Consider the following 71,177-nt stretch of genomic DNA (forward strand, 5'->3'; position numbering starts at 1 on the left):
CCTGCATTCATGGATTAGAGACTTAATATTGTTAAGACGTCAATACTACACAAAGTGATCTACAAATTCAATGCAATCCGTATCAAAATCCCAATGACGTTTTTTGCAGAAATAAAAAAATCCATCTTAAAATTCATATGGAATCTCAAGGGACCCTGAATAGCCAAAACTTGAAAAAGATCTTGAAAAAGAAGAACAAAGTTGGATGACTCACTTCTTGATTCCAAAATTACAGTAATCAAAACAGTGTGGTATTGGCATAAAGACTGACATATAGACCAATAGAATAGAGAGCCCAGAAATAAACCCTTGCATATATAGCCAAATGATTTTCAATGAGAGTGCCAAGACCATTCAATGGGGAAGGAACAGTCTTTCAACAAATGATGTGGGAAAACTGGATATCCACATGCAAAAGAATAAAGTTGGACCCTTACCTTATACCATACACAAACTCTTAGAAGAAAACATAGGAGAAAAGCTTCATGATGTTTGGCATGATTTGGATTTGGCAATGATTTCTTGCATATGACATCAAAAGCACAGGGAACAAAAGAAAAAATAGATGAATTGTATGTCATCAAAATTTAAAAAATTTATGCATCCAAGGACACTATCAACAGAATAAAAAGGCAATTCGTAGAATGGGAGAAAATAGTTGCAAATCATGTATAAGAGATTAATATCCAGAATATATAAAGAACTCCTGTAACATTAAAAATGCAAACAACCCAATTCAAAAAATGCGCAAAGGACTTGAACAGATATTTCTCCAAAGAAGATATACAAATGGCTGATAGGCACATGAAAAGATGCTTAACATCCCTAATCAATAGGGAACAAAATGAAATCAAAACCACAATGAGGTATCATTTCACACCCATTAGGATGGCTATTACCAAAAAATAGAAAATAGCAAGTGTTGGTGAGGATGTAGAAAAACTGGAACACTTGTGCACTGTTGGTAGGAATATAAAATAGTACAGCCACTATGAAAAACAGTATGGTGGTTCCTCAAAAAATTAAAAATAGAACTACCATGTGATTCAGCAATTCCATTTCTGGGTATGTACCCAAAAGAATTGAAAGCAGGGACTTGAACAGATAATTGTACATCCATGTTCATAGCAGCATTATTCACAATAGCCAGAGGGTGGAAGCAATCCAACTGTCCTTTGATAGATAAATGGATAAACAAAATGTGGTATATACACAATGGAATATTATTCCCCTTATAAATGAAAGAAATCTTGACACATGCTACACTTGGATGAACTGAAGTCATGCTAAATGAAATAAGCCAGTCACAAAAGGACAAATCCTATATGATTCCATCTATATGAAGTACCTAGAGTAGTCAAAGTCATAGAGACAGAAAGTCAAACAGTGGTAACCAGGGGCTGAGGGAGAGGGAGAATGAAGAGTTAGTGTTTAATGGATACAGTTTCAGTTTTGCAAGATGAAAAGACTCCTGGAGATTGGTTGCACAACCATGTGAACGTACTTAATGCCACTGAACCATATACCTAAACATGGTTAAAATGGTAAATTCCAAGCTATGTATATTCTACCACAATAAAAAAAAATCTGATCATGGCACACCCCTCCCCATCCCTCTCCCCCAACTAAAACCCTACAGTGGCTTCTCATTGTCCTAAGGATAATGTCTAAAGTGCTTCCCACAGCCTATAAGTCGGGCATGGTCTGGCTCCCAGACATCTCTCCAGAGGAATTTTCTCTACTCTCTCCACTCTAGCTACACAAATCTCTCTAGCACTTGCCTCAGAGGCTTTATGCACATTGTTCTTTCAGCCCAAACTCTCTTCCCCAGTCCCCTCATCCTTCTGGTCTCAGTGTCAACTCCATCACCTCTCTCATCAATGGCAAGCTCCATGATGGCAGGGGCAACACAGTCGCAGCTGGCTGGAGTGTAGTTGGCTCTGTGGAGCCTGCCTCCAACAGGCCAGCAGGTTCCTGTGGGGCAAGCACACCTCAGCTGCTGCCTTCCTCCCCCATGTCCCAGAGTCCTCTCCCCATCCATGAGAGTGCGTGGAGTGCGAGTTCTCTGTGCCTGAGGCTCTGTCTTGGGCCTCTTAGGCCTGTGGAGGGATGTGTGTGTGAGTGTGTGCGTGAAGGGGGTTGTCCCAGGACTCCACTCCCCACTACTTATTCTCTAAACTGGCTTAGTCTGGGATTTGGCCAGAGGTATCCCACCGAGTGGATGTGTTTCTTTCCTCACCAGGCAGGACGGCCAGAGGTGGCCCCATTTGACTTCTCTGGACAGGGCATTGGGCCCATCCCTCATTCCATGGCCTTCTCTCCTGGCTTTGGAAAGTCTTCTGAGCACAATATTCTGGGCAGTGCCTCTCAGACCATGACACTGAATTATGGTTTCAAGCTCGGAGGCATTTTCCTCTGCATGAGAAATCTCTTTGCTCTCTCTTCTTTCCTGACATCCATGTTGCTGGGGCATCTGTGGCTGTTATTGGCCCCCCTCCTGCCCCCCAGCACCATGTAAACAAGTTATGCTCTAGGCCATGCAAGCAGACACCAGATCGGCTGGGGCTTCTCACAAGGGATGGGAGTTTTGAGCCCTTTCTGGCCACCCTGGCACCCATGTCCTACTTGCCCAGGGCTGCCTGGGCTCCTCCTCAAAGGACCCTGGTGTGAGAGGCAGAAGGGGCAGAGAGGTTAAGAGTGTAGGATCTGGAGTCTTATGGGCCAGGCTTGTGTTCCAGCCTCTTCCTAGCCTGTGACCTGGCAAACTACTTCACCTCTTTAAGCTTCCATTTCCACAGCAGTAAGATGAAAATTCTACTAGTACTTACCTATTTCATAGGACTGATGTAAGGAATAGAAAAGATCATGCATTTAGGTGCATAGCCCAATTCCTCCTCTGGCCCAATAGCTGAGCTGGCCTCTCAGTTGGCCAGTGCGGCCTCCTGTGTGGGAAAGGCACAACCTGGAAGGCCTTGGCCCCACTGCTGAGGGTCTTTGCAGCCCTCTCTACCCCAGGGGCCTGGTAGCCTGAGTGACAGCAGAGAAAAGGGAACCAGGCAGATCCCCTTTCCCATCTCCCTCTCCTTCCCTTTCCTGGTTGGGGCTCAGTGGGCAGGACTCAGATAAGGCTTGGGCAACCTACCTCTGGCTTGGGCTGCTCTCTGGCCTTCTGATGGAGTGGGGCACAGGGCAGGCACACACCTCCCCCCAGCAATCATCCACCCCTGGAAACGTCCAGTGTCTGACCCCTCAGCCCCGGGAGTCCATCCCCAGATGGCAGCACCTAATGCTTAGCCTGAGTCTCCAGGAAAAACAGGGTGGGGGCGTGTGTAGCACACAAAAAGGGAACTTGACTCTCTTTGGCTGGGAGGGGAAGGCAGACTCATGGCTGCTTGCGGTTCTCAGTCACATGGAGGACTCTCCAGCTGAAAGAGCAGAGCGGAGAACCCCTGTTGCGGAGGCTGGGATGGGGGCAGGGCAGGGGTCACAGGGATAGATGGAGGGGATTTGGCATTTTTAAGGAATCACGCGGTGATTTTTACTTTAAATTAAAGGATCTTTAAAAGTTATACTAATCCCCTCTTTGGCTTCTGATGTTGTCTCAAAAAGTCCAAGAGTGCGCATTTTGGATGCCCAAAGTCAAGCATAGCCGCAGCATGCCCAGTGAGAGCTAGGCCACCACTGGCAGCCCAAGGAGGTATGACCACTCGGGGCGGGTGAGCAGGGCAGAGCTGTGGGAAAGTGACAACGGGACCAGGCACACACACAAGGCTAAACATCACCTCTCAGGACACCTTCTTCAGACCCCCCTCTAAATTAACTGACCCCTTTCCCTCCAGGTTAACTCTTTCAACTCCTCTCATCTCCTCTTACAACTGGGAGCTCCTGGGTGTCCCTTCCTGTGGCCCCTGCTTCCTCAGATTCCTTCATCATCTGTCACAGAACCACAGTGCCATCTTTCAGAGTCCATGTGGATCCGCAGGGGTAGTGCTGTTAGCTGATTAACAATTCTCTTCCCCAGGAGTAGGGAAGCTTCACGAGAACAGGGACATGTCTGCTTTCTGGACCTAACACAAATATTTGTGGAACGAATTAAGAATGACTTTACTGGATGACGTGTCTTTCCCCAGACTGGAAGCTATGTAAGGGAGGGGCTCTGTCTGCTCGTCCATTGCTCTATTCCCAGCAGTGCACAGACCAGCAGTGGTGCAGTAGACAGCACCATCTTTGGGTCATTGGGTCGGCTCCGCCTGCTGGAATGAGTCAGCCTTGGCAGAGTGAAGTGTGGGAGGGTAGAACTGTCCCGTTCTCTGGGAAAGTGGGCTGCCTTTGGGAAAGACACAAAAAGGCTCTCAACTGCGCTGATCCTGAGCAGTCCTCAATGGCATAAGAGTAAGGATACCTAATGCTGTGCCAAATGTTTTATAAGGATCATCTCCTTTCATCCCCACGACGGACCTCGGAAGTAGATGCTATGGTTCTCTCTCTGTTACAGATGAGCAACAGAGGCACTGAGGGGTTAAGTGACAGACCCAAGGCCACACAGGAAGGGAGAAATGATGCCATGGCCACACTTTCCTCTCAGTGCTGAGGACATTTTAAGATGGAGAACACAAAAGGAGACGGGGGAAGGGATTTGAATGTGGGTCAGCACAGAGGGTATAGGCCTGGAAAACCTGGACTTGCTCACTTGTCAAATGGTGGTCTCCGGGAGTCAGGAGACTTAGGTTCCAGTCCTAGCTCGGCCATTTTCTGTGTTATGATGGTTCTCCCTTTCCTGAGCCTTGATCTCCTCATCTATATAATGGGACCGTACTGGCAACTACTTCACGGGGTGGTGCCAAGGATTCAAAAGTCCAACACAAAGGTGGGGGGTCACAATGCGGGAAGGGAGATGGACACTTGGGGCCAATAAGAGGAGTAAAGTGTGGTGAAGTGAACACTGAGGACTCGAAACCCCAGGGCTGGTGGAAACCGAAACGAAAACAAGCTCAACAAAGACTGAGGTTCAAACCTCCATGTGCTGTCTGGGCATTTGAGGGCCAGCTGCTGGCATCTCCCAAGACCATCCCTCAGGCTCCTGCTGAGCTGCTTCTGGGTGGAATCTCTGTATGAAGGAGCATCACAGCCCCGAGGAACAGAAACCCATACCTCGTGAAGACCCAGGCCAGCACACAGTTCCCATCCACACCAGCATACCTTTCTTTGGTTTTATTATTACAAACACACCGCAGCTCTGCCACACCTGGGGAATCCTGGGCTCTGCATGCTTTACCTACCCTCTCTTTTCTACCTGGACAGGGCCACACAGAAGTGTCCAAGCCACGTGTGGGCACAAGACACCTTTGACAGAGCAGTTCAACTCATAGCTTATAAGGATGCCATTTCTCCAGCTGCGAAAGAGCTTTACAAAAACCATACCAGGGCTCCCTCAGGATACTGGATTGCTTGATTCGTGTTTTATGAGCTCCACAAAACTTCAGCTCCTTTTTCCAGAGAGCTTGGCATAGGCAGAAAATTCCACGTTTGGGACAGGTCCTTTCTGGAAGTGAATGTCAGGCAGTGACATCCAGGTCTCTGCGTGCAGTGGGTTAACAGCCATGTTTGGGGGGGAAAAAGAAATTAAAAGTACATTTGTCTCCCTCCTCCCCCCACCCGCCCAAGCTTCAGATCTCATTATGTTGCAGGAAATGTACATTGAAGTATGATATTTGGATTCAAAAACATTCAGTCTCTTTGGCACATTCAGAGAAACTGGCGGGAGCCGCTGAAGGGCATTTGTCCTGTGGTCTGCAGACTACTGCTTCATCCTCTCTAATAACCGCTGATAGACAGGCGCTGAAAGAGAGAAATTTGAAAGGTGAAGACGATGCAGACTTCCCAAGTCTGTCCAGGACACTGTCGGAGTCACAAGCATGGGGGCCCAAACTCTCCTGCACACAGCAGGTGCCTTTTGGTTTGCGAAGCTTCATATCTTACTCAGTGATGTTCTGAACTGGGATTTTCTACCTCTACCACCTCGGAACCATGTCCTTACCACGGGCTCCTGCCAAGCTCCTGTGCAATATTCCCAGCTCCCAAAGCCAAAAACTCATATCAATCCTAAAAGGTTGGCACTCATTATCTCCATCTGACAGAGAAGGAAATTGGGGGTTCGGTGTCTGACCTCAAAAGCCAGGCTTGTTTTACTGCACATGATGTTCTTATGTACACACAGCAGATGGCAAGTTTGGGGCTGCTTGGGGGTAAGGGCCAAACGAGTCTAGAGGACTTCAAACCCAGACCAGACTTACCTAGTTTCACAGAGCTCTGGGCAGCCTGAAAGAAAACATAAGGTGTCAGGTTTTCTAGTGAAAGTCATACCTGCACCCACTTGCGGCAGTGGCTTTGCCCATTGCAACCCCTGCTCAGAAAAAATGCTGGGGCTGAGGAAGAGGAAGGGGAACGTGGAACCGCTGGGCCCTGGGGAGCCCCAGAGTCGGTCTTGTCAGCCCTAAGTGATGTGCAAGCCCCTCCCAAGAAGAGTCTGAGGTGGACATTCCTGGGAGACCTCAAAGCCAGACTTGCACTGAGACCAAAGCCCAGAGCTTGGGGAGCTGGGATACACAAGGGGTGGCTCTCAGGAGTAGGGGCTCAGGGCCAAGAACCCTTCTCGAGGGGCACTAAGGAGACCCCTCTGTCCAAAAGTAAAGTGAGGTATTCCAGCTCCAGGCCTCTGGGTTAAGGGCTACTTCCTGCACCCTGTTCTCTTGAAATCCAAACTCTGTACAGCACCCCATATTCCCAAGGGGCTCCATCTGACCCAAAGCAGCAAAGAGGCCTGACTGGGGCTCCTGGGCCCTGGGCAACCTGGGGAGTAGGAAGAGAAGCACAGAAAGAGTCGGAGAGGTTCTGAGAGGGAGGTGGGGCTGAGGCAAGGAAGGGAGGTTCCATATACATAGTGTGCCCTGTATCCAGAATCCACACCACTGCCCAAGAGAGCTCCAGTATCACCCAAGATGGGCCATGTCACGGAAAAACGGAGGAGTGACTTGGAGGCCAGGCTCAGGGCAGGTCGGGCTGCTACAAAGCGAATTTGGGATGGGTTGCCCTCCTTGGACAGACGGATTCCAGAGCTGTTTCTGTTCTTATCAGCAGTGGCTTCCCACAGACTGAGAGCTCAGATGCCTCGGTTTGAAGGCCTGGGCTTTCACACACAAAGGAAGCAGAGGCTGCCTAGGTTCTTTTCTCTGAACTCAACACAGGCCAGGGCTAAGGATGCCCCAATGGGAGTGGGGAGAAGTTTCAAGAGAGCCCTAGGAGAGCAGCCAAGGAAGACAGGGGCCCAGAGAGCCTCCTCCACGGCCCAAGCAGAGGACCCAAGGCTGCCCAGGCCAGGGGCGAACCTAGCAGGCGTCTTACCCTGGAAAATGCTGATGCTTGTTTGAAGATTTCAAGCGCAGAGTCTGCAAGTTCGTCCCCTCGTTCCTGAGGTCTGTTGGCTGGAGATGAAAGAAAAGACAGCTTTGGTGAGAGAGAAACTATTAGCACGACATTCATAACAACCGTGACTGAGGGGCACTGTTGGGCTTTCTGGTTCACATTCTCAAATGAATTTTTCCTTTATAACTTTTCATAACTTATGGTAGAATTTGGCCCATGGCGAGAGACTCAAAGAAAAATGAATGCACAAGTGAGGACAGAGGCTGGATTCAAGTTCAGCTTTGCTGGAGGTAAAGAGAGCTCACACGAGGCGAGACGCTGTAAGAGGGGTGCTCTGAACCACGTTCACAGCATCCACATGTAACAAAAAATGGGCTGTGTCTGTGTGGGGCTAAGACAGCTAGGCAATTCAGCAAAGAGAAATCTGTCCCTGAGATCCTTAGTGTAGTGCATTCGAGCCAACAGCTCCTAATTCTCTTTTCAATCAGCCATAGCAATGTTGTCCATGGAGGCTCAGCTTACATGTCGCGTATTATTCTTATCTTTACTTAGAACACTTTTTCTATTGAGCACCAACTGCCATGTGCAGAGAAGGGCCAGCTTCAGACTGAGTGGGGATGTGGTACTTCAGGCCTGACCTGGAGGCTGCAGGACAGTGGAGATGGCATACACCACGCCATTGGTGGCCATGATGTCAGCTTCAGCGACAGGTTCCTTATTGACATTCACTACATTGTTTTTCTAGGAGAAAAAAGACAACAATTGCTGAATGTAGAGCATATTTATCTCATTCATTCAGCAAAGGTTTGCTGAGCACTTCTAGAAGCTCATTGCTAAGTGCTGGGGATACTCTGGTGAATGGAACCGTCCCTGCCCGCTGCAGACCTACAGTCTTGTGGATTCATTCTAGTCCCCTGGGTAGACTCAGCATGTGGTAGTTTACAAAATAGTCTTTTGTGTTATTCACTTAGTCCTCACAGCAGTGTATGGAGAGGAGGTCAATACTATTGCCTTGTTTAACAGAAGAGGAAACTGAGACTCAAGAGAGGCCAGGTGCCTCCTTTAAACTACGTAGGTGGGACGGCTGGGAACAGATGCCAGGCCTCCAGCTCTGGGTGAAGGGCTCTTTCCACTTCTCCTCGATGCCCTACTTCAGATTTCCTCACAAGAAGCACTACCTCAGGCCTTCCCAAACAACCCACGTATCAGACTCCAGGGAGAAGAGCGAACTGAAGCCTGTGACAGACAGGACCCCCACACCCAAATCGAGGAGCTGGGAGATTCCCAGGTGACCTGCAGAAGTCAAATAAGTCATCACATCCCTCCCTACAGGCCTTCCCATGCTCCAGAGAGAAAGTGACGAACAAAGGGACGGTTGAAGGTTAGGAGAGAGGAGCAGAGAGCAGAAGTTGAGCCAGCCACACACTGAAAGAGCGGCCCCTCCACAGGGGTGTCAGTGGCCTTGGTTGGTGCAGCCAGAGAGGCCACAGGCAGCTTTGCAGAGCTGGGCTGGCTATCTCTTCTTTTCTCCAAGGTAGGGACCCTCTGAGGCAGCTCCCGAGTGGAATATGTATCATCAACGTGCAGAGCAAGGGAAGGCTCACAGACCAAGCACAAAAGAAAGCCTCTTGGGATGGTCTGGCTCATGGTGCAGCACAGTGAGCCCCTGGATTCGGGATGGGTGGGAGGGGATTGGGGATTGATTTCTCAAGACACATAAGTAATTTCCTATCGTCTCCTTAAGGGAAGGAAGATCTAACAGCCTTTCCCACATGCTAAATGAGATGCTTATTCCTCTGCAAATCTGAAAGTTCTTATTTATGTCTAACCACAATCTTGCTTGATTTCCCTGAAGACCCTTTTCTCTTTTCACTGTTCTCTTTCTCTTTGGACAAAAGGCACTCAGAGATTCAAGACGCATCTTAAAAACAGTGTGTGTGTCTAATGCCATCCCAGGGGCGAGATGTGCCCTGGAACCCTAGTGGCAGGGCACGGCCAGCCTTTTAATTTTTAGACACACTCACTGAGCTGACTTCCAGCTTGTCGCCTTGGAGAGACTTCAGCCGCACCAGGGCCCCAATGCCTCCACTAACCAGGATTTCATCGCCAATGTGGTATTTCAGGATGTTGGCAAGCTCCTTGGCATTGCCTGCAGGTTTATGGGAAAAGGGGACAAAGTTAATCACAAGGTTGGCAATTCGTGTGGTCAAGGAGGGCCCCCAGAGAAGATGCCAGTGGTCACCCCTGAGATGGAGAACTCCCTGCCCAGGTAACAAGCACTCATTAAACACTCACCATGTGCCCAGCCCTCTGACCCACTGTCTGCATGGTCAGGAGCACAAGGCACACGTCCATGGCTTTGAATCTGCCCCTGCAGTCGGCAGGCTGCTGGGTTAAGCAAATGCTCTCTGTGATGCTGAGAAAGAGTTAATCCATACTCCTCCACGAGTATGACTCATGTTTCCATGAGCTAAATATTTGCTTGGAAAGCCAGGGGACCTTTCCAGCACCAGCATCTGGGACATTTCATCATCAGTGTGGCTCCCGACGGTTATAACACAGTAGTGAAATATTTACACATTCTGCCCTCAAATGCATATTCTGAGACGGCTGTTTCCTGAAGGCAGAACTTAAAAGACTCAACAGCTGCATTCTGGAGGAGCTATGGAGCCGATGAGGTCAGGGCCAAGGGGGATATTCCCTCCGCAGCATCCCTCCTTGTCACGTCTCAGCATTCCTTCCAGCCCACATCAGCTTCTCCACCAACTGGGGAAAGCATCCAATTGCTCATAAAGGTGCACAGGCATTTCCCAAATTAAGTGTGGGAGGCAATTCTGAAAGCTGCCAGCTGCCCTCTCGTCTTTGTCAAGCTGCCCCTGATGCTCAAATTACCAGCCAAATGGCTGGATTTCCCCAGGGCTCATGGATGGCTATTTCCAGCATCTTGAAACGGAGAAGAAGGAAGTTTTAAAGCATTTTGGAGAGTTCTCTTGGTTAACAAATCCACATTCGTGCCATGGGATGGAGCCACCAGGTACCAAGTGATTTCTAAGTATCCACAACCTGGAGCCAACAAGAGTTCCCTTCCACAAAAACATTGCTTGGAGGTGCTGAGCCAAGAGAGTCCCCGGAGTGCAAGGGGCCTCCCTCTTCTGAGATCTCTAACACCTGCATTGACCTTTAACACCTGGACGCCCTCCGTCCCCAGGAGCCTGGGGGTCTAATCTTGCTGGCAGGCCTGGGGGAGGGTGTGTATGGGAAGCTTTGCCCGGGCCCCTCCTCGGCTCCTTCACACTGCAAATGAAAGGGAAGCTGAGCGGGCTCAGGCCACCTGGGAAATATTCTGTTCCTGCTGGACAGGGAGAGGATGGAAAGTTTATGTTCCAGAATGAACTTCTCCCCTCTTCTCAGGAACATATGTCAGCATCACAGACATAGGCATTCATTTAGCAATAAAGAAAATGAAACCGGACACAAATTCAGCTCACAGCTGCCTGCAACCTGAACTTTCTATTCTCCTGCTCCAGAGCAGGAAGGGAGGTGTAGACGATATGGGCCCAAAGGTTTGGCCAAGGTCCTTCCTCCTCCTCAGGCTCATCTTTCTGTGATGGGTAGAAGACTCTCTCATGCACATGCATCAGAGCTAAACACCACAACCCCTTCCCATCTGCCAATTATCATACCCAGTACTGATACAGGACATGTGCCCAGCTCTGTGGACAACACACATTTAATCTTCACAACACACTGAGCAAGGTAGTCTTACCACTCTCATTTTTCTAGTGGGGAAACTGAGGCTAAGCAAGGCCAAGCAACTTAGAGGCCACTTAGCTGGTAAACACCAGAGCCAGGATTTGAACCTGCTCTCAGGTAATCCAGGGGCCCACGCTCTTAACCACTAGATTGCCTCTCAGACCTCCTGAATTGCATTTCTCAGGGCCACGACTAGCTTCTCAGGAAAGCTTTTATCCTGAGGGACTTTGTTATCATTATGGCTTGACTATCACTGTTCTCACAAATCCTCAGTGGAAGGCACGCCTGGGTGACCAGGCTGTTGTGACCCCCCTTCAATTCCTTCCTTTCTTCTCTGCCTTGGTTGGTGCCTGAGGAGGCTGACTGCTGGGTACATCATCCGGGCTCCCTCGCCCTCCTGTAATCAGCTGACAGGAGGCCTGGCAGACGGCGGGCATGTGGGAGGAGAGGGAGGCTGAGTCACTTAGTGGCCCCCTTGCCATGATTCTGATGGCAGCTGCATGTGGCTCCGGCCACTGTCCTGTGCCCCTCCCTCCTCCAAGGCTCCAGCTCTCCCTGGTTTCTGCCCTGCCCTCTCTGTCCCTAGGCCTGGAGTGGTAAACGCTTCCCATGGTAGCTAGTCCCTGGGTGTCATCACCCTTTGCTGACTCCTTAATCCTGTCCACATCTTTGCAAACAGTTTCTTCATTAAATTCCTTTCAGTCAAACTCTTTATAATGTGCCAACTGTTTCCTACTGGGACCCTGACCTAGACAGTTACTTTAGAAAAGCTGAAAAATGTACTTAAGTTGGTCTTTACCCAAGAGTTTGTTCAGTTCTCCTGGTGGCATGGCTTGGAAGGCTTCATTTGTAGGAGCAAAGACTGTGTAGACTCCTTCCCGGTTGAGAGTCTCCGTCAGCCCTGCAGACTGGATGGCGGCTACCAGCATGCTGCGGATATACACAGAAAATGTCACCTGCCAGTAGGGGTTGGGTGGGGTGCCACTTTCCCAAAAACCTCACCACTGTGGGTAGGTGAAGCCAAGATCACTGGGGTTCACACCTCTTGCTGGTTTTCATCCCCTCCCCAGGCACAAAGAGGGAACGATTCCAGTTTGCATCTTCTCTCCATAAATGCTAAGCTCAGTTAAATGGCCAGAAGTCACAGGCCAGAGTGGGAAGGAGGAAGAGAGAAGTCAGCAGCACGGCTGACCCAGAGATTGGCTGAGCCACTGGGCCCTGGGAATGTGATTCCAGGGAGGGCAAAGTGTGGGTGATCTCCCAGGCTCTTGTGCAGGTGGATGAACTCAGTGACAGGAAACACTCAATGTCACAGCACCCAATGGTGAGCGAGCAAGTCAGAAACAGAGAGAGCAGGACAAGAAAACAGAGTGACATGGGGAGCCTGAGAAAGAGCGGCAAGGAATCTTCAGGTGCAATTATTTGACACCACACGGAACACCACTCATCACACACTCAAAACCAGGTGCTCTCAGCTTACTTGGACTTTAAAATGGGAGTGTGATGTTTTCCTTGCATTTCAAGAATAAAAATGCAGTCTCCTCCCTGTTTCCCTGGATGTGAGGATTACACTCCCAGAAGTAACCCTTCTTCCCAACATAAGCTTTCAAGGTGACCCTCATCTTTTCCACATTCCAAGCCTAGAAGGTCACACCAGCGCACCACAGTGTTAATTGAACCCAGGAGGAAGTGGGGAGCTTGACAGATAGTGAGGCCCAGTGTCCTGCACCAGCATGAACATTTGGCAGAAGACCCCCAAGGATTGGGCTGGTTACCTGAAGCGATTGTCCCCCTTCAGGACATCCATGACGGTCCCCACTGGGGGCGTCAGCACCCGGTCCATGGTGAACAGAGTCCCGTACCGCCCCCTCTTGTCATGGGCAGCGATGCAGCTGTTCTCGATGCATAGGCTCTGTGCAAAACAGGGGCAGAGAAAGGGCAGGTTATCCCCCCAAGCAGGGGACTCCTGATTTGTTCAGGGAATGTGCTGATGGCTTCATCCACATAGATCATTAAATATACTGGGGTGGGTCTTTCAGACTAGGATAAAATGACGTGTTTTCTCCAGGAAAGAAAAAAATAAAAATGATGTTCCTTAAGGAAAGAAGGGCCATGGAGTGCCCAATAAAGATACAGAGAGGCCTCATAATGAGAACATCATGTTACACGTGAGGCTCATTGACAGTGATCAAGTAAAAGGATGGAGTCTATTGATATATTTATTTAACAGATGACTACCATCTTTAGTCCAATGGTGCTAGCTGGTCCCAAGAAAGGGCTATGTTGTGTTGTGCTTCCTGTTTGATATTCCAGGGTAACTGCTGGGTTTGAAGAGAGAGAAGAGAACCTTCTGGACCAAGGAGAGCTGTGCTCCAGTTTGGGGGCTTCTCTTCACATAAGCTAAAAAGGACTCCAAACCTCCACCCCTCCTCCTTTTGTTTGTCACTCTGAGTTCCAGGTGGACTGCTGTCTACCCAGCCAGGTCACACAGGTGTGTGGTTTATTCCCAAAGGCCTCCAGAAGAGGAGAGTCTCATCCTTCTGCAGGATCCCATTTTGATCCTTTGATATTAGATATACTTTCCAGAAATTCCCTCCTTCCTTCTTAGAAACCAGTTCTTAGGCAAGCTCCTGCTTATTGAGGACATTTTTTTTTACACTAAGACAGCTTCCATTTCTTAGAGCTGAGACAAAGAAGGAGCATGATTTAGGTCTCAGAACTTACATTACGATAAACAAAAACTCTCAGTTTTTTGCCACCCAGCGTGTCCAGGGTCTGTCCATGGTACAGATACTTGGAGGACAGCTGGTCTTTAATCATGTGATTCCGAAGCAAATTCCTCATTTGGGCATCAATTGGAGGGGTTCCATCTGCAAGAGAAGGTGTGGTTAGGTCAGAGGCATGCTCCAGAAATGAAGAGAACGAGAGACAAAGGTAGTGAAAAGCCCACCCCTCTTTGAGTTTGGAAATGGAGATTGGGAAATCAAGGGAGGCTGCCAATATTCCTTAACATCTGGCATCTGAGAATTCAAAAAACGGAGAAAGGTCTAGATCATCGAGGGTGTTTGGAGTTTTGCCCTAAGAGGGAGGGGAAGGCACGGATACAACTTGGCCTTCTTCTCTGCCTTCCCTGTGGCCATGGTTCAGCTGTACCCTCACTCTGACCTCTTGACTATCACATTGGCAACTGACCCTGCAAATCAAAAGGCAAAGGAATGTTCTGCTCTCCTGACAGATGCAAACTCTAGAATTTTGAGGACCAGATCCCCAGATGCATCCTCTGCTCTGCCAAAGAAACAACGGGGCCTCTGAAGTTTCTGGTGACGTCACCTCTGCTTTCCATTGAGCTGGGTGGAAGCGCTCACGTTCCACATGGTGCTGCCGATCGGGGAGAGTGCTGTGGAGGTGACAGTGGGGGGCAGCTGCCCCCAGAGACAAGCTCATAGGGATGCCTTCACCACATTACCTTTGAATACAGAATTCAGGGGGGCCAGGAGAGTCAACCGCTCGTTTCCGGAGAGATGAGTGCCGAGGCCCGCTTGTCTGAAAAGGTCCACGGCTGTGGAAACATCCGAGTCTGCAGCCAACTCAAATAGCGTCTTGGCTACAAGGAAGGAGAAAGTCGGTTCCAAGTTAAAAGTGCTGTTTTCATTTATTGTTTGTCCACCCGAGAGCATGACATAGATCAGCAGGAATGTCACCTCATGAATCAACAACCCCTCTAAACGCTGCTGGAGCACAGCAGGCTTGTGTCATCAGGGGAGCAGTGGCTCAGAAAATCTTTCTGGTTGGGGAAGTGAGGTGAGGTTCAGTTCAGCAGAGGTCAGCCTCTGTCCCAGCCCCTGGTGAGGGCACTTCCAATGCTGGGGAGAAAGGCAGCATTGTCTGTGTTGTGGCTTCTGAAGAGTAGATAATGCCAGTGACCACACCCATACAAAGAGTTTTCTTGTGGCTTCGTTTTGTTCTTGTGAAATTCCTTCACTCATGGGCAGTAGACCTCCCTGGAATTCCACACTGGGGCTAGGATGCTGAATGACACACAAGCCAAAGTCCATTTGGTCATTTCTCCCAGGACAACTGACCCTGGGATCCTCTGGCACTATTGGAAAAAACAATGCTCTGAGGTCAGCAAATGGCCCTTTGTGCCCAACGAGAGCAGGCAGATCTGCTGAAAGCCTACTTGATTGAGTCGCTCCCTCCCCAGACACCTTCAATGGCTCCCCACTGCCTCCAAGATAGCATCTGAACTCCCATGCCTGCAGCTCAAGATTCTTCACTGTCTGGCCACAACCCACCAGGTGCATAGGCCTTCTCTTCTGAGAGGCTGTGAGCTGGATGCAGGCAGGGAAGCAGCCCCAAAGACCCCTGAATTCCCCCAGCCCCGCCACCATGGATGGCAGACAGGACAGTGAGCCTGGCAGGACCAAGGCCCCGAGGCCTGGCTTACCTGAGTCTGGGATGAGCAGCTCGTCGATGTAGTGGATCACACCATTGGTGGCCAGGACGTCTTTATTAGAGATGATGGGCTTCCCGTTGATGGTGAGCATGTCCCCGCTGCAGCCCACCTCCAGTGTGGTGCCCTCCAGGGTCTCCATGGACAGCCCCGCAACAATGGCTTCAGCACACATGGCTGACTTCAGGATGTGGTTCTTCAGCAGGTCTGGGGGCCGTACAGGACATAGGTCGAGTCAGAGCCTGCTCCAGGCTGCCCACAGCTGTAGGGATTCTATTGTCGCCCATGCTGACCTTCAGACGAGGCTGGGGCACCGCACGGCCTCGATCCTCCTCTCCTCCTGCCTGCTGACCTCTAAAACCCGCCGGGGCTCTGCAGTCAGACTGCCCGAGTTTCAATCCCAGTTCAGCCACTTTCCAGTGGTGCAGCCCTGGACAAGTCATCTAGGCTCTTTGCGTCTCCACTTGCTCATCAGCCAAGTGCAGAGGAGCACAGCACTCACCTCCCAGGGCTGCTGTGAGGAGGGCATGAACTTTGGGCGTAGAGCACCCAGCACAGAGCCTGACGCCAGGGTATATGCCCAGCACAAGTCAGCAACTAGCTTCTCAGCACCTGAACTTGAGGGTGAGCTCTCTTACTAGGACCTGGACTTCAGGGACGGGAAAAACGCAAATGAGTTCACCCTGGGATTTCTCATCTACGGACCTTTATAAAAATGTAGAATGTGGTGGGAAAAGATGGAAATGTTAGCAAATGAGAGTTTTGAATTATTTGTACATTTTATTTGTTTTTGTTGATTTCACCCATGGGTCTACCAGCTGCCAGGATCTGTCTTAGGGGCTGGAGGTGGTGATCAGTAAGACAGGGTCTTTGCCACTCCATTCACTTCACCCATAAATCATAAATATAGTTGTTTATTTACTTGTCCAAGTGCTGCTTTAGGAACAAGGCAAGGGCTGGGGGCCCTGAGGAAGCTGCAAGGAGCAGTCAAAGGGGACGTGCCCCCAGCCTCAGCCAGGCAGAGCAGGTTCCCGGACCTCTGCTCACCAAGGTCACCAAGGCCCTTTGTCTCGCGTTCTCACCGCAGAGGCAAGTTTCAACTTGTCCTGATCGTGGGAACCAAAACAGGGCTGTCATGGACAGGAGGACATGCTGAGGCCCTGTAGAGGCAGCGGGCTCCTGCGTAAGTGTTGAGGACCTCGAAAGCCAGTGCTGACCCAATTCAGCCGGCAGGGAAGAGAAAGGATGGCAAGACTGCTATGGGAATGAGGCTTTGGGGATTAGCTTTTCGGGGAAGGAAACAGAAGGCCAGGGTGGGGGAGGGGTGACCTGCCAAGGCCACTCGGACGGTGAGCAGGGCCAGGGCTGGAAGCCAGTCTTCAAACAAGGCACACTGGCTGGGGGCCACTTCTCGCCTGTCTGCCAACCCACTAGTAACAACAGGAGACTGTCGGGGTGGACTCACAGCCCTCTGCCTTCCAGCCTGCCAGCTACGGCCCTACACAGGGGGCCCTTGCTTTGAGCAGATTACTGAGTAGGAAAAGGCAGAGGTACAAAAGGGATAAATTAGGCATGCTTTTTTTCCTTTCACTTTATAATGAAAAGTTCTGGTATCTACAAAGATAAAAACGTGCTCTGTAAAAAACATGTTTTAGGGAGAACATTGCTCTAATGGAAAGCTAAACATGCCAAGCTGCGCCCAAGTCTCATGTCCTCCAGGAAGCCTTCAGAACCCCTGGGCTGCAGGTGCACCACCCCTGCCCTCATCCCCATGGTGTTGGGAGTATCTCTGTCTTTGCACTCACGACGTCAGATCCTAACAACCTGTTTTTAAGCCTATTTTCCCAACTAGGCTTAAACTTCCTTGAAGGCAAAGGCTGTACCGTGTTCACTTTTGTGGCCCCAGTTCCTGGCACAGGCCAGGCCCATCGAGGCACCACAACATCTGGACACAACAGATCCCCATCTGTGCTCTCAGAAATGTGCCCTTTCCCATCCCTGCATGGCTGCAAGGAGAACATTTTACGTGTATAGGGTGTCTAAAATGCATTAGGCTTTTATATAGTACATTTCAAAGGTGAGTTTAAATGGATTCAAGGGAATGAAGCCACCCCTGGATTATATCTGGGAGGAATAAGTGTGGTTGGGGTTCACAGGGCACCTGGGGCCTACTCCCCTTTGCAGGGGACTCAGGGATCAGCAGGCAGCAGCTTAGTGGTCCTGGAGATGAAGGGGGTGGGTGAGGGCGGGGGGAGGCAGAGCCCTGTCTCCTCTTCTGATCTCCCTCCCATGCTTGGTCCTTCCCTCTCTTCCAGCGATAATCAACGCACCCGGTAACTTAGCAGCCCACCCAGGAGGCGAGGAAGGACCCAGAAATGAAGCGTCAACAGTTGACTGCTACTGGTTTTTAACTGTAATTTTGGATTACCCATGAGACTCCTGGCCAGACATAGGAAGAGTTTTAGGGTCAGAATGATGATTCCATTTCAAGGATGCCAGGACCTGCCATCCCCTCCCCACACCTCCAGGCTGCTGCCCGCCTGGCCACCGTGCTTTGGCTTTGATCATTCGGGCCTTTAACTCCCCCTGAGTCTGGCCAGGGCCTGCTTTGGACCTCCAGCCCTGCCTCCCTCCTCAGCCCAACTGTGTCCCTAGACAAAGGCTGCTGGATTCCGTCCTCGCCTCTCTGACCAGGGCTCTGCTCTGGCCTCTGCAGAGACAGGGGCGGCTGGGAGCTATGGGACAGGAGGACAGTAGAGTATCTATCCTGTGACAGGATGGCAGGCAGCAGTCCTATCTGGGACAAGAGCAGGCCTTGGCCTCAGTCTGGCTGCTCCAATGAGGCAGCAGCAGGGACCGAGGGGTGCTCACCTCTTAGGGCTTCTGGGTCACCCAGGATCCGGTTCAGGGTCTCGGCAGGGATCTTCTCGAAGGCCTCGTTGGTCGGGGCCAAGAGCGTGAACTGGCCATTACTTTCGAGCAGGGTGTTGAGGCCTGATGCGGCCACCGCAGCCTGTGGGGAGAGGAGACAGAGAGCACCCTGAAGGTTCTGGGCTTCTCTGCAGATGAGAGGCACACTCAGCCTTGCCGTGTTCCCTCGGAGGGCTCCAGGCTTGTGTAGAAGCCAAAGACGAAGACGAGCCGAAGCAAAGCTCACCTCTACCATGGCCGGGGGGGCCTTGCCAGGCCTGAGCTCCAGCCACTCTGGCCATCTCAGTGACCTCACACCTCTTCCTCCCACCGCCAGGCCTTTGGCTGTCGCTCCCTCTGCCCTCCCCCTTTCTTTGCTTCTCTGATTCCTATTCCCTCTTTGGGTCTGGACTGAAATGTCCTTTCTCTAGGTGGTCAACTTAGCAATGCTCCCCACCCCCACCCCCGCTCTGCCCCACCACTGCCCCTGCCACTGCCTCCAGATGAAAATGAGTCTGTTAGATGTTCACGGCTCGTGCTCCTCCTTATGTTGTAATCAAATAGTTATTGGTAACAATTCCTTGTGTGAGCTCCGTGAGTGGAAGGATCACATAACCCACTCTCTACAGAGCAGCCAGAAGGATCTTCTAAAAGTGCAAATGGCTCCCTGCTGCTTTCAGGGTGAAGACACTCTCCTCTGACGGGTCTACAGGGCCCTCCCTGCAGGATCTGGCCCCCACTGGCCTGGCCACCCCCACCTCCCGTTCCGGCCACCTCGTTGACTTCCTCTTGCTGTTCCCGCTTCTGAGCCTTTGCTCTTGCTCCCTCTCTGCCGGCTGTGCTCCTCTCCCTGCGTTTTGTATAACTGGCCATTCTCATCCTTCAGGGCTCAGCTCAAAAGTCACCTCCTCCAAGAGCCCTTCCCTGACCATCCAGTCCCAACTGGCCTCCTCTGCTCACCACTTACACACTGACTTCACACACTTGGCACAATCTGAGGCTACCTTGTTTGTCTCCCCAGAAAGAATATAAGTGCCCTTGAGGACAGAAATTTGTCTGTCTTATTCACCTCTATACCCCTGGCACATAGAACAATACCTGAGAAGTAGCAGGTGCTTAATAAGTATGTTACTAGAAGGAAAGGTGGGTGTTAGGGAGAGCCAAAGAGGAAGAAGAAAGGAAGGAATATTTGCCAAACCTAAATAGTAAGAGGATGTTACTCAGTGGCGAATCAGATGCTGGTAAGCAAGACACGCCACCAACTTTGTGGGAACATCATCCCCTTGCAGACCCCTGACCTTCGAGCGACCCAGAAAGAAAGCAGGGGAAGAGCTTAGAGAGCAGGGTCCCCAGGCCCTCCAGAGCCACTTCCTGAGGCCACTTCAGTGCCAGCCCTGCCCAGGGGTGTTTGTCTCTCTGTGTTGGAGATCTCCAGGGGAGGAACCACCCCACTCCCACTTGGTATCCTTTGTGGTCAGGAAGTTCTCCTTGAATCAGGGCAAAAACCCTGACGGTGCAGCTTGTGTTCACTTCCTCTGCACAGCCATTGCCAAGAGGAACGCCCACTCACCACTCTAGTTGTAAGACAAACGCCTGCTGGGAAGGGAGAAGGAACGATATTCTGTGGCCCCAGAGCAGTTAGAAACCACGCCAGAAGTCAAACCCCAGAGTCCCATGTCCACACTGGTGGCCTCTCTGCTGGTCTGTGCTCCAAGGAAACATGGGTATGGCTGAAGCAGGGGTCCCATGGTGGGGACAAGTGGTCCAGAAGATCATGCAGCCTGACAGACTATTTACTCTAGTCCTGCATATGGGAACCACCTCCTGGGAGGAAGGACCCTCCTACCTGTGGAAACCACAGGTCACGCCCAGGCAGCCCAGGGCTCAAAAGACCCTGTCCTGCTGCAGCCACAAACACTGAACTTTCCAGGGGAGTCAAGGAAAAAAAAGCTTTACAAAGGAGAAGACAGCCTGAGGGGATTTCCCAGCAGAGGATTATGATGTTTCCAGTGGTCAAGCTGAATATCTGATTAGTGGATTCTCCATGTTCATGGGCATTTAGAGGAGCTTGCTCCATGTCCCCTAAATGCCCGTGAATATGGAGATATCCTCCACTCCTCCCACAGAAGAAGCCCCTCTTGGGAGGTGGTGTGTCCCCAGGCTGGGCCTCCTCCGAGGGCAGTCCCTCACCCGAAGGGTTTCGAAGGTGTCCTCGATCTCGATGATCTGCTGGATGTTGTTGGTGACGGTGGAAATGACCTTATCAATGAGGTGCACCACACCGTTGGTTGCATGGTGGTCAGCTTTCAGCAGCCGAGCACAGTTGACAGTCACGATCTGCCCAGAGAAGAAGTGAGGATGAGCGGTTAAGAAATCAGAGGCATAGTCTCGAAGCCCCGGGAGGGGAAAACACAGTACAGAATGTGGGTTCCACAAGCTGTGGAACTAGAGGTCCTGAGGAGGAGCAGGAGCAGGATGCAGAGGATTCTCTACTGCTTATCTTACCGCAGGACAAAACCCCAGAAACCAGCCCCACATGTGGACCAGGAGTAGGCTCAGTGTGGGCACAGGGCAATGCTGTGTAACTGGGGATTCCCTACCCCATTGGGATAGTGGTGGATTTGGATGTCCGAATTCTGGTACATGGAGGTGAGGGCCATGCCATGTTTCAGCTCGTCCGTCAGGACCCGTCTGTTCACCATGTGGTAGCGAAGGGCGTTAAGCAGCTCGATGTTGACGTTGCTCACCAGGGAGTCCAGCACTTCCTAGGAGGAAGGTCAGTGTGGCAGTTAGGGGACTGTAGACCCCACCTTCAAGAGATGGGTCCTTGCTACCCTGGGAAAGGTGCTTCTGATGCCCCAGTGACCCCAGGCCTCCATTCTGCCAAGGAGGCCTCCTCAGTGAGCACTGAGGTCTGTCTGTCCAACTGGAGGGATGGGGCATTGGAAGCAACCTGGTGAGTATATTTAGCTCAAGTTCCCTAGTTTTATCTGAGGGCTTAAGGAAAAAGTTTCCTGAAATAGTGGTAAATCACTACAGAGTCTCATCCTGCATGCCCACCAGCCCACCCCTCTGGGAAGTAAGGCAGTTCCCAGTAAGAGTCCCCTCAGCAGAAGGAGGTCATCTCACAGCTGGCAAGGACGCCCAGGCCTCGTTGCTGGGGGCAAAGATGGTGAAGCTGCCGGGCCCTTCCATCTCGGGCCTCAGCTTCTCTGTGCGGTCCGTGTACAGCTGAGTGGTGGTCGATCCGACGACTCCCAGGGTCTCATAAAGGTTTGAGAGCGGCAGGGCTGCAGGGGCAGAGGGCAGAGGAGGGATGGGCCTGTGAGGTCCACCCCGATCAGACCACACCCTCCCTTGTCTGCAGAGAGGACGGGACACCTGCAGGAGAAGTGTGTGGGGAGGCCCAGAGACAGCCTATTGTTGGGGAGCCTGAGGCTTGTCACCTGCTTCTTAAAGCAACTCCGTAGCTCAAATGCCTCCCTACTTGAGCTCAACTGGTCATTTTTAATCATTTTAATCACAGAAGCGCAAAGCTTTTGTTCATAGACATTTAGATAATACAGGCAGGAATGCATGTCAGAAATAGATATCCTAATTACAAACTAGTTTTACAGATTTATCTAGTTGTTGAAACTGGTTCCCTAACGGCCTCTACTAGAATGAAAGAACATTACAAATCTTTGAGGTGCTCTGTGTATTTACAAGTAATAAAACGTTATCTCCTAAAAGTAGCCTGAAGCTTCAGAGGGACTTCCCCTCACATGGTGAGCTTAATGTTCATTTTAAAGGGTGTGAACTAAGGCTCAGAGGCGGAGCTCCTCTTCTGAGGTCATTCTTTTCCCATTCCCTCTTTCCCATTCTGTCTTTCCAATTAAGTCAGGAACGTCATGGCCCCAGCCCATGCCAACCTCACCTGCTTGTGACCTTGGCACCAACCAAATTGCCCTCTTCCTTTTAAGTCTCAGTCTCACATTCTCAACTAATAAAATAGCAAATATTTCAAAATTAAAAAAAAAAACTCTGCGCAGTTCCTGGTGGCGCGTGGAACTAAAGGAAAAAATTCACAGGTGCCACGTGGTCTTTGTCCGTGCATGGCCATTCGTGGTACCCTTTGTTGACTCTGGGTAAGCCTGCCTGGCCTGCTGCTCTCTTCCCTACGGAACTCCAGTGGGCCAAGTTTCAACAGAGTGAGGCAGGCGTGGCTTGGTGTTCCCAGCCCAGCAGGAGACCAAGCCTATCCCATCCGCTCCTTAGCAGGGCTGATCAGAAACGCTGGATGCGTTTAGAATCACTCTAAGCCAGAGACAAGGCCATGAGCCCGTGCCTGGTGAGGAGAGCACGGGCAGGTCAGAACTGGAGTCTGTTCCACCAGCTGGTTAAGGAGGTCAGCTTGAACAGGAACGAGCAGTGCAGGAAACTCTCTGTTTCTAGCTTCCATCCTCTGGCCCTCGCATGGAACTTAGATGGCAGAGAGCACATGGGAAGGCTGTCCACATAGCCTCGTCCCTCGGACACCCATTCAGACTCTGCGGCCTTTTATGTTAGTGCTCCTTCCCCTCCTCCCCTCCATCCAGGCCAACAGGCAAGGCCTGGCTTATTCACCTGCAGGACAGCCCTTCTCTCCTGGGACCTTTTCATATCCAGGACAGCATTCGTAGCTGATGACTCTGCAATGAGACACACACGTGTATTAGGCAGGGCTTCCCTCCCTCACATGTCATCAGTCCTCTCTCCAGGAAGAATGGCCTCCACAGCCGAGGAAGGGAAATGGGAACATCCTGCTCTTGAAGAAGATCATCCACTAAGTCATATTTGTGCCTTCCATTGGCAAGGAGCTTGTCACTCCCCCTCAGCTTTGTAGAATGTTCCCAACGGTTGCCGTCACATACAGCAAAGCAACTGGGAAAGGTCAGAGCACTGTGGCAGCAAATTCAATAGTAGGATTAGAAAACATACTCACCAAGAATTTATCTCCAACCTAATTTGTGGGGAACCCAATAGTTAGGGTTCCTGACAGGCAGCAGAGAGGAGTAGAAAGAACCCTGGACCTGTTCTGGCTCTGAGTCTGCCACTAACTAACTGGGACCTCTCTGGCCGGGCCTGTCTCCTCTCTGCATCTCAGTTTCCTCATCTGTAAAATGCACATATGTATCATGTGATGGTTGTTGGATTAAATCTCTCATGGTCTTCTAGCTTTCCGATTTAACAACCAAAAAGGGTAGTGTATAGATCATCCAGTTTTTCTGTCTTTACAATCAAACTTTAAAACTTTTAAAAGTAAAATAAAGACAAAGCTCCTTCTATTAAAATGATTTTTTTAAATTAAAAACAAAATTCTGATCAATAAAAACATTTATATGGTTTCAAATTGAAAATATACAAAGGACTGTACAGCAAAATGGTCCCCATCTACCCTCCTCCCTCAACCATCCCATTGTCCTTCTAGGAGGCAACTGATACTGCCAGTTTCCAAGATTCTTTGTACTTGGATGAAAACAAGACTGGCAGTATACAGTTTTAAATTTTGAAATCTTGTGGTAAAAAAACTTAAAATTTTCTCTTGTTCCAATTCAGATCAGTCCGTCATGAAATGTTTACCACGTTCTGGAGGTCTGCAACACATAGCGTCAGCTCACCCAACGTTCTGGGGAAAGCCAAAAGACTAAGAATTTCAAATAACATCGCAAGGAAGTAAGTATTCTAGAAGCCTACACCTAAGAAAGACTTGCTTCAGATCAAATCCCCAAGTGCTGCCTAAGGCCACCCCTGCCCCGCAGTGTGAGCACAGCCCCTCCTTGGCAGCCCTGGAACCAGAAGCAAACAGCCATGTTCTGCCCCTTCCTTCCTTGTACATGGATCTGCCCTTTGGGACAACAGAGAACTCAGACTTGAACTGCAGCAGGTTTTACCATAGAACTGCTCACCCCGAGGCTCTCACAGGATGTTTAATGACATCACCAGAAGAGAAGCAGACAGACTGGGAAGAAACACGGGCTTTGGAGTGGAGGAGGGTGCTCTCAATGAGCCCGGGACATTCTGCTGTTATTAATTCCACTGGAGTCGTCTCAGGGAAGCCCCAGAGAGTCACTAGAAGATGAAGCCTGGCTCATCTGTTATCCAGGGTGGTGTTGCAGAGATGGATTCGCTAGGATTCTCAGGCTGCCAGGGAGCTACAGGTGTCACTCTGCCAGAAATGGGCCCCCAAGGACATGGCGGAGGAATGACAAGCCCTGCACATTCTTCTTTGCCCCGCTATCTTCATCCTCGTGCCATCCTGCTCCTTTCTAACCTTTCATCCCTGTACTTATAAGGGCTAAACAGGCTGGTGGGCTCAGGACTGACCTCGACTGACTCAAAATTTTATCTTCAGAAACTAAGTTATCTTCTGCAACTAAAGTAAAATTTGATTGACATACAGCCTCTCAAAAGCAGCGTGGTGTAATTGAAACAGTACTAGAATTAGGAGACTTGGCTTGTGATCATTTAGTAACTAGCAGGGTGAGCTGAAAGTCCATTTCTCTCTCTGGGTCTCAGTTTCCTGATCTATAAAAAGGGATGAAGTTAAATTCAATAATCTCTAAGGTTTCTTCCAATCTTATACTCACAATTCCAGTCAAGGGGATTATTTTTAGGTGGCAGAGAAGCACTCTTTCAAAGAAGTAGAGTGTCTGCCAGCTTCTCCCAGCTAAACCTAGGGAGAGCTGCAAGCCTTTAGCCCACAGAACCAGGGGACACCCAGGCATGGGATCCTTGGCTTTCTCTGATAAATACCAGGGCTCTGTGGCTGGAGTTGGGGAGGCAGGATTAGGTCAAGTGCCCCAAAGCTTAGCTTCTTTCCAAAAGCACCTGGGTGAAATTCCATGGAGTTGGAGAAGCACAGTTAGAGGATGGGTCTTCTCCTCAAAGCCTTCCTCACCTCTGGGGTCCCCTGTGAACATGAGTGTGCACACTCCATGCCTTGGAGCCCCCAGCCACGCTGGCCAAAGACTCTTCTTCCAGGACGTCAGTGTCTGAGTTCCATCCTAAAAAACCACAAGCGAGCTCATCAGCTCAGGTGGCCTCACCAGGATTTCATTGAGGACAAAAGGAAACCAATCCCCAATGTGAACTCCCTGGTTCCTGTGGCCACATGTGTCGGGGAGAATAACACAGGAGAAACAAGGGCTGAGGGGCTGAGAGCACGGACAGATCTAAGCAGAAAAGTCTCAGCGTGGAGAAGGATACTTAGGAGGGAATCAGAAATGTGCACGGGCTCTGAGGGATGAGGCCTTTCTTCAGACAACAGCTGGGGAGGGCCAGATCTGGGATGCTCCTGGAATTGCATCAAGTCCAATCCTGTTTCCGTTGCTCTTGACAATGCACATGTTTGGGGGAAAGCAGTCTGATTGGAAAGTTTGACACGAGAGGACACAGGTCTTCTCTCCCATGTGATCAGAGCTAACCCTTGTCTCCACTCACTATGCCTCTCCAGGTGGGCTTTCTGCACTCATGTCCCACAGTGGCTGGACATGGGTGGTACACTACCCCCAGCAGGGGCTCAGTCCCCCAACCGAAAGCTTTTTCCTGGTTAGCCGAGTGTGGCTCTCTGCCAGGAAGCTTTCTCCTAATCCTCTTGCCCTGCTGACCTCTCCATTCTCTGCCTTCCTGCTGCCCAGTCTGGCATCCCAGGCACTCTCTAGGTACACAGGTGTAAGCCATGCCTCTCAGCCTGAGCACAGCAGCCCTGTGGGCTGAGATGCTTCCACGGTTGGCGGTTTCCCTTCTCCCAACTGTCCCAACAATACCGGCTCTTCTCAGAACCACTCTGCATGGCCCCAGAGAAGCAGAGGGCAGCTGGAAATCGCAGACTGAGAAGACAGCCCTTTGAGATGATCTTGATCAAATATTTCTGGACTAGCACACCCTGTTCTCAGCCTAGTGTACCATTCTCCTTGTGCTCTGGTCTTGGGGAGAACACACATGCTGTGGGGAGACAGGGCTGGGGACAATCACAGAATCATGGGTCTGATGCCATCTCTCTAGGATGAACGCAGCAAAGGATGGAAACCATGGGGAGCCTCCACTGGCGTCTCCCCAGTTCCTTGGCTTCCCTGCGCAGAAAGGACCAATCTGTTGGTTTCTGAATTGAATCTCATCAGCAAAAGCTGTTCTGATTAAAGGCTCCGGGCTTCTCTTTGGTCTGAAACAGTCTAAGTGAAAACCTCAGGTCAGAAAAAGCATATCCTCTAGGGAAATGAGACATTAATTTTTTTGCTCCAGCTTCCTTGGTCAGAAGAACAATTGAAGGAAGAAAGTGAGGGAAGGTGCCCAATTTAGAAGGGCATTTGGGGGGGAGAAGGGGCAAAAAGATAGTGTTAATCCAAGGCCTAAGAATAGAGATGTTTGGGAAGCGCTCCTGCATTCACCTCCAAAATTTTTACTCATAATTGGATAAAGAGAGAAGTATTGGTATTTCTCTCCCCAAAGTAACTTTCCAAGAAGTGAATATAGAAAGTTAAAACAATCCCTCTTGCAAGTGTGCTCCATAGCTTCGGCTGGCTGTTGTGGCTGTAAATACCCAGGGATTAACTAGGCTCTGGAAGTGGGGGGAGCAAGGAGTGCGGCCTGAGAGCCAGTTTCCCGTGACAGAAGGGAAACCACTCAGTGTGTCATGCTCTCCAAGTGGAATCGCAGAGCAAACACAGACCCACGCTGTCTAGACATTGACATGCCCCACAGACCGCCTGCCTGGAGCGGCTCATTTTCTGTACTCCTGGCCTCCTGGTACTTGCAGAACTTTCTCAAGTCTCCAGGAGAAAATCAAAATCTTGAGCCCCCTGGTGAAAAAGGGCTTGCTTTACCCTACTGCCCACCACCAAAGACCCCACCACTACTCTATTCACCAGAGTCCAGCTTGGTTAGTGAGGAAGATGAAGCCTTTAGAAAATGTACTTATGTTTTTCATGGCAATTTGGTGCCGCATGTGAGGGCATTTTGGGGGCTTCTGGATGCTGACTGTGTCTCTTCCGTTCCCATGCCCTTCATCTGACTGGGGTGTTGGGGAGTCCCCTTGCACCAGAGGATCAGAATGACCACCAGACTGGGGGTGAGCAACCAGAGGAAGGTTGGTGACTCTGGGCCAAAGGGCCTCTGCTGACCCTGAGGAGGCCTTGTCCCTGGGACCCACAGTCACAGGTTTTGGGGCTGTAGAGAGACATCTGGGGCAGTTCATCCCGGCCCTACAGGGCTGCTCACTTGTGGATTACTGACATTAGCTGCTAGGCTTGATTCTCCCTGGAGAAGCATAGCACAGAGCTAGTCCTCAGCTACTTACCAGCAGATGACTTTGAGCAGGTTGCTTAGGCTTTCTAAGCCTCAGTTTCCCCAATATGATCAATAATCATATTGATCTTGTAGGGTGATTGTGAGAATTGAATGAGCTTACAAATGCGAAGCACTAACAAATGCTTGATATTTACTGAGCACTCAGTTGTTGACCTTCTTAAAAAATTCCAAGTATAAACTTTAAAATTGAAGTTAGGCTAATAACTTCATTGAAAGCAATGTCCTGCATGAGACCATCGATCAAATCACACTGTAATAAATAAATCCCCTATAACACATCGATATAACTCAATAGATAGAGCCTGTATTAGTTTCCCATTGTTGCTGTAACAAATTACCACAAATTTAGTAGCTTAAAACAACACAAATTTATTATCTTATAATTCTAGGTGTTAGAGTCAGAAATTGGCCTTATGAGGCTAAAATCAAAGGCTGCATTCCTTCTAGAGGCTCAAGGGGAGAATCCATTCCTTGTCTTTTCCATCATCTAGAGGCTTGCCTGCATTTCTTGGCTTGTGGCCATATCACTCCACCTTCAGTTTTCATTGTCACATCTCCTTCTCTGACTGTCCCTCCTGCCTCCCTCTTATAAGGACGCTTATGATTACAGTGGACTCACCAGATAATCCAGGATAATCTCCCCTCTCAAGATCCTTAACTTAATCATATCTGCAAAGTCTCTTTTTCCTTGTAAGGCAAATATTCACAGGTTAGGGGATTAGGATGTGGACATCTTTAGGGGATCATTATTCTACTTACCACAGGGCCTCATCCTAGATGGTACATGGATTCATGTAAATACTCAACAGAACAAAATTCCACGTCAGCTAAGCTGCCTCTTAGGAGTTTACAGAATGGGACAGAACCTTCAGGAAGCCTACCCAACAGAGGTGTTTGGTGAACCACTGGTGTTTGGTGTATGTCAAATCTCAGTTATTTCGGAGCAGATTATCCATAGACACTCAGCTAGCTGCACAAGGACTATGAAACAGGGAAGGAGGTGCTGGAGTGGGTCTGGGGACAACCTGGCTTCCCTAGATGGCTTCTCACCATCCTCTAGTTTTTCCTCTTTGGATCAAGGTTGTAGGATACAGGAAAAGGAAGAAAAGGAGGGCTCTTCCTCAGTGTCACTGCAGATGTCCTTGGGTGCCCTGCACAGAATGAGAGCTACTGGAAAGAGCTCTGCCAGCTGATGGAAAAGCCGCCCAAACACCAGCTGGCTTCGGTGAAAGTTAAAGCTCTAAGCTTTAACGCAGTGCTGAAGTAGTATTAATGTTTCAGCCCTTGGGCAAAGCAACACTTGCTACTAGGGAAAGGGGAGTGTCCTGCCAGCTCATCTTGGCTCCAGAGAACGGCTATTGCACTTGTGAAATGTGTTCCTCGTGAACCAACTTCAAGACTTGGATGGACAGTTGCCACCCCTACCCGTTAGCTCCGTGCTGGCCCCCACTGTGCCACGTTTATGATGTCTGAGCTCCTGCTCTGACTGTTACAACCCCATGATGTCAACTCCAACTTGGCTGTTAAATCAGCCTCCCTCTCACTGGGGTTCACACAAAGGAGGCCTGTCGAGAGGCAGCAAGGCTTCCTGACCACAATTTCCTGCATCATCGCTCAAGCTGTTTCCACGTAAAAATTTTATGGTTACTGATCAGACTGGGGCCTGAAATCACAGAATGGGATGCTGTCTCCCTCATAACCCTCTTTGCTTGATTAGCTATTGCATTGTTCTGGTGCTCTTTAGGATCTAAAATAAAAGCTAATGTGAATTTCCCAGAAATAAAATTCACTCAAGTCACTAAATAGGGGCCCATTGGTAACCACGTCCTGTAATAAAATCCATATGTTGGGCTTGACAAATAGCATGAAAGACTCAGGAACTGCAGAAAAGCTAATGTCTGAGGACAACGTAGTGTCCTCTGATCTGAGCGCTGAGTGAGGCCAGTCCCCTCCCACCCCTCCTCCCTCCGTGGAGGTGGAGTCGGGGGTCTCACAGCAGCAGCTCCAGGCTCCTGGGTCTCTGTGTGACCTGATACTGCAAAGTCTTTACCCCCTGGCCCTGTGCTTGGTGCCGCTTGTCTGCTTTCAGGTTCAAATTCTCCTTCCAAGTCTTGTGTCCCTTGGTGACCTGTGCCCCCTTCCCCATAACACTTTGCTCCCTTTCATCCCAACACACACTTCGGTTCCAGCCTCTTCCCCAGAGTCTTGCTGAGAAAATTCCCACTGCCCAAGTTGGCCTCATGCTGAGACGGTCCTCTTTACTCCAACCACCACCATGCTCCCCATTTCCCAGTCGGTTCTCACCCAAATAAATGCACCCAGGGATCCATTTTCACTGGGATGATGTCAACTGTCACAGCCCTCTCCCCCTCCCTTCCTGACCACCCATGGCACTGAATTCCTGGGGTCAGGTGGCAGCTCTCTCAAGGGTCTGAGTTGCAGGTACACAAGTGAACAAGGCTGCTCTTCCTCAGCTCTCTTGACGACATTGGAGATGAGTTCAGCTGCTTCCCCTTTCCCTCCCCGGGTTCTCCAGACCGCTTACCAGTTGGCTCCACCTTCCTGACACTACACACGATGGTCCAGGCAGGGACCCTCTTGTCCTGGATCATAAAGTTTTATATAAACTCACGTTTTCATATCCTCATTTCCTCTTTTTGAAGCTGTCCAAAGCAAAAGCCACACTGAAGAGTTGGATGTGCATATCATCGCCTTCTGGCTTTGTAAGGCCAGGTCTACAACCGGGACTGGGCACCGGGCTCCGCTTAACTCTACTTTCCACCTCACTTTCCCTATCCACACCCCACATCGATTCCTTTTCTAATGCTTGGGCTCCCCGGTGCCCACTGGTGTGAGGGTGCTGCACCACCACATCACCACACTCTCAGAGCCAAACCTGCCTGGAGGAAAGACCGGGCCATCAGGAACACAACACACAGCTGTGCTGCCTCGCCTTGTCCTGACACAGAGATGGAGAGGGTGCAGGTACGAAGAGCCAACAAGCCAAGGGGACCCATCCTCTACAACAGCGTCAGCCGGGGAACTGCCGGTGAGTATTACCAAGCTACTGTTAACTAGTGAGACAAATGCTTCTACACAGGGCCACCCAAAATACCAGGGCCAATGTCACTCTGTTGCCAGCTTGACATCACAAGCAGGTCCCATTTTTAGAGAAACTGGAACTAACAAAAATGTGGAGCTCTTTGAAACCCAGGGCTCTGAGATGTGGAAGAGCTGTTTGCTTGGTACTGGCGCTTTAGTCTCCTTCCAAGAAGCAATTACGTGGGGCCTGGCTCCGTGTTTAACTAAGTAGTTAATTAACTATTTATTTGAGCAGATAATATACACACATGGGAAAAATCAAAGAGTACTAAAGGTTTTTTTTTTTTTTAAATTAACATCATGGAAGGACATGGGACGGAATTTCCATAATCTCCTTTTGTCCATAGCAAGAATTATCACTGGGCGTTTGTTCACAGAACCCAGAGAGTGTGTCCTCTTAGCTCGCTCAACTCTTAGCTCTGAGGCTGGGCTTGGTCAAGTGGGAAGCCAACTGTCATGGACCTGCCCTCGACAGGCTCCCAGGGAGCTGCTGGTCTCTCCCCAGCTCTGCCATGGTCCCTAATTTCCCTCGATTCCTACTAGGATTGAGAATTGCCTAACAAAATCAGGGTCATAAGCTGGAATATTTATTTCCATGTACATTTTAAGGAAAGAGCGTTTTTCCCTTCCTTCAGTTGGTTATGAAGTTGGAGGAGATGTCTGCTCAAAAGCAACGTCACAAGCAATATGTCTTAGAATCCCTACCTTGAGAAAGGGTTCAAGATAGGGGTTAGAGTCTCTTAATCCTCCTATTATGCAGACAAGGGGAAGGGGAGGCCTCACAAGTGGCTCAGGAGGTTTCACATAGCACATCTTCCTGTCTGTAGGAGACAGCCAGCTTTGAGATCTGTTGACGATGAGTGCCAAAACAGATTAGGTTTCCCTGGAATTCTGCTAGAACATGCCCGCCACCCTGTTTCAATCAGGCAGCAGGGCAGTCAGGGTGAATGCTGCCTCCCTCCATGCTAATTGAGGCACCAACAAGCCCTACTGTAACCATACCGGGTCACATCCCATTGGCAGTCTCACTTCTGTTTGCATGGCCTACATCTGCAAATAACAGCAGGTAGCATTCATGGAGCGCTTACACCGTGCCAGGCGCCATATTCAGCCTCTCGTGTGCATTATTTCACTCAATCCTCCTAACAACCCCAGAAGGTAGTCCCATTTGCTATTTTACAGACGAGGCATCTGAGGGTTCCAAAAGTGAAGCAACCTGCTCAGGTAAGCGGCAGAGCCAGCACCTGAATCAGGGAGTCTGAGCTTATGTTCTTAATACACTGTCCCACCTTAATACACTGTCGTGCCTATTTCTAGGCCTTCTAAGTCTTATGGGGGTGTTTACCTTAGGATTGCGAGCAGGGGTGGTGTTATTTAGTATAAGTTTACCATTGGGCTTTCTTTCTGAGAGTCACAGGCTGGGGGCTGGTGGCTTCTCCACTAAATATTCGTATCATTTAGTGATGATTAAGAAGCGCACACACACACAAATGCACACCATGTGTCATGCTTCTTGTAATCCCAAATCAGCCCTGAAAAATGTATCCAAATCTTGTCAGGAGCCTTAAAAATGCAAAACAAAATTGGCCAGCTTACTAAAATGCCACTCCCAAGTACACAGTGCCCTGACATGTTTGCATCTTCATGGCTCCTTAGGCAGCCTGATTTTCCAGGAGGCTGGCCCAGGCCCCGGGGGCACTGCAGCTGGCGTACACGCAGCACAGCCTCCTGGGTGGCTGGTGGTCTTGGGTGGTTACAGATACTCACGTTGATTTGCCACAGATTTTCCTCTGGTACCACTGCTTGCAGTTGGTGAAGTACTTCTTGTTGGTGCCGATGAGCTTCTGCACAGCGCACACGTTGGGGCTAAAAGAAAAGCAGCAACATTAGCAAGATAGTCAGGATGTCCACCCCACCTCCATATCCTTCCCACCATGCGGGCCTTCCTGGGTCATTAGAACATTCTAGATATGGAGAAGATATAGTCATTTCAATCTTGGTACTGGGGGTGGCTCGGGGTAGACTTTGCCCCTTGTGGCCTAGATTTCCATCAACCTCCCCTTAAAGTTACCCCCCAAATTAAATGTTATCAAAGTATATCCCACACATTGATATAATCTCATGTAAGTATCCTTCTTTGACACACACCTTCGGTAAGCGTAAATAAAAGCATCTTAAAATTTTTAAATTGTATGTTACAGATCGAGAAAACTAGCTAAGTAAAAGTGGTATGTTTGCTAAGCAAAGCAGCTTCGAGAGAAGCCCCCAGCCTATCTCTGCACCCCCACCCCACACTGAGCCAAAACGCCCACAGGCTCCAACCTGGCTCCCAGTGCCCACTGCCGGCCCTGTTGTCCCGGGGGCCAAGGTCTGTGCCCAGCACCTCCCAGGAGGCTCCACACACAGACATATTCTGTGTGCCCAGGCTAGCTGCCTGGCTCCCAAACACGACATGCCGGCTGCCGTCAGGACTTGATAGGAGACTCTCTCCCACTGGACTCTCAGTCGTTCATTACTTAGACCCCAGCTGAGCCCCACTGGAGAAAGCCTTCTTCCAGTGTCCCAGGTAACACCCTCTGTCCATCCCCTGACCTGGGACACAGCCCTCGTTTACGCGGGGTACCAACAGAACCCAAAACCGATCACAGTGTGCATGTCTCCTCTCCTCCACCACCTTCCAAAGAACCTTGAAGGCAGGTGCTCTGCCTTGTTCTTTCTTTTACATTCTAGGTGGGGCCGAGCACTGGGTCAGGGTGGAGAAGGAGCTGGAATGAATTTGTTGAAAATTCTGCTCCCAGGATCACCCAGCTCAGCAGAGGCCTCAGGAACTCTGTGGAAAAGCTGAGTGCAAATGCCCTGGGGTTGTGCTGAGAAGCCTTCTTTCCCAGAGCCATGAGGTTTTGGTTTTGTGTATTTTATTCAGTGTACCAAGTCCTGAACCAAATCGTGCTCAGGCCATGTGGTGGCAGAACCTTCAATAGGAGGCCCTGGGGAAAAGAGGCAGCTGTGGCTGTGTGGTGACGATTGGGAGGGGGTCATCCTGAGCCGGAGGCAGGGCAGTTCATCTGGCTGAATCACAAGTCAGAGGAAAGCAAAGTGAAGAGACTGAGGGCTTTCACAAAACCTCTGCGCCCAGAGAACTTCAGGTATCATCTGTAGGTATCAATTCCTCTGTTACTTTAGAAATGTAATCAATAGCCATCATTTGACGTGCACGGTATTTTTCAGGAAGATGCTGATACCGCAGTGAGAGCTATACCTGCCATCCCTATCACATCGGCTGCAGGCACTTGGTCACTTCTCAAATACTCAGAGTCGGGTTACTGGGTAGGAGGGCACACTGACCCTTTACTTCTCTGCCCTGTCTCTTCTACTGTGTGGATGTCACCTCTTGTCCAGTGTGTGGTGCAGGAGGCAAAGGTGAGTGGGCCAAGGAGGCACAGTAAATCTTAGCGGGTTGATGTAAGAACCTGAGGGCAAGAGAAGTTAAGGGTGGAGAGGAGACTACAGAGCGGCGGAGAGGAGACTACAGAGCGGCGGAGAGGAGACTACAGAGCGGCAGGGAGGAGAGGCCACGTGCCCTTAGTCCTGGCTGGGTCTGGCCAGCTGCCTGCAGCCTCCAGAGGATTCTAACAGAAGCCACCTTGCCTCTCTGTGTGCTGCCTGGGATTCATGCAGCAGTCTCCAAATGAGCCCCGGAGCGTCCCTGCTGGCTACACACCAGCCCTAGATGCTGTTCACTGCTACACAATCTCAGAAGTTCTTCTATCTGACCAAGCAGGAAACAATTACTGTCGATGAATTCCCAGCAACCTTCCGTAGGCGTCTGGCGAATCTTCAGCAAGTCTCTTGTGGATGTGGCTCCAACATTCCTCTGCGGAGTGAGTTGCCACTGCTGCTGCCCTTTGAGACAGGAGCGGGGCCTGGGGGTCGCTGTGACCTGCTCCCTCTCACATCCATCAGGGTGGGAGGGGTGGGCTGTGTATACAGGAAATTTATGCTGAAGTTTAATCTAAATTAGCAAGCCATTTCTGGGCTTTCTGCCTCAAGCACAACGGCTCTGCTGTGCAACTCGGATTTGAAAATCAAGTGCGTCAGGAAATTCTGTCCAGTTTTGGTTGCTGATATTCAGAAGTATGACTACATTTTTATTTCTCTCTTGGTACTACTTTTTTCCCTCCCTATAGTAACACAGATAGAGCCAGGAGTCAAGAGACCACATCACAGTCACTACAGCTTCCTGCGTTTGGACTCACTAAGCTGTAGTTTCCCCATCTGTAAAATGGGAACACGAACAAGAGATCTCATGGCATTGTGGTGAAGCGGTGATGGGCAATAAAGTGCTGCACACGAGCAAGGCACACATTATCTCTTCCTTCACGTTTTGGAGCACACCACATTTCCCTAAAACAGCAGAGAGATTTCCTTCCCTTTTCACCAGTTCTCACTTTGAATGAAGGGTCGGAGCTTGAACAAGGTTGTCCATTTTTCACAGGGTGCCACACACCTGTGCAAGGCCAGGCAGCCCTGTGGTATTTTCAGGGACACTTAGATCAGAGCAAATGCAACCACTCGTCACAGTTCATCTGCTTGTGCATCTCGACTTTACCATGGGCACATATGACTTAGCCCATTCTGCCCATCACAGATCACTACAGGCCTTTCCAACCGCACAGCAAGAAGCTAATCAAGAGGATTAGCCTACAGGGGTGTGTGTGGGGGGGTCGGTGGAGAGGAAGTTGATCTCATATCTGAAAGTCCTAATAAAGAGCATTTGCATTAAAAAAAAAAAGCACCCTGTTTTCTGGCTGGGCAGTGTCTCTTCTGGGCTCTGATGGGAAGGAGGCTTGCTATAGAGATGGTTCTTGGTGGAACAAGGTCAACACCTTTGGGGAAGCTTCACTGTGGTGTGCACAGAGACACCATTCCTGGTGGCAGTGCTGCAGGGCAAGCTAGAGGAGTCTTCTCCTGACTTAGTGGCTAAGATACAGAGGGGACAGAAACCTCCCAGGCGGATTGTGGCATCCAACCATAACGTGCTTCATTGGTAAGAAAGGTAGAGACAAAGGTGAGCCGGGTAGTGGCAATGAAAATGCCATTTGCTCACATTTTGACTTTTATGCCTGATATCCCCCTCCTCTTTCTGACCTGCCCCCTCACCCTTTAGGACACACAACCTAAGTCAAAGGTGACTCTCCCACTTCCCTGAAGACCCCAGGACATCTGGCGGTGCTCTCCTCTTTCCAGGAGGGTGTTGAGGCTGAGGCAGGGCCCTGCTTGATCTCATTCTGCAGAGCAGCCAGACTCACTGCCCAGCAGGCCCCCTCCGGCAGCCCCGGGCACCTGAGAGGCCAAGTAAACCCCTAAAGCCATAGGCAGAGGGAACGAGGATAACTACTTCCTGTGAAGCGGCAGCCTTTGCCCACCCCCAGAGCACTCCTAGGGGTGGGGATCCAAGGCTTTGTAAAGTCCTACGAAGTGAACTCTACTCACTCCCAACAGTGAGTTTTGATCTGAGTACAGATCTGTCCAGTCATGGGGTGGTCTGCGTTCTACCAGGGTGTGAATGTCAGAGTCAGTGGCAATGGGCTCCCCCTGAGACCCAGCGGCATTTGTGCTGCTACACGACTCTATCCACATGTAGTCTGACCTGGTTGTGAAAAAGGAGCTAGTGCAACCAGCTCTGTGCAACTAGCTCTGGACTGGAAGCTGCGGCCAAGCCGTGCTATGTGTGCAGCAGGCTGGTCTAGTCTGGGAGGTAGAAACATTGCCCACCTCTGCTTGGGTTTGGGCCAGGGTCTTTACCAGGTCAGACCCTCTGCCTGGGCTTGCCTCCTAAAGCCAACACATCTTCAGTGCCTCAAAGGAATATCTGCAATGACAATGTCCCAAATTTACAAATCTAGCCATCGTTTTAAGAGAGATTCTAACCCCAGCTCCAGTGCATACTGCAGGACTGTGGGAAAGCGGTGTGTCCTCTCTGGACTCAGTTTCCCCATCTGAACAATGTATGTGAGGCCCACGGAATTCTGCTCTTCATTTGCCAGGGGAGGAGATGCCACATTGCCTTAACTGCCTTTGCCGTGCCTGGAGAGCACTATCTGTGCCAGGTGGTGGGTGCAGGGCCTGGCTAGGTGAACAGGAGCCTGGGGGCCTGGGATGCTGTCAGCTTGTGTGGCCCCAGTCTCACATCTGGAAGCACTGGACAAGGACCTGGCTGGACTGGAATATGTGCACTGCTGGGTGGGCTTCCTCTCTGCCCTGGCCACCTTCCCACGGTGACTCTGGGCAGAGCTGCCAACTCCCCCTTCGTCCTCTCTGCTGGGAGAAGCTGAAAGCCCGGGTCAGGTCTTCTGCTCTTGACCTGAGTCTGGTCGCTGGTCAGCTCTCCCACCGCCATCCTCTACAAAGCGTCCGCTGCTGGCTTTCCCTCCATGGCCCCCGACCTCCCTCCCTCCACCTCGTGCAGGGCTGGTCCCTCCGAGCGCCCCACGCTCCCTGCTTTTCGTTTGGGCTTTGTCCCCTACGCCCCCAGCCCGTCCCTCCACCACCCCTAGCGGGGCAGCCCGGCTTACCCATGCTGCCGGCCCCGGAGCCGGCTGTGCTGCAGCACCAGCTGGTAGGGCGACCTGGCGGGGCCCGCCAGGGTGGCGGCGGGACCCAGGGCCAGCGCCAGGGCGAGGGGCAGCAGCCGCACGAGGAGCGCCATGGAGCGAGACGGCGCGCGGACGGGCGGCGAGCGGGCGGCCGAGGAAGTGCAAGCGCTCCGCCGCGGGCCAGGTTAAGTAAGCGGCGGCGGGAGGGAGCGGCCGCGAGGGGCGGGGAAGCCCGGCGGGCGGCGCAGAGGGCGGGCTGCCCGGGCGCCTCGGCCGCCCCCGCCTGCCAGCCCGCCGGCCAGGGCTGCGCGCACCGCTCACTTTCCTCACCGCCCAGCCCTCCTCTCCGCCGTCCGCCCTCCCTCTCCTCACCAACCGACTCCATGGCTCCAAGGGCTACAGGTCCTCCGGGAAGGGGAGGCTGGGAGTAAGGGGCAGCTGTGCCCGAGGCTCTCCCCACACTTCACTCCCTCCAGGAGCCCGCAGGGCCCTGAGCCCAAAGACCCCTCGCTGGTCTTGAGGCTACGAAACACTGTGGAAGTGGGAAGGGAGACAATGCTGATCCCACAATACCCTCCCCGCAGACTTGCCTCTGCATTCCGGGAGCACGCCTCTCCTCCCAGAGGCTTGCTAATTGAAAGACAGACAGGAGTAAATCTTACGATTGACAGAAGACAAAAAAAAATGTGGGGCAAGTTTTGTTAAGACTAAGCTACTCTTGGAAACCGTGGAGAAGGATGCGGTCCATCACCTTGGTGCATACCCGTTCTCTTTTGTTAAACATCTCTGCAGCACTGCATGCCAGATACATGCTGCAAAGAGCTGGAAAAGACAAGATTTCTGCCCTGGAGGAGCTCAGCTCAACTAAACATACAGTCACCTGGGAGGGAGGTACATATTCGCCCAAGCGCCTATTAATCACCCACCAGTTACTGGTACTGCTAGCCTGGGGAGACAAAGATGGATGAGTGAGTGAGATACAGGCTCTTTCTGAAAATGCTCAGTCAGGAGATCCACCGGCTAGCCAACAGTGTGCCATGGAGAAGGGCAGCTGGGGCCTTGGGAACCCACAGGAGGCACCTGGCCCTGACAGGAGGCGACACCTGCTCTTAGGCCCGAAGGGTGAGAAGGAGTTAGCCAGGCAAAATGAAGTGTGCGTTCAGGGAACCTAAGTTGTCCCTCTGGCTGAAGCATGGGAAGGTGGAGTCAAGGGTAGAGGAGGAGGGAAGATGTGTTGCAGGACCCAGACCCAAGCTAAGAGTCCTGCAGGTGATGGAGAAGCAGGCAAGTGACATGATCAGTGCCAGGAGTAGGCTATGCGAGGATCAGATAAAATAACATAAGACTGGAGGCAGGAGGGTCAGGTGACCAGGAGGGGACCGTGTGAGAGCTGGACCAATGGCAGTAGAGGTGCGCATGAAGAGAGGTGGCAAACCCAAGGGGTGTCTAGGATGTAACAGACCAGCAGAACTTGGAGGCTGTACATGGGGATTGGGGGAGAAGGAGGAGGAGTCAAGGATGACTAAGGTGCTATTGGCATGGGCATCTTGGTGGCTAGTGGTACCATTTTTAGAATGAGGGACATGGAGGGGGTTGCAGATTTGCCAGTAGAGTCAGTGGTTCTGGACACACAGAGTTTGAGGTGCCTGTGATTCATTCAAGTGGAATGTCCTCTGGGCAGCTGGCCATAAGGATCTGGAGCTCGAGCAGGGATCTGGGGTGGAGATTCAGACGTGAGAGTCATCCTCGGCCTGTCTGAAGCCGAAGCTGTGGGAGTGGATGAAGTCTCTGGGGAAGGCATGTGGAGCAAGAGATGGGTGATGACAGATGATGGAGAGGAGGCATGGGAGAGCAGCCACAAGGGAGGTGAAGGGGTGCTGACAGGAGAGCAGGAGGAAATGGGGGTGTGGAGCTGTGGTAGGAGGGGGGAGCCCCAGAAGGAGGGAGCTGCATGCAAGACACATCCTAGGAGCATCCGCTATGTGGAAACAGTGAGACACTGGGGACTTGGCTGCGGAGAGCAGGAAGGTGGAAGCCAGATTATGGTGGTTTGATGGAGAGATGGGGCAGTGATGGTGAGTGGAAAGATGATTTTTTCAAGAAGCTTGTCTGAGAAGGGAAGGGGAGAGTCAGGGTGGAAGCCAGAGAGAGACAAAGTCAAGAGAGGCTTGGACATGTTAGAATGCTGATGGAAAGGAGGTAGAAAGGAGGAGGTCAACACCAGGGGCTGATCTGAGTGAGGGGCGAGGGTAAGCAAGGAGAGGAGGGGAAGCAAAGAGAGGGGGAGCAGAGCAGTTTGGGGGCTGGAGGAGGGGCAAGGTACTGAGGGAGTAAAAGCTATTGAGGGCCTGACTTGGGGGAATAGTAGAGGCAGTGGAGAGGAGAGGACAGGTTCCAGGGAGATTTCAGAGGTAGCACTGACTAGACTTGGAAACCCCTTGGGCACGCAGGGTAAGGGAGAGGGGGAGTCGGAGACAATGGTGAGGCTTGTAGCTGAGATAACTGGATGCATGCTGGGCACTCTGGTGAAGGTGTACACTGGGCTGCCTGCAGGGAGGGAGGCACGACTCCAGGTGTGTTCACATCATGTATGACGAGCCACCTGCATTTCCAGGTGGAGGTGTCCAGGAGGGAGCTGCCTTCAAAGGTCTGGATGTCAGGGGAGGTGTGAGGACTGGAGATGCAGATTTGAGTCACGGCACTAGAAGGTGGTGGCTAAAGCCATGGACATCCCTGGGGAGCATGTTTTGGAAAAGAGGAGGAAGAGAGAGGGGAGGAAGAAAGGATGGCAGGCAAGAGCCCTAGGAAGCACCCATCTGGAGAGGTTGAGGGGCAGGCAGAGAAGGAATCCTGAAGGGACAGAGGTCCAGGGAGATCCAGCGAGGCCACAGGAGAGGAGAACTTCAGAGAGCCACCGTCATTGCCAGGTGGGGCAGAGCTCATGCTGGACCATATCACTGAGTGGTTCCTAGACTATGCTTGGCACTCAGGAAACAAAAGACCACAAGTCTATGGAAAGATTTCTGGAACATTCTGACTCCAAGTTGTATCTTCTGCATTGAAGACTAGGGGATGTTCTGGGGTGGCTTTGACCTTGGGGAGAGCCAGGTCGTTCCCTGATGCCCTCCCTGTCTCCTCCCCTCCCCATGTCCCCAGAAGGGAGAGGTGGGACATTCACTCCCCTGGCTACCTGTGGCACCAGTCCCAGTGCTGGGGACCTCTGCCACTTTGGGGGAAATGTTCCCATTGTCTGTCTCTGTCCAAGTGGGGCTCATTCTGCTCGCTGGTGAAGACTGTCAAGCACATACTTATAAGTGGACTTTCCTGAAAACAACTTTCTGAAAGAGGAGAAGGCCTCTCCTGCTGCATTAGGTTCTGTGTTTGGGCTCCTGGGACTTAACTTCTCTTTATCTATGAATCCTTTTCTTCACTGTGGTGTTTATTATCATCTTCTTTTTTTCTGGATCCTTGGGGAGAAAATCCAGAGAACAGGATTGGAAGAACTATTTTGATGGCTTCCACATCAAAATATCCTATCTGCTGACTTCCTGCTCAGCCAGCAATCATGCAAAGAGAGAGGTGTCTTTGGCAATGACCCCACTCAGTGACTTGATATGGATGGCCACTAAGATCACGAGGTAGGAAGTCTGCCTTGGCCAGGGCTGAGGTTTGAGCACACAGCAGCCTCCACGGATTGCTATCTGAGTCTGAGCTGCGGTAAAATAATTCCCTTATAAGACTAGAAAGGTCCCGACCAGAAGGGTAGGGTAAGAAATGAAAGGAAGTTTCTGGGAAGGATATGCACTGAAAGGGGAGGAAGCAGCCGTTGGCAACTTTGCTTGATGGTTTAGGTGTGTAGCTTGGGACCCTCAGCCAGGATCCACCAGGTGGACCGCCAGCCCTGCCTGAGTGATGGCTTTGGTATAGCAAAGCTCTTCAGTGCAGACTCTGGAGGCAGGGACCTAGGTTCAAATCCCAGTCCTGCTACTTACAAGCTGTGTGGCTTTGGGCAAGCTGTTCAACCCCTCTGTGCCTCAGTTGCTACTTATAGAGATGATAATAAAACCTACCTCACAGGACTCTAGGATAGATTACATGATATAACAAAAGTAAAGTGGCCCAAAACTATGAGCTGCTTGCCTCTCCCCAGTAGTTGTTCTATGTAATAGAGGTCACTGGAAAGATAGGATAGTGTAGAAACTATAAAAGTAATCATCTGAAAATGATAATTTAATTGATTGCAAGCAAAACATTTCTGTTTCAACATGACCGTTTGGCATAGGACATTGGGAAGCTCTCAAGAGAGATTCCAGCTCAGACTGGAAGTTCCCCCAAAGCCAGAGCATGGGCTGCATCATGACTTCAGGGACGATGCTCCTTGTGTGTAAGAACCCGGGAGCCCTGCCTTCCCGCCCAGCTCTCCCTCTGGCAAGATTTACAGGCTTTGGGGCAAGTCAGGTAATCTCGCTGTAAAACTTCCCTCCTCCATAAAACTAACATTTGATGACTTGGGTTTTTCCATGAGCTCAGGAAAGAGATTACAGTAATACTTCATTTGCTGTTTAGATATAAAAAAAAAATTCCACCTCCACACCCCACCACTGCCCTCTCTCCCAAACCGGAAAACGCAGACCCCTGTGAATGTAAACACGTTCTCCCCGTAGACATTGCTGCTTTGGGGGGTGTTTTTGTTCCACAGGACAATGCTGCTGGAAGAAGGAGAAGGGGTCCTCTATCCCCGGGTGACCTGAAGCCAAGCAAGGCTAACCTAGCTCCCTAAAAGACCTTTCCTTTGGAAAGGATTTTCTTTTTCTTTCCATGTTAGACAAACTAAAGAGAAAGAGAGGCTTGTTTGGAACAATAATCACTAGACTTTTTCAGGCACTTTATAAAAATGATGACTTTCACATTCTGTGGCTCATACAAGATCACCAAAAACAGTTTAGTTTTTGAAAATAACTCTGTTGTGCTTGACAACAGGTCTTAAACAGCAAGATGAATTAGTAGTTCCAACAAGTTCCCCACAAAGGGAACTAAGAAAGAAACTGGTTCTGGGTCTGTCGGCAGGAGAGCTGGCATTTGCAGCCTTATCAACTTCATGCCTCCCTTTGCCATCCTCCCCAAAGTTCCTGGTGATGTTTGGGTATCAGTGGAGATAGAAGACATGGTCAAAGCAATTTCTAGAGTGCTCTCGGCCTTTCTAACTGGCCACCATGTAGCGATTTAGAGAGCTCTTAAAATTTCCCTAAGACTTGCTAGGGAGAAAGAAAGGTGGGTTTTGGCATGAGATATCCAATTTTAAAGAGGATATGAATCAAATTTGGGGGAAAATTTCCATTCCTTGTACAATACACAGCACTTAGACCGGTACTTTACACACAGCAATTATTCCATCCACCTAACAAACAAATGCAAGAAACATCTCTATTTATTTAATTAAGTGGTGATTATCACACTGTTCAGAGGATTCAGATTTGGTTTTTCAAGGATTTCCCATGACCTTGCCACTCAAAATGTGATCTTCAAAGAGCAGCATCAGCACCAACCTGGAGTTGTTAGTAATGCAGAATCTTAGACAACCGCTATCCCCCACCTACTGAGTCAGACTCTGCATTGTAACAGATTGCCAGGTCATTTGTGTGCATGTCAAAGTTTGAGGAGCACAGGCCTACAGGTTTATGTTAAATAGCTAAAGCTTAGATGAGTTTAAAATAGGATTCAATTTATGTACAACTTTTCCAGAAATACAGCCATTGATCAAAAAGAAATACACCTAAAAATTTGCACCAACGAAATGACCACATTGGAAATCTTCGCTCTCAGTGAGGCTCAGCTCACTTTGTGGATGACAGTCAAGATGCCTTGGTGACTGGCAGGTGGCTTTTTCTCTAGGTCCAGTTGTTAGGTATTCAGTATCTTCCTCACACTGAATGGGAAAAGGAAATTGTGTTTAGTGAGGGTCACCTTCCATTCTTCTCTCCTTTCAAAGCCTGCTAAGGGGGCCTGGGTGGTCCACAGATTTGTACCAGCAAAACTTAAAACACACTTGCAGCTTCAGGCTTGGCAATTGATGGGGACAGACAGCTGTCACAGCCCTAAAATGGCATTAGGTCCCCAGTGTTTACATTCTCAAGTGACTTGCAGTTTTCACAACTTCTCCAAACACTGGCTTTCTTAATCAGGGCTTGCCAAATGCTACTTGTTGGTTAGAACCCAACTTGATTTTCCAGGGAAATTGATTTTTCACAAGAGAGTTGCCTTGATTTGGCTCAGATAAAATATCTTAAGAGAAGAATCCAGAGGCGCTTTTGAGGTTGCTTCAATTGCCTGACCTCAAATACTTTCGCAGAGTGATGCCCACAGTGGGGAACTTACCAGGCCGTTGGTGGCTTGAGAAGCAAAGCTTACCCATGCCTTTCCTCTGCTCCCTTCAAATTTTCTTGCTGGAAAGCAAAGTCCTCAGAGAAATAGACACCACCCAGTGGCAATGCATTCCAAATTCCGGTGGCCCCCATGGCTTCTTTGTCCAGCTCCTCTTCATTTCTTTCTTCTTGCCAGTGGCACTGCCCAAGGTTGGAAACCATGCAGCCAGTTTTGCCTCTCCCCGCTTCCTGGCCCCTACATGCAATCAGTCACCAAGACCCTTTCCAAATCTCTCCTAGATATTTCTATTCCCCACCCTAACCCTCAAATGCCCCAGGTCCCCCTTGCCTCATCACTTACCACCTGCAGCCCCCAGCCAGTCTCTCAAGCATCAGCTCCCACCCTCCTCACCCCCAGCCATCCATCTTTGCCAGCACTCCCTGTCTTATCTTCCCTAAACACCACTTTTACCAAAACACTGCTCATCTAGGACACTCCCAATGGCTTCTATTGTTTATGAGAGAAAATCCAGACTTCTCTGCCTGTTTTCTTTTGTTTTAATGAACATCTTTTTCTTCCTGGTTAAGAAAGGGAATACGCGGGGGCCGGCCTGGTGGTTAAGTGCGCGCACTCTGCTTTGGCGGCCTGCGGTCCACAGGTTCGGATCCCGGGCGCAGACCAACACACTGCTTGTCAAGCCATGCTGTGGCGGTGTCCCATATAAAGTGGAGGAAGATGGGCACGGATGTTAGCCCAGGGCCAGTCTTCCTCAGCAAAAAGAAAGGGATTGGCAACGGATGTTAGCTCAGGGCTAATCTTGCTCGCACACAAAATAGGGAATACATGCACATTATCCAAAGCTTGGAAAACACCGAAACAGCTTGATAAGAGGATAAAAGTTGTCCATCCATAATCCCTATAGCAAAAGATACTTTCAATATATTGCCCTCCTTCTATTGTACCTGGCCTCTTAAGTCCGCTGTAGAATTCCTCCTTTTGATGGACCTAGCGTGCTTTCCCAGGTGTCCTGGTGGGTGTCAGCCCTCGCTCCTGCAGAGCATGTGCCTCCTCACCCTCCCTGCACACAGCCCACACAGCCCCACTTCTGCCTCCCCTGTGCAGAGCCTGGGGCTCCTCTGGCCTCCACTTATATGTATAATACTCTTCCTTCAAGATCAGCTTTGCTACTGAGCAGCTGTGTGTCCTCAGGCAAATTCCTTAACCTTTCTGAGCTACTGTTTTTTCAGCTGGTCTCCCTTCCATGGCCCTCCCACTTCATCGAGGCTCTCCCTTTCCATGTCTAACACCTCTAGCCTTTAGCCCTTGGGTTTGTCAGCATAGTTTGCACCTGTGCTTATTTTATAACCTCATGATAACTCAGCATGGAGCCCAGTTAACATTTACGGATTCATTAATCGACTGGCTGTCTGTGTTTTGAAAAGTCTAGCCTAAATCCCTTCTGGTGCAATTCCACCTATTCCAGTGGATTGGTCCGGGGTAGACAGAGACCGGCACTGCTTTAGGTGGCCGCTTCACCACACACCCAGGACTAGACTGACTTGTGTGGCCGTCTGGGTCAGGCCAAGACTCTGAAGGGCCTTAAAGAACACTGGTCCTGGCTCCCCTCCCCAGCTACCCTGGTGAGGGTCTTCACTCCTAGCAAGAAGAAGCCAGCTTCTCTGGGGCTGGGTGCTCTCAACATCACATCCTGATTCTCTGAATGTCGCCCCGTGCTAAGTGAAAATAAAGCCTCTACTTCCTCAGCTACAGGGCTGTGCAGGCATCAGAGAGCAGAAAAAGGAAGGGAGGCTGCAGCTCCCGTGACTGCTGGCTCTACAGCAGCCATTCTGAGATTCAGGTTAAAAGTGCGTAAGAAATTGCTCTTACCCTGACACCACTCTGCCTGGCCCATAAAAGCCCTGGACATATGAATCTATGGTATAGAAGGCAATTTGTGCAAGCTGGAGAGCTCATGGGATGAGAGCCACAAAGTTTTGACTGATGGTTTTAACATTTTAGAACATGCTCATTCTCCAGATCAGCTCCTTTATTCTGGAATGAAAGGACAAAATTAAACCCCGTGCAAGTGCTCCTTGATACCCAACCGCCTTCTCTGGCTGCTCCACTCCCCCTCCCCCTGCAGTCAGGCTCAGGGCCCATCTAAGAGGAGAAACACAAAGGCACGCCTGTCAGCTTCAGCTAGCTGCATGCCTCTCCCTAGCTGTTCCCAGCATTTTCTTCCTCTATCTTCCATCCAGGGGGCAGCTGATATTACACCGGGACGTAAATGGGGTAAATGCTGTGATAAAAGAAGGCACGTAAAGGGGTCAGGATTGCTGCCTCTAAAGACAGCAAAAGCAAGGGATTAGCCTCTGAGGTTCCCGCAGATGAAGCCGTGCTGCGAAAGGCTGTGAGATTGAGAGTGACGTAGAAAAGCTGTCAGAAGAGGAAAGCAGGTATGTGCATGCATGTGCACACATGGAAGACGGTCCTATTAAAGAAGAATTACGGCTTACCAGCGGCAGGCACTACTCTAAGTACTTTCCACACGTTAAGTCATTTCATCCTTAAAATAATCCTATAGGTTTGGTGTTGCTATTTTTCTTGTTTTACAGATAAGGAAGGCAGGGCTGGGAGACATGAAGGAACTTGCCAGGATAGTGACGGAGCTAGTAAGTGGAAGAGTCAGCATTGGAATGGAGGCAGCCCAGCTCCCAGCACCTGCCCGACCTATACCACTGCACTACACCTCTCTCCAGGTAGTGTAGTTGCACATTTTTTGAAAGCTCTGGAACCTTCTCTCCCTTGCACATATCTTCATTGAGCAAACCCCTGCAAGTCCCCAGCAGCCACTCTGGTGAATGAGGCAGCCTTGGTGAGGAAAGCAGCCCGCATATGGCCACTCCCCTCCTACCCTGGACAGGCAGGGGAGCTAAGCTGCTTGAAGCACTCTTTATTTTCACCATGAAATCAGTGTTCCTTTGAGTGGACCAGCTGGAATTACTTAGCAATCCTCAACGACCTTGCCGTGGCCACTCCCGGCCTACAAAAAGAGAGCTCTGTATTTACTGCGGGGTGACTCTAAGTGAGCCAGTGCTTCCAGGGCACAGGGGAGGAGCCAAGTGCCACCGCTGCTCCCGCAGCCTCCTCCTCCTCCAAATCATCCCCTTGCAGGGTCCTCCTCTGATGAAGTCTCTAGAACTTGAATTAAACAAATATGCTACTCAGCTAGCATGGGCAAGAGGGGAATTGCTTTTCTGAATTAGTGGGAAGCACATCCCTGTCTTTTCCCCGGAATCTGGGTAGACACCTGAGGGAGTCTGCAGCCCTGACACTGGGCTCCCTGAGGCCTGGGGCTCCCAAAGGGAACATTCCCCACCAGCACCCCAATTTACATGAGGTATCCTCTAGGCTTCAGGTGCTAATTTACAGTCTCAGCTCATGTGGGATTCTTAAACATACGCAGCTGGAGCTGGCAAGGTCCCACCAGTTCGCCTTAATGTCTCGAGCCCTCTTTGCAGCCTTCTGTACTCCAGCAATGACCTCTGTCTAATTCTTTGGTTGGCAGGACGGATCACTTTCTTTCCTAATGCATTTCGCATTGGGGATGGGCTAATATATACTAAGCAGTCATTGTTTCTCTCAAAGCACCATAAAACATACTTTTATGTAAAATAAGAAGTGAAGGGTAATTTTTTTTGGTGCTTGGCACAACCCCACATGTGACAACACTTTGGCAAGGCACATTTAAAAAAACCAAACTTTCTTTTTATTCCTTTTTAAATTACTGATCAAATAGCAATTATCTATGCCTGAGAATTCTTCAAACTAAGGGCATGGTCATTTTAATTAACATTTAATACAACGAAATCCCAGGACAATGAAAGAATTAAAATGAGCCCTGGAGTTCATAGAAAAGATTTGCTTACATTAATTAGCACATTTGGGAAGTCACAGTTGAACTAGAGTTTGAGTTAGCCCTATTGTTATACATCATTTTTAAAAATACTACTGGCAATGTATGGCCAACCAGCTTGTTCCAGAAGGTGGTTCTGGACTGATTCTACAAACACTCACTGAACTTAGGCTATAAGCCCAGCAGTGGGCTGCCTGCTGCGGTTCTAGAGATGAGTCAGTCATTCTCTGGCTGGGAGGCACTCAGTCTGGTGGGGCAGCCAGGCGCATATGCAATGAAATAAGTGCCTACTACATGTACTACATGGCTCTATGCAAAAGGAACTCCAAAGGGCAGTTCCCAACCACAGGGCAGAGGTGGGGGGAGCGGAGTGTGGGAGGAACGGCAAGGGATCAGGATTCTTCCCAGAAGAGGTGATTCATCATCTGGTTGAGAGTGAAGCCAAGTCAGCAAGGTAGACTGCAACTCATCAAACCAGAAACCGGAGACAGAGTTAGTACCAGAGACATATTGCTGGTCTGGGTTTCTGGTTCTCATTAGAGCTTTACAGTTCCTGAGACACAAGAGCCTGAAAGATTGCTTTTCTGTGCGTCCATTCTTCATGGCCGAGGAAAATGCCATCCTGATTGTTCTATTTAAGATCATCCTTTTTTTCCCTCCATATAGAAATCTACCAAATATCGTAAGGCTTGATTTTTAGTCCTTCTCAAAAATAGACTCACATCTTCTATGCGGGCACTTTCCAAACTCCAAAACCAATGAGCCCTAGAGCAGGCCCCTAGGCCTTGTGGCCTCTGTTCCATCTGCAGGGCACCATCAACAACCAATGGCACACTGCTGTTGCCATGCAAACACACTTCAGGCTCCTTCCAAACTTTCTAGTCCCTTACATTTTAAAGGAGGCAAGGAGGGGCAACAAGTGTGTACCTCTGTTTGTGTGTCTGTGTGATGTGCAAACAGCAGACTCTATCTATGTGCCCAAATCCAATGAGTGCAAGTCCAACAGAGCCCCGGAGTGCTCAAGGCAGAGCTCATAAAGACTTGGCTTGGTGATTAAAGTCCAATATAATATGCAACTTCAAAAACATGTTTATTTGGATACAAACTTCATCCAAGACCCCATAAATAAGACCGTGGCTTGTTTTCATTGAGTATTGTGACAGTCGTGGCCTCTTTTTAACTTTGGTTTCTGTAACTTACAGCGGGGACCCCAGCTGATCACTCTAAACCAGTAAATTAATAAACAAAGCAGCAGAAAGGAAGACTGCAGGGTCATGAGGCCTGAGCTTTCATGCCTCTTCTTTCTTCATAACTGTTTCCAGATGTGGGGTTGGCACAGTGTCAGCTCGGTGACAATAACTAATGAAAGTCCTTCCTCCCCAGCTAACAGCAGGCGGCTACTGGTCCCAGCAGAATGGCCTGTTTGTGTTTTCTTTTCGGAGGACTCACTTGGCTGGAAGCACAGCCCTTGCTGTGTGTTTCGCTGGCATAGGCCGTGGAGTTGATTATAGCCAAACACAAGAACCTCAGGGCACGGCGCCTCCTAAAAAAGGAGGTTGTGGAAAATTGCATACTTATAACAGCGGTCCTAAACAATAGACAAAGACGGGGGCTGGATTTGGGGGTCAAACATCCCATCACTAAGGAAATGGTAGCCGTGTAGGCGTTAGCCCAGGACGCTGTCCTTGCCATTGATGAAATGCTTCTCCTAGGGTTCCCGGGAGGAAAGGCGAGAGATGGTCCGTTCCTGACTTCAGGGTGCTTACAATCTGAGATGGGGCACACGCCCATGAAACAAAACCAGAGGAGTGACTGGGGCCGGATGAGCTTTGTCAGGGAAGACATCTTGGAAAACATGCATGCTAAAAGACTCATCAAGGACAGTCAGACTGCTTTCAGTAGCAAAAAGTGCTCTTAGAAAATGGCAGGTTCTGGCATGGTTCAAGTGGCCAGTCTCCACGCATGGGGAACTTCACCCTGGACCTCAGACCATGATCAATGTACCGGTCAGGCTGCAAGTGGCCCAAGGCCTTGAGGCCAGGCCAACAGAGCCCAAGCTTCTCACATTCTGCTTCAGTCCTCTTCTGACTTTTGGGAAAGTCTCCTTCTTCTGTTGATTTTTTTTTGCCAGCCAACTAGCTCATCTCAACTGTAGGGAAAATCAACTGTGAATTTTAAAACTGGAAACATATAAGTTAGTTTTACATACATGTGGGCTTCTCCAGCAGACAGACAGGGAGTGAGTTTGCCTATGCAGTGATATCATTGACCACCTTGGAGACAAGCATAAGAATGAATTTCATTGCTTTCTAGAACAGAAGCGCCACTTTTGGATTTCCAGGAAAATCCTGCAACTGGGAATGCTCTGAAAGATCACAGAAAATCTTTGCTTTCATGCCTCAAAAGATATATCTAATCTCAGTTGGTTTTGATTTGTCAGTAATCAGAGCTTGTTTCCCTGAGTCATGTGCAGGAGTTAATTTTGCGGACATGAACAGAAAGCCCCAAAGGGTGTGAGGGGGAGAGGGAGAGCATGTGGCTGGCCAGGGCCACTTTGGGGTAGCAAGAAACGGTGAATCTGTCTGCTGGTAACAGGATCCGACCTGCCAGTGATAGAGCCAGAGTGTAAATGGACAATCCTGCTTTCCCATCCCTGCTGCTGACTCTGTGTCCTTCCCTGGTCTCAGATGGGAAAGGCAGGCTAAGACAAGCCACACATTTTATCCATCCCACAGACCCATAGCCCCAGCCCCAGGGCCACTGGGTGTGCACACCCTTTGCAGGGGAAATGCTCCTACATATTCCTGATTTGGGAACAATGCATGAAAAGATATTTCAGAGCATGGCCTCCTGGGGATTCATGTCTTAGAGGCCAACAGATGGGGTTCTATTAGCTCTTTTCCTGGCTAGACTGTGTTCCATGTGTGCTGCCCAGATGCAGGGATGCATGAGATGAGCTCCAGAGAAGCTCCAGGAGGCCTCCTTTTCTAGTAAGTTCAACACCCAATGAGCATTTATTGAAGTGTCAGCTGTGGGTGTTGCATAGTTGAGCAAATATGGGGGTAAACACAAAAGACGTAGAAGATACTTTGTGTTTTCCAGAAGCATATCATCACCTGGGAGGGCCAACGAAAGGCAAGAAATCAAGTTTAAGACTGGGTAACCTTTATCTCTATGGCCAAGTTTACTAGTCTTTTCTGTTCTCAGAACCCAGCATGCTCTTTCTCACCTCCATGCCTATGAACATACTGTTCCTGCTGTCTGGCTTCTACTTGTCCATTTGATTTTAATTTACATAACACTTCCTCCAGGAAGCCTTCTCTTCCTTGATGCCCTTTCTCTGGGCTTGCACTGGCCCCTATTTTCCTATTACTGTGGCATTTCTCAGTGTTGTAATTATCTGGTGACATCAAGATCGCAAGTTTGGTGAGGGCAGGGAAGTGTCTGCCTCTTTCACTACCCTTTTCCCAACATTCATTCATTGATTCATTAACTTATTTATGGAGTGCCTGTCGTGAACCAGTCAGATGATCAAAGAAGAGAGGCTCCACTACTTGGGGCAGGCGTGTTGGAGGAGGTGCATATGAGGTCTTCTTTGAGGAAGTTTGAAAAGGGAAGACAATAGGAGGCACAGAACCCAGCTCCATCATGGTACCACCCCTGCCACGAGATGTCTGGGCTTCCATGGGAGTAAAATCTGGGAAACATTAGTAAGAGGGAAGGGTGTTCACACTCAAGGAGCTCCTTCCACATGCCAAGACGGTTTTCCAGATGCCAACCACGTTAATAATATCTGCCATTCACCCAGAGCTGGCTGCAGGCCAGGCCACTTCTTGGGCTCTCCCATTTGATCTTTCAACAATCCTGCTGAGTAGAGATGGTTGTCCCCATTTTTACAGATGAGGGACTGAACCTCAGAAAGGGTGGGATTGGGCCAAGACTGCATAGTCACTGAGCCAAATTTTAAAGTTGATATTTGAAGATTTTATTATATGTTTAAATAACTGCCAAAGATGCCAGAGTACTGTAATTTGAATATGTGCATTTTGTTATATTTTTGTCAAAATATTAGAAGTATAGATTTAATTCATGCAATATATAGAAAATGCTGTATATCAAGTCTACCCCTTACCAGCCATGTGACCTTGGGCAAGTTACTTAACCTCTTATATGTCAATGTTCTCTATAAACTGGGAATAGTAAAAATATGTACTTATAGAGTTGGTGGGAGGACCAAATGAATTAACTCATGTAAAGCGTTTAGAATAAGGACAAGTCCATCCTGCTATAGAAGTGTTTGCTATTATTATTATTATTATTATTGTATGATCTAATTGCAAAGCAAGTTGGCTAATGTCAACATTAGCCAAAGGACTTGCTTTTGATTAGAAAAGTATGATTTCATTTTTTAATTCAAATAAACATATTACTACCTGCCCTCCTGACAACCGTCTCTCTCATGAATTCTTACTCTAGCAGAGACATAAGGCTCTGTGCCTTATGAAACCAGGTGCAACACCGTCACCTCTTCTTGCTTTGATCTCGGGAAGCTGCATTTTCTAGTCGCCTTTTTTTAGGTTTCCTGGGGACTTTTGCATCCTAGCACAATGCTCCATGGTAAGCCAGAGGAGAGAGAAATCTTCCTTTTGCAACGGGTGAGAGAGGAGATTGGGAAAGGGGAGGTGGGATAGGCAAATCAGCACTGAGGGGGTGAACTCTCCAGCAGATCTGTTGTAGGAGAGCACACATGCGGAAGCTGAGAAAACTGATTCTCATAAAAACTATGCATGCCCACATACCCCCCGGAGGTCTTCCTGTAGCCCCAGGGGTATGTGTGCTTCAGTTTAAAGTCCCCATTTGTCCTTGAAGGTCAGCCACAACTAGTGAATGAGGCTGCTTTCTCTCAGCAGCGGCCCAGCATCCGAGAGCGTACCTGATGAAAGAGGTCAAGATTTCCTCAATTTTTCCTCCCCAGAAAGGTTAAATGCTAGGCAGGGGTTCTGCTGATGTGGTATGACTGAGTCTTATAGACCCTTGCTACTCAAAGAGTGGTCCATGAACCAGAATTACTGGCATTGCCTCAAGCTTTCTAGAGTAGGCCCCACCCCACTGAAGCAGAATCTGCTACAAACACCAGTGGTTCTTAACCTTGGCATCTTAGAATCTTTGAATCATCGACCATGGGGGCTTTTCACAAGTCCAGATGCCCGGGGCCACACTTCAGACCAGTTAAACCAGAACTCTGGTCCTGTAGTCCGAGCAGCAGTTTTCAGGCTCATGGGTGATTTCCGTGTGCAGCCAATGCTGAGAGCTACTGTCACAGCCACATCTGCAGGACAGCTGCCAGGCCTTCCGCCCCTCCATTCACAGCTGCATGCTCCTCTTCTCTCCCCTGGGCTACCATGGCGGTCCCCAGCCCTTTCCCACTCTAAGCCAGACTCTACAACCTGGCCCTGACAACTCGTCTCAGCCTTTTCTCCAAATGCTCCCCTGCTTTTCAACTGAACTGGAGGACTCACTCTTCCCCAAGCATGCCTCAAAGTTTCCCACATACTCCCCTTTGATCTGTCTTCTGCTCCTTTTCTTGCCCAAATGCTGCCCATCTTTTGAGGCACATCTTAAATACCTGATCCCTTCCGCCTGTGGTGATCTCCCATCGTGTTTTATCTGACTTTCTCATGCCCCTTCATATTTTCTACTTTGGATTCACACTGGGTGTCTTCTGTCTCCGTTCCACCTCACCCCCTTAGGCTGAAGGCTGCGAGGGCTGAGTGGGGTCCCACTTATCCTTGTTTGTCCTACCTCTTGCACACAAGAGCTACTCATACACAACTGCACCCCCACCACACTCCTTCCCCAGATAGAGGGCAGGCCCAGGACAGCCCCAGAGCCTGGAAAATTCAGGCAGGGGCCTGAGAGTCTTTGCAGTGCTGCAGACCATCCCCACCAACGCTGGGGATTATATAGCATGCCAATTTGTTTCATGAAATTAAAGCTATTTTAAATTACTACTCTAAGGGGTGTGGACAAAACCCACATTAGGCGAGTTGCTTTGGTTTCTGCAACATAAAAGTTGCCTAGAATAAAAATTTTTCCATCATTTGTAGTAATGTTCATACAGAACTTCAAAAGGGGGCCCCCTCCCTCCTAAATAATAGCCTTACTCTCTGGGGGACAAGATAGGTTCACTACCACAGCCAGCAGAAACCTCACCACCAAACTCTGTTCTCCAACCTCTCCTTCCAGCTCTCTCTGGCAGCCCGAGCCTGGCCCCAGTCCAAGCCCACAATAAATGCTCTTTGAATGCAAAGACCAGCATTAGCATTTGGACTTGAACCCTCCTCTGTTTTCCCTCCATGCTATGGAAATGATTTAGTAATTTGCTCTTATAAAATTCAGGCAGTGAACCAGACATTTAGCGTCTAACAACAAGATGCAGGGAGGAGGCCTCCACCTCACCATCACTGCCATTCATGTGCTTTTGAGCAGGGCTGACCCTGTGCTTCCTCCCCCGGGGTTTGGAATCCCAGCTGCTGCTCCTTTAGTGTTGGTGGCCTCCTTCACTTTCACCTCCTGCCCTTGCCAGGCACCCACTATTTTTTTTTTTAAATTGGATATAATAGACATAGAACGTTGTATTAGTGTTCGATGTAAAACAATGATTTGATATATATAGCGAAATGATTACCACGACAAGTTTAGTTAATATCCATCATCACACATAGTTACAAATGTTTTTTCTTGTGATGAGAACTTTTAAGATGTACTCTCTTAGCAGCTTTCAGATATGCAATACAGAATGATTAACTATAGTCACCATACTGCACATTACATCCGCATGACTTATTTATTTTATAACTGGAAGTTTATACCTTTCAACCACCTTCACTCATTTTGCCTACACCCATCTGGCAACCACCAATCTGTTCTCCGTTTCTAAGAGGTTTTTTTTTTTTTTTAAGATTCTACATATAAGTGATATCACACAGTATTTGTCTTTCTCTGTCTGACTTCTTTCACTTAGCATAATGAGATGCTAAGTGAATGGACCTGAAGGTCCATCCATGTTGTCACAAATGGCAGGATTTCCTTCTTTTTGATGGCCAAATAATATTCCACTGTGTGTATATGTCTATAATACGTATATATAGATATATATACACACACACACACACACCACATTTTCTTTATCCATTCATCCATCGATGGGCACTTAGGTTGTTTCCATGTCTTGGCTATTGTAAATAGTGCTTTAATGAACATGGGAGTGCAGATATCTCTTCAAGACCGTGATTTGGCACCCACTCTTAATATGGCTCTGCTAGCCCACTTTTAGACAGGGTTCTGATAAGTATCAGTGTGAGTCACATTCAAGGTTCATTTTCTTCTCTTAGATTAGAAGTTGTACTGACAAGGTTGCAGGTGTATGGCAGGACTTATTAAAGGACCAGCAATTTTTTGCATTATTATCTTCTTAGCACCAAAGCATAGATCTCAAGAGAAATTTTAGAAAGTGTTGCTTCCTTAGTACATATTACATAAGAGGAGGGATATTTAACAAAGATAGAAATAAGTCAGTCTCTCCGTGTCTCTCCTAGACATGTGGTATTAAGGCAGCACCCCCATAGGGCCCCAAGTTAGAGCATGGCAAATTTATATTACACGTTTAAAAGATTCTCTCGAGTGTTAGGCTTGGAACGAGTTGCAGAAGCTGCTGGGAGGGGTCCTGAGGAGATCTTTAAGAACATACGGCCAACTATTACACTTGGCTGACGACAAGCACTGCAGAGAGGGGCGGGGTGGGGAGAGGGACCTTGAAGGCTGCTTCTGCCCTGGGACTATGTGAGGCGTGCAGCTGGCCTCAGACCAGAGCCAGGCAAAGCTGCGGTCCTTCTCCCACTTCTGCTTCATTGCCTGTCTCTCAACAAACGTTTCCAGCTCACTCGACCACTTCCACTCTCCTGCGAGGCCTCATTTGCACACAGAAACTTCAGCTCAGAGGCGACTCAACTGAGTTTTTTGGGCCAAACTCCAAAAAGCTTTTGTTTGCACATGCCTGTCCAGTCGTCTCTTCCTAGATCACACAAGTGTTGAAGATCTAAATTCTGAACTGCCCTTTCTTTCCGAAAGATCTTTAAGAAAATGCCACCTCCAAGTTGACTAGGCACTCAGAGATTTATATTTTGAGTTCAAAATTTCTGATGAGAACTGCAATTTTGCCATTTATCAGGAAAAGCGTGAATTAGACACTTATAGTAAGAGGAAATGGCTTACCAAATATCAGCATTATTCTCGAGACTTCCGTTTAATTACACAATACTGTACTTCCTCTTCCTCAATTAACATGAACAAGCAATGTCTGAAATATTAAGTATACAAAACCACAGCAAATACTAACGAATAAATCCTAAAATTGTGTGTGTGCTCTTTATGTGCAAAGAAAAGCACATGGCTTTATAGGAAGAAAAGACTAAATACGGGAGAGATTCCTTCCTCCCCTCCCCAAGTTCCTTGGAGATTCTAGGAAACCATTTTTCAAGTTCATTTCTGATTTTCAAAACCACAGGCTGATAACAATAAATAGTTAGCTTTTAAATATTTGGCTATAACCACCCAGATTAAATTGCTTCCTTATTAACCTAGAGAGAATAACTATCAAGTAAAAGATCTTTTCTTGTTCTTCAGCCATGATTTGTTTCAAATGCATCTCTTCAGTCCACATTCAATTTTTGCACATATGTGAACACTTAGACATTGGAGGAAGTTTCCTGTTAGCTGTCATTGTGCATTGCTTTTCAATTAAGAAAAAAAAAGATTTAAAAGATTATCAAATAAAAGATATTTCAAAGCTTAGAACAAATCCTCTTATTGTATTCCCAACTACTTTCTACCTCTTATCACAAGGTTAGATTAAGCAATAATTTTGGCTGTTTTCCCAAGGACCCAGACATGTTTTATGTGACGTGTGAGTCATGGTGGCATTGCTTTCATGGTTTGGGACAGTCTCCTTGGGGTGAAGAATAAACGGCAGTCTTAAGTTATTAGTGATGATGGATTGGGAGCTAGACATTTATCCAAGTGAAAGAAAACAAAATAGGAAAATGTTGCCGGCCAATTTTAAATAAAAAGAGCTAATTGTCTTATATGAGTTGTGTCAACTAAGAAGTATGGGATTGCGGCAGAGCCCGGAAAGAACAGACGTTGGAAAGGAGCTCCCTCATGAATGAAATAATTTAAACTCTAGAGTAAAACAGGAACTTGTAAGAATTTCAGGGGAAAAAAATGTACTGTCTTTTCTCCATCCAATGTTGTTTTCCGTGTGGCAAAATTTCAGTAGACAGTGAAGTCAGTTATTTCCTAAAATATCGATTTTAATCCAAATGCTCTTTAACATATGAGTGATGAAACAAAAATCATTAATATATTTGTATCTATAGGCTTTGCCCTTTGGCTTCACCCTCTGAGGAGAGTCTCGTTTCTGCCAGACCACTTACTGGAACTTTTGTGTTTTTGAATCAAGATATCCGAGCAAGGGGAAAAAAACATCTCAGAAGCAGGAAGAAAAGGAAAAAACTAGAACACCTTCATTGATCTGACCCCGTACTGTCCAACAGAAATATAAGGTGAGCTACATATGTAATTTTAAATTTTCTAGTAGCATATTAAAAAAGCAAAAGGAAATAGGTAAAATTAATATTAAATATGTATTTTATTTAACCCAATATATTTAAAACATTATCATTTCAACATGTAATCAATATAAAAAATTATTAGATATTTTACATTTCTTTTTTTTTTATACCAAGTCTTCAAAATCCTGTGTATTTTACACTTAAAGCAAATCTCAACTCAGACTAGCCACATTTTAAGCGCTTAATAGCCACATGTGGCTAGCGGCTACCATACTGGACAGCACAAGTCAGAGAATAAATTACTGGGAGTGGGGAGTAGAAATGAAGAAGACAAGCCTTATGGGCTATAGGCTTAGGAGTTTTGGCAAGGGTAAGAATTTTGAAGAGAGACGTGCCGGAGCAGCTGCGACCTGTCAGGTAAATGTATAGCATTGCTGTGGAGCATGTATTTAGATCCCTTTCAGAATTTTCAAAGAGTAAAAAAAAATATATCTGAATTATTTTGAAATTAATTTGGGTAGATGGACTGTGTTTCTTGAAACTTGACCACTTGGTCCCAGCTTTATAAGAGTTATATATCCTACCATGGATGGAGGAGAAAGAAATGAAAATGTAGGGTAGAAAGACGCTAGTAGTTCTTGGCAGATGTCAAAGCTATATTATTATCTAGATCTGCACAAAGAATGTCTGTCCCTTGTCTGTCATGGGTCACAACCAACCCAGGAGGTTACAAATCAGCATATCAATCAGATGCAAGAGAGGATATCAATTGGAATGGCCCTCTGGTGTTATGGAGCAACTGTCTCGAAAGCCTTGGAGGAGAAGGGCATGGCTGCAGATGCTGACATGTGGTGTAGTATGGAGTGGTTACCCAGGGTGCAGCATCAGGCAACACACAGGATAAAGGCCACCTGCCACCAATTCACCCCCCTCTGGTGCTATAGACTAAAGGTGCACCACAATCAGAACACGGACAGGAGACACTGACACTCGGGCCTTCATATGCAGCTTGAGCCAAAGAGTCAGGGTAGCCCACAGCTCTGAACTCATCCTGTGCTGGATGGAGTAAGAGTCATCCCAAACCAGCATGTCAGCATCATTCTGGTGGCCCAATCTTGTGAGATCCTGTGAAAGAAATACCATGCTGCCTTGCAAGAGTGATCCACTCACTAGACCATCTTCCTAGAACTGGGGTCTGCCCACAGGGCCCCAGGATAACTCCATGGATGTGAGTCCTAAAGTTCTTCAGAGCATCTGGTTGACCCCACATAGGTGAAAGAGGGTCAGAGAGTACCCTAAATGGGAGAAATGAGGGCCAGAGGTCATATGGATGGGACTGATGGCACCAGCTGGACCCAGGCATCAGAGGGGACCTGGAAAATTTCAAGGAAGTTATTCCAAAGCATGGGACCCCTTGAGGCACGGAGCCCAAGGCAGAGACCCCATTTCCAGATCTAAGGGCATTTGGGGAGAAGATTTCCTAGAGTAAGAGAAAATAAAGTCAATACAAAGAGAGAAACAGAGTGGGGGAAACCAAGTGACAGAGATAGTTTTGCTGACACTGAGCCCTTGAGGCCATTTCTACTCCTAGAATTATCAGTTTTGACAGCCAACAAATTCTTTCCGACTTTAGCTAGTTTGCATGGTGTCTCTGTCACTTGCAACTAAAAGAGCCATGGCCAATGCAGAGTTGTTCAGTGCTTGCAAGACCAAAGTTGTGGTTTCCATCCTCATGGGAGCCATTCCCTTCCTCCTAGTCCCAAAGCCAGGGACATCCCTCTCCTCTACAGGTCCAAACATGCCCCAGAGGGGCTGAGCAAGTAAGGTTGTAGTAAAAGTTATCTCCCTCCCTAAAAACCAGCATGAGAGCATGAAGGGTCATCCCCACAGAAGGTTGGGACCTGGGTTTTATCAAGAGGTCTTCTCAAAATGCTTCCACAAACAGATCTATCCCACCCTCCACCATGCTCAAAGCCTGTAGTGGCTTCACAATGCAGTTAGAGTCATCTGTGTGATCTGGCCCCTGCCTGCTTCTTCAGTCTCACGCTATCCACTCCTCACTCCCACTCTGTGCTCTTCAGCCACTATGGACTTCTTGTTTCTTTGACAGGTCCAGTTTAGTTCTGTTGCAGGGTCTTTGCACTAGCTCTCTCCTCCATCTGGATGCTCTTTCCGCTGTCTCATTTCTTTTTGTCCTCAGATCTCACTGTAAAGCAGACAGGTCTTCCCTGACCCCAATCACTCTCTACTATCCTATTTTCATTCCTTTAATAACAACTGCTGTTATTTGATTTGTTTTGTGGGTTGTTTATTATCTGTCTCCCCATTATAGTTAAGCTTCTTGTGGGTAGAATCTTATGTGTCTTGTTCACTGCTGTATCCCTAGTATCTAGAAGAACGCCTGGCACAGTAGTAGGTGCTCAATAAATATTTATCAATTACATAAACTGAATGCACACAGGCTCCTGTGGTTGATAGATATAGCGTGTCGTCTGGAATGTTATCCTCAGCTCTTTAGCTAAGCCTAGAGCTGACTTATTTGGCTTAGCAGGTCACTGCTGAGCACCCACTCTGCATAGGCTCCAACTGAGGTACTAACTAGACCTGGTTTTTAACCCCCAGAATTGTGGACTGATGGGAGAGACAGACACACAGAAGTACAAGACAATGTGGAAAACGCTGTGGTCAACCTGGGAGAAAAAGAGGAGAGCACGATCTTTCTGTTGGGCACGAGACATTCAGGCAGTAAAGTCAGGGAAAGCCACAGAGAAAGATCATTTGGGATGTGTACGTTTTCCCTCTTGCAACATCTCACAGATATGAATTGTAAAAGCAACTCTCTCGGTTCCTCTCTCTCCCTGAAGCATGGGTGTATGTGAGAGGCACGAGTATGAACGGTTTGCCCCTAAAGAAGGGAGAGCTAGAACACCACTTGGGAGAGACTGTGATTACCTATCCTGTTTGCATGTCAACACCAATTAGATTATTTATGCCCTTCGAGTGGATTTTGCATTAACCGGAATAGCTGGTTTTGGTGGCGTTTTATAATCTGCTATATTAGCTAACTGCCCCTCCTATCCTAGCTTGGGGCAAGGAAATGTCACATGAGACAGAGTACATGGTAGGAGGGCTTCCTGCCTGTTGAGTGCTCTGGAGGACAGCCAGCCAGCAGTGTCCCCATGGGTAGGACAGAGCACAGGAGTCCCTGAATCCAAGGTCTCCATCCCATTGCCCCAAGGGGGTTCACGTCTAAGACCAGCCTCATCAGACAGCAGGGTACCACCCCACTCTTCACCACCGGCGCTGACTCACCTCCGCCTGTCAGAAGGAATAGAGAATTCTGAATACAAGAAGAAAATGCACCCGGAGCACAGGAGGCTCCAGGGCAGGTTCCGAGGCCTTCGCACACTCTGCTGTATCAAAAGTTACTCACTTGTGCCTTAGACTCCTTGTCTAAACTTGGCCTAACAAAAGGATCACAGCTCATCATCAGAATGAAGCAACATCCAACTCCTTATGGTTAAATTATGAATCAGTCATAAAATGGAGAATGGTCTTCTCGATTTTAAAAGGAAGCCTGAAATCCATTTTCTGCTACATTAAACACACACATATACACAGGCAGGATAAGACAAGACCAAATAGACAAGACCTTTGTAAACTGCAAACTCATACAATTTGTAGGCCATCTTGTCTAAGGAAATCTAGCAGACGTACAAGAGACAGCAGACCCCTGGTGGGACTCAGGGCGCTCCCTTGCACTGAGGCTGGGCGCTGGGATGCATCTGTAGTTTCTGTTTCTTTGGCCCCTAGAGGTTATTGATCAGCCCAAGGTCACCCGACCCTCCTTTCTACAGTAAACCCACTGACTCAGAGCAACAAAAACAATGATGCATGTTGGAGCTGGAGGCATACTGGAAACTCTCTAGACCAATCCCCTCATTTGTAAACAAGGCAAGAGAGTTCCAGAAGGGAACCCTGCCTTGTCCGAGGTCACACAGCAAGTCCATGCTGGAGTCCAGAACAAGCCAGAGCTCCTGACTCCCAGCCCACTGCACTCCCAGTGTGCCTGTCATAATACACTGTCTGGTATGGTGAGTTCTTTTCCGTGTGTATCTGTCCTAGCTCCCTAAGGAGGCTCTAATCTCCCTCCACTGGTTACTTATAGTGCTTTACTCTCTGTGATCTCCAATAGTCCCTTAATTAAAAGGTTCCTTAGGACTTTGGTTTTAAAATGGTGCTTGGTTAATAGCTCCTTAGTGAGCTGCTCCCAACTTCTCATGAAATTACCTAAGACAACATTGAAAAAAGTAAAAACCTCATTCTGTGAATTAGGATCACTATTTAATCAAATGCCAGGAAGGAAACTAGATTAAAAATGCCATTTCAGGATGACCCACTCCATGTACCAGGGAGCCAGCCCCTAAAACCAGGAACACAAGGGCTGAGCTATCCAAAACACCAGGCTTCTGTCCAGAGTGCTCTCTGCCTCCATGGACACCCCTCTCCTCACGTCCTGGGAAGTGGGGATGTAGAGGAATTGGGCTTCACAGTAGCCCAGGAGAGGAGTCTCCACAGACACGGCACTAGCCACAGCCTACGGATAGCAGAGCCTGGAGGCAGGCATGCCGGGGCGCCATTCTTTCTACGTACTCCATTTCTTTAACGTGTCAGAGAGCTATACAATGGTGTAGAAGGATTCCAGTTAGCAGATGTTCAGTAAATAACAACCTGCTGGTTGCTAAGAATAAAGCCAGAAAATTGCGCCACAATCTATGACTCAACTATTGAACAGGACTTTGACAGACACTCCCGGTGACAGAGGCAGCAACAAGCATAAAGCCCCACAACTTCTCTACTGGCAATTGAGGGATCTAGATAGGTCTTCTACTGCTTGAGGATGAGCAGAGGGGGAAAGACAACAACAAGAAAATAATTATGGAACATCTGGCAAAAGCATTCAGGTTTGCAATTTAAAAGTTTTTAATGCAATACCAGAAAGAAAAAAAACAACCCTCCACCAGGTCCGCAAGAAGCAGAGCTGACACCACAGAGAAGTGAATTAGTAACGTGGAGGACAAGCATGAGACTCAGAGAGAATGTGGGAAAGGGCAAAGTGAGGAAAACAACGAGGAAGAAAAGGATAGTTCCTCACTCTCTATCCTACCAAATCCAAGGATTACAGAACTTCTTAAGGAAGAAACTCAAACAATTGGAACAAATGCAGTAATGAAAGATATAATTAAAGAAAACTATACCTAGTATGCAAATTGAAAGGGCTCATAGTATTCTAAGTAAAAATACATTTAGAGGGGGCTGTGCAGAGGAGAGTTAACAAAGCAGGCCTGAAACTGCTCTTCTGAGAAGGGCTTGTTTGCTGGTGTCTGGTAAATAGTTCCCTCCACTGATATAAAACTGCCTAAAGTAAGAGCTGCTCACTGTACCCACACAGTTTTCACAAGCACTGTGGTTTATGCTGAACACCTGCTTTCCTTCTGGGAGTCTGGAATTTTGGCACACGTTAGGCAGACTGCCTATATGATCAGACCCCAACAAAAACACTGGAGTACTGAGTCTCTAATGGGCTTCCCTGGGCAGACACATGGCACATGTGTTGCTGTATTTTCCTTGCTGGGGGAAGAGTGAGCTCTGTGTGACCCCTAATGGGAGGGAGAGAGCATAAGGAAGCCTGTGCCTGTGTTCCTCCAGACTCTGCTTGTGCCTTTTTCCCTTATAAGCCACTTATATGTCCTTACTACGTTGCCGTAACAAATGTTACCCATGAGTACACTTTACACAGAGTTTTGTGAGTCATTTTGGTGAATTTCAAACATAGTGATGGCCTTGGGGATGGACCCCTGATACGTGGGCTTCACTTAAAACACATCCTAGCAAAATATTTGAATTACAGGAATAATTTACTTTTATATTATAAGCATCAAGGAAGAAAAGACACTTTCTTACTAAGAATATAAAAATGGGTTGACTTCAGACTTTTCCTTCACCACCCTATATGGAGCAGCCTTTAGAGAGTTTTGAAGAGAGAAAGTTGGGACCCAACAATTTTATAGCCTTCAGAGTAAAGGCAATGGCCAGACATTCTTAGATATGCAAGGACTCAAAAGTGACTGAGATGATAAACTTTAAAAATGTGAGAATAGGGAATTCTGGATATGCAATTCTTCTTTTACAGAGATCCCAAATTTAAAATCCAGTTGGACCGCTTTATTGGAGAACTCGGTGACATCAGGCTTAAACTATGCTATTTCCCTCAGCTGTTTTTCTGCTTCGGCTGTTTTATTGAAACCAAGAAATGAACTTGTGCCATATCTTTCACCCTACAGTTTAGGAGGAATATTCTGCCATGGTTGATGGCCACTTAAACTATTAGGCAGTGTACAGTAGTCCCCACTTATCCGCAGTTTCGCTTTCCGTGGTTTCAGTTACCCGAAGTCAACCAAAGTCTAAAAACATTAAATGGAAAATTCCAGAAATAAACAATTCATAAGTTTTAAATTGTGTGCCGTTCTGAATAGCATGATGAAGTCTCCTGCCATCCAGCCCGTGAGGTGAATCATCCCTTTGTCCAGCGTATCCACGCTGTATATGCTACCTGCCTGCTAGTCACTTAGTGGCCATCTCGGTTGTCAGATGGACTGTCGAAGTATTGCCGTGTTTGTGCTCAAGTAACCTTTATTTTACTTAATAATGGCCCCAAAGTGTAAAAGTAGTGATGCTAGCAATTTGGATATGCCAAAGAGAAGCCGTAAAGTGCTTCCTTTAACTGAAAAGGTGAAAGTTCTTAACTTAATAAGGAAAGAAAAAAAATCATATACTGAGGTTGCTAAGATCTACAGTAAGAATGAATCTTCTGGGCCGGCCCCGTGGCTTAGCGGTTAATTCCTCGAGCTCTGCTACTGGCGGCCTGGGTTCGGATCCCGGGCACACACCGACACACTGCTTCTCTGGCCATGCTGAGGCCACGTCCCACATACAGCAACTAGAAGGATGTGCAACTATGACATACAACTATCTACTGGGGCTTTGGGGAAAAAAAGGAGGAGGACTGGCAATAGATGTTAGCTCAGAGCCGGTCTTCCTCAGCAAAAAGAGGAGGATTAGCATGGATGTTAGCTCAGGGCTGATCTTCCTCACAAAAAAAAAAAAAAAAGAACAAATCTTGTATCCATGAAATTGGGAAGAAAGAAAAAGAAATTTGTGCTAGTTTTGCAGTTGCACCTCAAATATGTACGTATAGGAAAAAACAGCATATATAGGGTTCGGTACTATCTGTGGTTTCAGGCAACTACTGGGGGTCTTGGAACATAACCCCTGTGAAAAAGGGGGGACTACTGTAGTTCTATTCTTAATGATTGCTTAACATAAAGGATAGCAATAGGTCTCAATTTGTAAGAGTTACTGTATTGAGGATTGCTGTATTGAGTAGGATTCAGAGCCACATAGGAGCTCCAAAGGAAAGAATGAGGGGATCAACGAGTGATGCCCGGCCTGGAGAAAAAAATGGAACATGGCAGTACACATGTAACCCATTTGTTATCCCTGATCACATACGCAGGATGTTGCGGTTTAAAAATTAATAAACAAAAAAATCTCAATTTTGTCCACGAAAGAATAGCTTCATAGTACAAGAAAAAAGACCATTTACATCTTAAGAAGTTTGAGTTGTAATTTTCTTCATTTAAAAAATTCACATTAGGGAAATAAATTACTCCCATTGAGTGACTTGGGTCATTGTGTGTGTGTGTTTTAATGTGCTGGGAAAATTAATGAATCACTCAAATGCAATTACTATCTGTCATCAATAGTATCAAAATAGTTTTTGATTTGGACCTCTAACTTCTCCTTTGTTAGCTATCCTTTAAAAAGCAATTATGTAGTATGATCTCAACTGTATAAAAATAACTCATTAAAAAGTTATTGAGGAAAGCTACCAAAGCGTTAATCAAGGTTACCACTGGGAGGTGGATTTTTGAGGGATTTTTAATTTCCTTCTATTATTTATCCTGGCTCTTCTCTGTTTGCACCCTGCTCGCTGTCAGATCCATTCTCTACTTTTCTCTACCTTGCTCTATGACCAAGGATCTGTAACCTCTATAGGCCACATCACCGGGGCTCTCTTGCCCTCTGGCTTCTGGATGGGTTTGGCCAATGGGGGTATCCGGTAGAGATCAAAGGGAGGAAGGAAAGAGGCCAGAGAAATGTAACATTTGAATAACATTGGCACATCTTGTTATTTCTCAGCAGTATGGTGGGTCACTCACGTACACATGTTGCTGCCCTCCTTCTTGCTTTTGGATATTCTTTCCCATGTATGTAAGTAAATTACATCATCTCTAAACTTTACACAAATCTGAATCTACCCAAAACTTGTTCGCCTATAGTATTTGTATTCTTTCCCCTGGGGAAGAATTGAGAAGGCAGCGAGGGGTCCAGGACTGAGGACTGAAGGCTGAGGTCAGGATGGCATCTTTGATTCTGAATTCTGTGGCAGAATATAGACTATATCTTAACTTTGAACACGTAGAGACTGGGTGTAGTTCTATGCTAAAAATGTTCAAAGTGGTGAAATGTTAGCTTTATAATAATTATGAGGAAAATCAAGCAACGCTCTCTGCCATTGAAAGGAAACATTTATGAATCTCATTAATTAGATAGGAAATGGTGAGATCTTCCTTACAAGCTTGAAAAATCTGATAAAAAATAAACATAAATTTCTTTCTCTTATATTTGTGTTATAAAATAACATAACTACATTAGTCTACATCTTGGTTTCACTATCAATGGGTTTCTCAGTTTTGTTTTCCTAGGCAATCAGCCGATATGATTTCTGCATTTCACTCTCTTCCACCACTGAGTTATCCATTTCGACATCTCGGTTCTTCAGTTCATGTCATGACAAGTTCAATTTTAAACAATAGGATAAAAATCTATATTTAATACTAATGTTTATATAATATTGTTGGGGAGACAGAAGGAAGTTTGAAAAAATAAAATAGTAAAGGAAGAAAGTACAAAAAAAAAAGGATTGATAGATCAGCTGCATAACATTTTAAACATCTCTGACAGAAATACAAAAACATGGTAAGAGAAAAGGGCAAATGACAAACCAAGATACGTATTTGCAACATAGGCGTCAAAGCATCAATATCCTTAAAGTAATAAGCTTTTGCAAATCAATTTAAAAATGAATCATACAATAGAAAACCGGGTAAAGAGCATGAGCAGTAAATTTACAAAAGGATAAATTAAAGTTGACAATGAATGAACGAGAAAGTTCACTGTTTGATCACTAGAAAAACGAGGTAAAAGTCTAAAAAGTGAGTCATAAATTTAAAAAATCCATGCCAATTTAATAGATGAAAGATTTTAATACCCAACGTTGCAAGCATAACTTTTCTTAAAGGCAATGTGCCACATCTTTCAAAACTCTCGACTGTGTATGTCCATTCACACAGAGAGGCCATTACTACCAAATCATGGTAGATAGGCTTAAAGACATTTGTACTGAGTGAGCATCTCAGGATTATAATGGCAAAATGTGGAACAAACCGAAATCAGAGGATTGGCTAAATAGGTTCTGTTAAGTCTATGCAATGGCGTATGTGCAGCTGTAAAAATCATGTGTAGAGGACTACAGATCGAATGGGAAAGTAGTCTTGATCTACTGTTTAGTGAAAAACAGGACACAAACTAGCTTGCATTCCATGCAAATGCATGTTGTGGGGTGGTTTTGAGCTGTGGAATCTGAGGTACCCAGCCTGCGCTGAAGCCTGGCCCCACTGACCTCCCCGGGTAATTCTGGGCAGATTTCTTGTCCCTTCTAAACTTCAGTGTCTTCATTTGTAAAAATGGTTAAGAAAAGTACTTACCTTTTAGGGTTGTACTATATGCAGCCTGAGATCATCCAGGCAAGGTATTGAGTACACTAACTCAGGAGTGCACATTAGGTCGTTACCATTTTTAAAAATAATGCAAAAAAAAAAAAATCATGGAAAATAGACTAGCAGAACACACACTAAAACCCTTGGCAGTGGGGCCGTCACTAGTTTTTGCTTCTTTTTACTCCTCTAGGTTTTCTGCCTCGAATGTAGATTACAATTATAATGTTTAAAAAAACGCAGAATAAAGATCGCTTTACAAGGAGGTTACTAGGAATCTTGAAGAAATAGCTGAAAGCCATCTTTCTAGGAAGAAAAGAAAGAAGAAACGGCTAATTGAGGGGGAACCACCCCCACACTCTAGGAAACAATCTCCCAGCTTCTGGGCCTGTGGGGCGGAGGAGGGCCACACCCCAGCCTGCCAGGCAGCAGGCCCGAGGTCACCGCAGCGGCTGCTCCCGGTGCAGGCTGCACACTGCCCCATTGTCTACCCACGGCTCCACTGAAGTCAACGAGAAGCAGATGGCCACGACGCCGGGCACAGGCTGCGCTCCCCCTCACACACCTCAGATGCAAGGCCTGCTTCAAGCCGCCAGCGAGGCAATCTGCTTTTCATTTTATAGGCAGAGGACAGCCACAGAGGAAGGAGGGAGGGAGGGAGGCCATAGTTTTCAGGGTGTTGGGGGAGTTGATGCAAGAATAATTAAATTCTCCCCTACTCTGAAAAACAAGGCAGTCCAGCCCCGCAAGACGCCTGCAGCACCGGCAGTAAACCCAAGCTCACCTCACACAACCTCCGGTGGAGGCAAGCCAACCCCGGAACTTGTGGCCTGGACCCCAAAGCGCCAGGCTCTTAGGACCAGCAGGGAAGAGTTCAAACTGGGGCTTCTTCAGTTTGCATTGTGTAGAGGAGCTAGACAAGCACCGTGGAGGGGCCAGAGCAGCAGGCCTCACACCCTGCAGCCAAGGAAATCATGAACACTGGCTCCAGCGGGGAGCCATCCTGCATGTGGGGCACCTCCCTCTCCTTGCCTTGAGGCACTATCCTTTCCTGGGTAGGAGCAAGGGCTCTGGAGAGGCAGTCCTGTCCAGGATCTTATCCTAGCTCTCTGCTTATTGGCTGCATGACCTTAGGCGAGCTACTTAAACTCTGCTTCCTCATCAGACAGATGGGCATGAGACTCGTGTCACCTCATAGGAAATATGACGACTGCAGGAGATAATGCATAGGATGTGTCTATACAGTGCTTGGCTATTATCGTTATTATAATTGCCAGATTCTCTGTCTTATTTCTCTCCTCCTCACATCATGGCATAATTTACATCATGGCATGCTCTTGTGCATAATTTCTTCTCATCGCAGTAACTGTTTTCAGTCTTTGCTTGAGGGTGGTCTCTGCCTGTGTACCACATATGGCTCCCCACCTGCAGTCACCAATGATTTATGTTGTCTTTGGGATGAGTCCAGATCACTGTATGTGATCATTGTGTGACAGCCTAACGCAGCTCCATCAGGCAGTTGTGTAGCAGGGACAACAGTCTCAAGAGCCAGAGAATGGCTTGTAGATGGTCCTAGTAGAGAAGTGCCACACTGAAGCCCTAAGACGAGGGAAAGCAGGAGGAGAAGAAAGCCCAGAGCAGAGGGTTGCAAAGCCAGGTCTATGAAGTAAGGGGTAGAATGGTTCCCAGAGGAAGGGGAGCAAACAGGGAGCATTTGACCAGGTATGAAGGTGGCTGCAATTCGAGAAGATATCGGAGAAGGGACAGAGTTTCAAAAAGCTCAGGAAAGAGAAACAGTTCAGTGGCCTTCTGGAGGTGGTGACAGAAAAGAAAGAGCCTAAGAGAAAGACATCATCCACACGAAAGTCTGGAAAAACAAGAAGCATAAAGATGCCTACATGACGGACAAATAAATTACAGGTGTAGGGAAAGAAAAGAGTGAGGATTCTGTGCAGATAGCACGATAATTGAGATTTTCAGAAAGAGATGACAAGTAAACGGCATCAAGGCACGTCTAAATGAGGTGAGGGTGCCCGTGACTGGCAGCTTTCCTTGAATGTACTAATTACACTTATTTATTCTCAAACAAAAACAGCTTATTTGTCATGAGCGCTGAGGTCCTAGGGTGTGAGAGAGCATCTTTTCTCAGTGAGGAGGTGGGCAGTTCTGTTTGAATGACAGAAAATACATGACTATAGAGCAACACAACCGCTTTTCTTGCAGAGTTTTGGATCGGGTCCTACAGCTATATCTCACGGAAGTAACTGGATCAGGGGCCTGGCTAAGATGAGAGTTCCTGGAGAAAAAGAGAAGGCGGCAGCAAGACTAACAGTGATACCCTCTTTGCATCGGCCAGGATAGGCTAGGTTATGCTGCAGTAACAAACAACACCAAATCTCAGGGGCTTTAAAGAACAAAAGTTTATTTCTCATTTACACCACAGGTCCACTGTGGGTTGGCTGGGGCTTTGCTCTGCCTCCCCCCTCACTCACGGACTCAGGCTGATGGAGCAGCCATCATCTCAAACCTTGCCAGTCACTGTGGCAGAGGAAAAGAGACAAAACACACACACTGGCTCTTAAAACTTCTGCTCAGAATGATATACATCACACCTGCTCACATTTCATTGGCTAAAGTCAGTCACATGGCCATGCTGAATCACAAAGGGGCTGGGGAGGGACATCCTACCACGTGCTGTTCAGAAGGAGAAGAAACAGAGGATGTGTGAACAGCCCTAACAACTACACCAACCACCCATTCCACAACATACCCACCTGCTTGTCACTTGGCTGTCCTTCCCTCAGCCTGCACCCCTCTCAATGATTCTCGGTCACCTCTGCCTACAGGGTCACCACAATCTCAAGTCACATTTTGGATGAGATGATTGCTAACAGTGCTTCCAACTTGACTCCATGATCATAATATGAGGGAAACCACAACTCAGAATATGAGTGCAGAGCACAACCTCTGAGAGGACCTAGCCCGGAGCCCCTCTATTTACAAGTGGAGAAACAGGGAGTCAAAGGAGAACCACGTGTGGTAGGCAGAAGTCTAAGATGGCCCCCAAGATTCCTGTCCCCTGGCGTACACCTTGCATCATCTCCTCCCCTTGAGCTGAGTGGGGCTGTAAAAATGATGGGATATCACTCCAATGATGATGTTACCTTACATGGTAAAAGAGATTTTGCAGATGTAATTAATTTGCATTAGTTAATTAATTGCAGGTATAATCCCTTGGGTTAACTGAAAAGGAGATTATCCTGGGTGGGCTTGACTTAGTCTGGTAAGCCCTTAAAAGACACTAGAAGCAGCAGCAGGCACTCTCCTGCTGGCCTGGAAGAAAGTGAACAGCCATGTTGAGAACGGCCTATGAAAGGGGCCACAATGGCTAGGACTGGGGGCAGCCTCTAGGTCAGCAAAAAAACGGGGACCTCAATCCTATGACTGCGGGACCTGAATTCTGCCAATGCCCTGAAGGAGCCTGGAAGAGGATCCTGAGCTCAAATGAGAACACAGTCCGGGGCCAACACTTTGATTTCAGCCTGGAGAGTCTCTGAACTGAGAACCCAGCCAACCTATGCCGACTCCTGACCCACGGAAACTGTGAGATAAAAAAAAACTTGTGTTGTTTTAGCCACTAAGTTTGAGGTAATTTGTTACACAGCAATAGAAACCGAATACACCATGGCAGTGGCAGGTTCTGCAACATCTAGCCCCCAGGCTTCTCTGCTGAATTCCACCACTGGGCATGCCTTTGCAGCTGGGGAGGCCAACTAGACCTCACCCATCAGTAAAACAAGCTCA

General features: G+C 48.3%; 1 protein-coding gene across 2 annotated transcripts; it reads right to left on the reverse strand.

Moving 5' to 3' along the window:
• Positions 1 to 5,196: 5,196 nt before the first annotated feature.
• TGFBI (transforming growth factor beta induced) lies at positions 5,197 to 37,691 on the reverse strand. 2 transcript variants are annotated; one of them, XM_004420169.3, is made up of 17 exons: positions 37,543 to 37,691; positions 32,735 to 32,833; positions 23,144 to 23,208; positions 21,668 to 21,828; positions 21,139 to 21,303; positions 20,729 to 20,875; positions 18,500 to 18,641; positions 15,623 to 15,835; positions 14,642 to 14,779; positions 13,900 to 14,045; positions 12,951 to 13,087; positions 11,975 to 12,105; positions 9,447 to 9,571; positions 8,061 to 8,163; positions 7,402 to 7,481; positions 6,294 to 6,318; positions 5,197 to 5,838 (listed from the first exon to the last, which is right to left on the reverse strand). In XM_004420169.3, the coding sequence occupies exons 1-17, from the start codon at positions 37,674 to 37,676 to the stop codon at positions 5,798 to 5,800; spliced, it is 2,052 nt and encodes a 683-aa protein (XP_004420226.1). In that variant the 5' UTR covers positions 37,677 to 37,691; the 3' UTR covers positions 5,197 to 5,797. The 2 variants fall into 2 exon arrangements, with proteins under 2 accessions (XP_004420226.1, XP_087285889.1); XM_087429763.1 differs by lacking the exon at positions 6,294 to 6,318.
• Between the last annotated feature and the right edge of the window lie 33,486 nt (positions 37,692 to 71,177).

Source organism: Ceratotherium simum, chromosome 4, assembly GCF_057802395.1.
Source record: "Ceratotherium simum simum isolate JZ-2026a chromosome 4, ASM5780239v1, whole genome shotgun sequence".
Lineage (NCBI taxonomy): Eukaryota > Metazoa > Chordata > Mammalia > Perissodactyla > Rhinocerotidae > Ceratotherium > Ceratotherium simum.

What these genes read in the sequence shown, in the direction of transcription:
- TGFBI (XM_004420169.3), bottom strand. Translation starts at nt 37,676, where the DNA reads ATGGCGCTCCTCGTGCGGCTGCTGCCCCTCGCCCTGGCGCTGGCCCTG. An exon ending in TCCACCACTATCCCAATGGG is followed by an intron (nt 20,876 to 21,138) that starts GTAGGGAATCCC and finishes TTCTCTGGGCAG; the next exon opens with ATCGTGACTGTCAACTGTGC. An exon ending in CCAGAGCTCTGTGAAACTAG is followed by an intron (nt 5,839 to 6,293) that starts GTAAGTCTGGTC and finishes TCTCTCTTTCAG; the next exon opens with CGCCTGTCTATCAGCGGTTA.